The sequence below is a fragment of the Megalobrama amblycephala genome, linkage group LG6, assembly GCF_018812025.1.
Source record: "Megalobrama amblycephala isolate DHTTF-2021 linkage group LG6, ASM1881202v1, whole genome shotgun sequence".
Taxonomy (NCBI): Eukaryota; Metazoa; Chordata; class Actinopteri; order Cypriniformes; family Xenocyprididae; genus Megalobrama; species Megalobrama amblycephala.
The window spans coordinates 44,395,771-44,467,859 of record NC_063049.1 but is presented as its reverse complement, the minus strand read 5'-3'; the positions used below and the strand labels follow the sequence as shown (position 1 = coordinate 44,467,859).

At 41.5% G+C, this 72,089-nt stretch overlaps 4 protein-coding genes across 7 annotated transcripts in view; all 4 read left to right on the top strand.

Moving 5' to 3' along the window:
* The window catches only part of LOC125270828, a 455,327-nt gene extending 425,323 nt beyond the window's left edge, over window positions 1–30,004 (top strand). Inside the window, exon 9 of the mRNA XM_048194812.1 lies at window positions 29,750–30,004. The gene's annotated coding sequence lies outside the window, so the exon portion shown is untranslated. The remainder of the gene's footprint in view (window positions 1–29,749) is intronic.
* A 5,302-nt stretch (window positions 30,005–35,306) lies between these two features.
* On the top strand, window positions 35,307–38,294 carry LOC125270836. The gene is made up of 2 exons (XM_048194826.1): window positions 35,307–36,192; window positions 38,006–38,294. Exons 1-2 carry the CDS (start codon window positions 35,307–35,309, stop codon window positions 38,008–38,010), a joined length of 891 nt encoding a protein of 296 aa, XP_048050783.1. The 3' UTR covers window positions 38,011–38,294.
* Window positions 38,295–48,940: 10,646 nt separating this feature from the next.
* Window positions 48,941–54,257, top strand: LOC125270835. 4 transcript variants are annotated; one of them, XM_048194821.1, is made up of 5 exons: window positions 48,941–49,258; window positions 49,415–49,729; window positions 50,707–51,024; window positions 51,118–51,135; window positions 53,744–54,257. In XM_048194821.1, the coding sequence occupies exons 1-5, from the start codon at window positions 49,213–49,215 to the stop codon at window positions 53,944–53,946; spliced, it is 900 nt and encodes a 299-aa protein (XP_048050778.1). In that variant the 5' UTR covers window positions 48,941–49,212; the 3' UTR covers window positions 53,947–54,257. The 4 variants fall into 4 exon arrangements, with proteins under 4 accessions (XP_048050778.1, XP_048050779.1, XP_048050782.1 ...); XM_048194822.1 differs by having other exon boundaries at window positions 51,118–51,161; window positions 53,770–54,257; XM_048194825.1 differs by lacking the exon at window positions 53,744–54,257 and adding an exon at window positions 51,354–51,457 and having other exon boundaries at window positions 51,118–51,176.
* Window positions 54,258–64,008: 9,751 nt separating this feature from the next.
* Window positions 64,009–68,562, top strand: LOC125270831. Its single transcript, XM_048194816.1, has 5 exons — window positions 64,009–64,654; window positions 64,859–65,152; window positions 65,377–65,676; window positions 68,150–68,293; window positions 68,386–68,562. The coding sequence occupies exons 1-5, from the start codon at window positions 64,312–64,314 to the stop codon at window positions 68,400–68,402; spliced, it is 1,098 nt and encodes a 365-aa protein (XP_048050773.1). The 5' UTR covers window positions 64,009–64,311; the 3' UTR covers window positions 68,403–68,562.
* The last annotated feature ends 3,527 nt before the right edge of the window (window positions 68,563–72,089 follow it).

Genomic DNA, 72,089 nt, shown 5'->3' with positions numbered 1-72,089 from the left:
GAAGGACCCGATATCCGAATCCTCCTGGAGGGGGCTGCCCTCGAGAGATCCTGCGCTATGGATGTCAGGATCTCTTCTTTGAAGCCTTCCGGGAGATAATGACGGTCCTCAGATCCGTCCTACCCCCGGAAGGCTTCGCCTGTGCCGCCCGACCCGGTCCCCAGGATCTACGTGGGGGAGTGCGGGAGGCGACACTGGCCTTCTGTTGCGCCCTGTGGGCTGAGGAGCTGGCTGTCGGCTGAGAGCGGCCTTCCTGTTTGCTCTGTAGTAAAGTACTTGACAAGCAAAACCTACAATTTCAAAAGACTGAACTGTGAATTCGATGTGTTTGTTTGATGTATTTTAAATCAGTAAAAATAACTGCATTAGCACACCCGCGGCTGGATGAGCCCAACTCTGCGCGCGCTCGCGGATCCGATGCTGCGTGAGGGATTGTGACCTGACAGAATGCTTGATATCGTCAGAGATTGTAATTAGCCTACAGTGCGCTCAGTGTTGTTTGTAAAAAGAGCTGAGTAACATTTGCTTATTAAGGCATTTATGTGATTGTTTGGTGACTATTGCGATGATGTTGAAGAGAGTCATAAAGTCATACAGAATTAAATAGCAATTTAAAGTGATTGTATATACAGTTTGTGTGTTCATTGAGCATTACTGATTATTATTTTAAAGCTAATGTCAGTAAGTTAGTTTTTATTTGTTATTTATTGTGTGCAACATCTTGGTATAAGAATAGTATTATCTGCTAATACCATAACATTAAATCTGATTGGTTTGCATTGGTGATGTCATATGTAAATTATATGCGGACCGTGAGACTTGCACTTGGACCATTGTGCGGCCCACTGGGAAAAAAATTTGAGAACCACTGCTCTAAAGGTTCAAAGGGAGCCGCAGCCAACCCTTCCAGTACAATAGCCAAGTCCCTGGAAGGAGTTCTTGTATGCACAGCAGGCCTCAGCCTCTGGGTACCACGGAGAAAACGTATAACTAAGGGGTTTCTTCCCACAGAAATACCCTCCAAAGGAGCATGATAAGCGGAAATAGCTGCGATATAGACCTTCAATGTAGAAGGAGATAGACCATCCGAGAATTTTCTTGGAGAAATTGAAGTACATGACTGATAGAAGAGTGGACCGGGTCCACTTGAGATAGACTACACCACGTAGCAAACAGCTTCCACTTATATGCATATAGTTTTCTCTTGGATGGAGCTCTGGAGTGGAGTATGGTCTCCAAAACCTCAGTTGGGAGACTGGATTCTATGAGCTCGGTGCCCTCAGAGGCCAAGCCCACAGTTTCCATAACTCCGGGCGGGGTGGGTTATCCTGCCGCCCGCTTGAGACTGAAGGTCCTGTCTGACTGGAATCTCCATGGGGGAGCCTTCTAAGAGAGACACTAGGTCCATAAACTATACCAGAATGGGGCTACCAATATGAGACGAAGCCCGTCCCCCCAAACCCTCTCCAGAACTCTGGGGAGCAGAGCAATGGGGGAAAATGCATACAGATGCAGCCTCGGCCGCATCTGTAGCATGGCATCCAACCCCAGAGGGGCTGGATGAGTTAGAGAGTACCACAGTGGGCAATGAGATGTCTCTTTCGAGGCAAATAAGTCAACTTCTGCGTGACCGAAATTCTTCCATATGAGCTCCACCACCTCGGGGTGGAGTCTCCTTTCCCTCAGCCCCTGCCTCGACAGGATGTCTGCCCCCACATTTTGATTCCCCGGGATATGAGCTGCTCTCAGGGAGAGGAGCTTCCCCTGGGACCATAGGTGGATCTGATGGGCTAACTTGCACAACTGGCGAGACCTCAGACCCCCCTGATGGTTGATATAGGAGACCACCGACATGTTGTCTGTGCAAACTAACACATGGTGGCCCCTCAGGTCTGGGAGGAAGAATCTGAGTGCTCGAAATACTGCCATCATTTCCAGCCGATTTATGTGCCAGGAATGATGATGGTCCTCCCAAAGACCCTGAGCCGAGCGACCACTCATGATTGCCCCCCAGCCTGTGAGAGATGCATCCGTCATTAGCATTATGTATCACGTTGGACGCAGGAGACAGACGTGCCTGCATCGTAGTGGAATCCCAGACTACCCCTAGATAGTTGGTAGTTTGAGCTGGTATAAGCACACTCTTCTTGGCATTGAGTCTCAACCCTAACCTTCTCATATGTGACAAAACTAAATCTCGATGTTGAACTGCTTGTTGCTCTGATTGAGCTAGAATCAACCAATCGTCGATAAAATTTAACATGCGGATGCCCTGGAGTCTCAGGGGAGCCAGAGCTGCATCCACGCACTTCGTGAAGGTGCGGGGTGAAAGGGATAGGTCGAACGGAAGAACCTTGTATTGGTAAGCTTCGCCCCCGAAAGCAAACCTGAGGAACTTCCAATGTGAAGGATGGATTGACACATGAAAGTAAGCATCTTTCAGATCTATTGTCACAAACCAGTCTTCGGACCTGATCTGTGTGGTGATCTGTTTGAGTGTAAGCATCTTGAACTTGAGCTTTTGCACTGAACGATTTAACATGCGTAAATCTAGTATGGGACGCAACCCTCCATCCTTCTTCGGAACGATGAAGTAACGGCTGTAAAACCCTGACTGTTTGCTGGGAGGAGGGACCCTTTCTATAGCTCCTTTTTGCAAAAGTGTCATAACTTCTTGTTCCATAACCAGAGACTGCTGGGGGCCCACCACGGTAGGGAGGACCCCGTTGAACTGGGGCGGGCGAAACCCGAACTGTATTTTGTAACCCTTTTTTATCATTTGAAGCACCCATTGAGAAATATTGGGAAGACATTTCCATTCTTCCAGAAATTTTCGGGGAGCCGTCCGGCCTGCAGCCGTCCACTGGACCGTATCTGGCGCATCCTTTTTAATTAGATCAGTCAACGAGCTGGTGAGGGCCGAATAATTAGGAACAAACCTCCTATAATATCCCGCCAGCCCGAGGAACTGTCTAACCTCCTTTTTGGTCTTGGGGCGCGGACAGGTCGCAATCGCTGCCGTCTTATCAATTTGGGGACGCACCTGTCCATGCCCCAAGTGGAAGCCCAGATACCTTACTTCCACGCGCCCAATCGCACACTTCTTCGGGTTGGCCGTGAGCCCGGCTCCCCTCAGCGATCTCAGGACGGCCCTCAAATGCTGTATATGCCGCTGCCAGTCATTACTGAAGATAATAATATCGTCCAGATAGGCAGCAGCATATACACCATGGGGCCGCAAAATTTTATCCATGAGACGCTGGAAGGTAGCCGGTGCCCCGAACAGCCCGAACGGAAGGGTGACGAATTGGTGTAATCCAAACGGCATCGTGAAAGCTGTCTTTTCTTTGGATAATGGCGACAAGGGGATCTGCCAATACCCTTTCGTTAAGTCCAGTGTCAAATAAAATCGAGCCATACCTAGCCGGTCAAGCAACTCGTCCACCCGAGGCATTGGATACGCGTCGAATTTCGACACTGCGTTCACCTTGCGGTAGTCCACACAGAACCGAACTGAGCCGTCCGGACATGGGAACCAAAACTATCGGGCTCACCCAGTTACTGCTGGACTCTTCTATTACTCCCATTTCAAGCATAGCCTCTAATTCTGCCTGAACTACATTTTTCTTGTGTTCAGGCAATCTATACGGCCGGCTGCGAACCACCACGCCTGGCTCTGTCTCGATGTGGTGCTGAATGAGGTTTGTACGGCCCAGTAGGGGAGAAAACAAGTCTGCAAACTCTGCTTGTAACTTGGACAAATCAGTGAGCTGCGAGGGCGAGAGGTGATCTCCCCCCGGGGCCAGAGCGAGGGACTGTTTTTTGACATTCGCCTCTGGCCCGAGATCATCCTCTCCGCTAATCACCGTCGCCAGCATCACTGATTCCGCCTCATTCCATTTTTTAAGGAGATTGAGGTGGTAAACCTGACGTGCTCCTCTCCTATCGGAACGCACAACCTTATAATCAAGCTCACCGACTTGCCATGTCACCACAAATGGTCCTTGCCACTTTGCAAGTAATTTCGAGCTTGAAGTGGGAAGCAATACAAGTACTTTATCTCCCGGTGAAAATTTGCGTAAGTTAGTTCCTCTGTCATACAGCTGGCTCTGTCTGGCCGGTGGGTTAACCAACTGACATTCCCGACAAGACGCGCACCACCTGCGCACATTCTCGTGAATGCCCGGCCAAAAGAATCGGGTCATGGGATGATTTAGTGTTACCGTTTGTCCTAGATGCCCAGCCATCGGATTAGAATGAGCCGCGTGGAAAAGCATTTCCCTGCGGCTCCTTGGAACTAATAATTGGGTCGTATCTTCTTTTGTCTGAGTGTCTTGGGTCACTCGATACAACCTATCTTTTATGATCGCAAAATACGGATAAGAAAGTGGACGCCCAGGCTGGAGAGGCTGACCGTCGATGGTGCTGACCTTTTCAAATGCGTTTTTTAGCGTCTCATCGTGAGACTGCTCCAGGGGAAAGTCATCGCGATCCGAAAGAATAAGTCTTCCAATTTCGCTCTGTTCCCCTGAAGCAGAACTCACTGGTCCCTGATCAATCTCTCCCGCCTGGACGCGCACCTCCCTATCCCGCGATTTTTCCCCCCAAGAGGCATCCGAGCATAAACACCCCAATAATTTATTAAATGCAGGCCAATTCGTACCCAAAATTATCGGATGCCGGAGGTGCGGGTTAACTGCCACCTCCACACTATGCTTTTGACCCCTAAATTGAATAATGACGGGCACTAACGGATATTTCACCACATCCCCGTGCACACACCTCACCTTAACCAAGCGGCCTGCATCCAATGCCCTGGACGAAATCAGGCTTTGATGCACCGAGGTTTGGTTACATCCTGAGTCCACCAAAGCCTGATAGGTACCCCCCTTGACACTCACAGGTATTTGGTACTCGCCAGCTTGACCGGGGGCAGCCTGCGGATCGTCCGGGACCCGGATCAACGTCCCAACCTCCATCACTGGACACCTGTCCACAAAGTGCTCTGGGTCCCCGCAACGCCAACAGGCCGGCCCAGACCTGCCCGACGCTCTTGTGGCAGGGAGCGGGTTAAATGGTTGACGTGGAGAGAGGGGAGAAGCAGGAGCGGAGTCCGGCCCGGCAGCAGGGAGTCCCGCCCCCCTGTTCAGCTCCACCCCGCCTCCGGGGCGGAACACGTGGCGGGCCGGGCAGACGAGACCTGGGAAGAGGGACAGGTTTAGAGAGAGAGGGGGAATTAAAAGAAGGAGAGAGAGAGGCAGATGGTAGGGGTTCGCCGACCCCTTGGCACGCCACCATGTGGTCCTCCGCCAGTTCGATGGCTGAGTCCAGCGACGTGGGGCGGTGGCACTGGACCCACTCGGCGGTTTTCTTGGGGAGCCGAGTGATAAACTGCTCCAGTACCACGCGATCGATAACCCGGTCCACGTCGCTTCCCTCAGCCAGTAGCCATTTGCGGCATGAGTCCCGGAGCTGTTGGGCCAACACGAAGGGCCGGCCGGACTTGCCCAGGTCCAGGGAGCGGAAGCGTTGACGATGTTGCTCTGGGGTCCGGCCGACCCGCTGGACGATGGCCCGTCGAAGATCGTCAAAGACCAGGAGGTTCTCTGCTGGCAGTTGCTGCGCCGCCACCTGTGACTCCCCCGAGAGTAGGGGGACCAGTCTCATGGACCATTGGTCCCGCGGCCAGCCACTTGCCTCGACTGACCGCTCAAATAAGTCGAGGAAGGCCTCGGGGTCATCAGATGGCCCCATTTTGTTCATTGGCAGGTGGGTAGGCGCAGCCAGCCGCCCAATGGTCTCCTGCTGAACCTCCCGGTCAATCCAGCTCCGGAACCTCTCGCGGTCCTCCTGCTGGGCCTGCACGATGGCTTGAAAGCGGCGTTCTTGGTCGGTGCGCAGGTCCAGCAGGGCCTGATGTTGCTCCTGATGCAGGACCGCGAGGGACGCGATGACTTCCGCAAATGTCGACGGGGAGGATGAAGATTGCATGGCAGCGGTCACCCAGCTTCCTTCCTGGGTTTCGGCACCAGTGTAGTACAAATAATGTTCTTAAGTCTAGGAAGGAAGGGGACAGGGTCGGCGGTCAACTGCTGACTGAGCTTTATTTCAAGATTTAGAAATGTTCAACAAAAACTGTGCAAGGCACAACAGCAAAACAAAATAATCCACAAAGGGCTTCACTCCAGTCACGGCATATACAATCCACAAAGGGCTTCACTCCTGGTCACGGCATGTACAATCCACAAAGGGCTTCACTCCAGTTTGTCGTGCACCAGCGGCTCAGTCAGCAGTTCCCCTCTCTCTCACCGACTCCTGCTTCTCGCGGCGTTTTAACCTGTCTCCGCGCCAATTACTGAAATGAGAAACAGGTGTTCGTGACTTACATTTAACTCGCTCACTCCCCAAAGATCTCCCGATGCTCTCTCCCGCCGCAGACCTCGCTGAACCACGCCCCCCTCGCCACAGAACCATTCTCTCGAGACTGGCCTCTGGTGTTTTTTGGGCGTTTGACTTGGCACCCTGAGCGGCGCACCGGCAGGGAACAGCCGAATCAAATGCTGGCCGGCCCTCCTCAGAAGGTTGGTGGGGACCGCTGCGCCCTGAAGCACACAAGGTGGCAGGGTTGGCAGAACGGCCCCCTGAGGGCACCGAAGAGGGGTTCATTTTATAGATTTTAATACAGGACCCTCTTCGGAGGGGGCTGCCCTCGGAAGTCCTGAGCCACTGGCGTCAGGACTTTTTTCGAAGCTTTCCTCGCGATAATGACAGTCCATAGAGCTGTCTTACCCTTGGAAGGCTTCGATTGTGTCGCCCTTCCCGGTCCCCAAGATCTTTGCGGGGGAGCACGGGCAGTGACACTTTGTTTTTGCTGCGCTCTATGCTGGCAGATGACCGAGGCTGCTCCCGCTCAGCAGCCTCGGCAGGAAGAGAGTGGCGAGGGAAGAATCTTTGAAAAGCTGATTGTTTTTTGGCTTCCTGGAACCTCTCGATGACCATAGTAACTGAGTCGCCGAAGAGGCACAGGGGAGACAATGGTGAGTCCAAGAGCACACTCTTATCTCTTTCTCAGATGTCGGAAAGATTCAACCATAAGTACCTCTCCGTGGCCACCAGGGCTGCCATAGAACGGCCGATTGATTTTGCCGCCTCCTTGGTGGCATGGAGAGATAAATCAGTTTGCGTAGCTCTTGAATCATTTCAAAACTCGCCTCACAGCTCTCATCAATTTCCTCCAGCAGGTCAACCTGATAAGCTTGGAGGATCGACATGATATGTAAACTTGCCGCAGCCTGACCTGCTGAGGCGTATGCTTTGCCCACCAGCGCTGATGTTATTCGTAATGGTCTGGTGGGCAGCGTCGGGGATTTAAGGAACAATGCTGACTCGGGCGAGAGACAGCTCGCAAGCGTCTCTTCTACCCGAGGCATTGTCCCATAACCATGCTGTTTTAACCCTAATATGTTGGAATATATAGATGTTTGTGGGTTATATACTCTGAATTGAGCCGGCATTTGCCACGATCTCCACACCTCGGTGTGGAAGAACGGCAATCCCTGACGCTGAAGCTGTGACTGGACGGGGAGAAAGCGCTCATCAAGCTTGCTTTTAAGCCGCGCTTCAGGTCTTTCGGCTGGCCAGTCGATATTTAACTTTGCCACCGCCCTAGTCACAACCTCTAACAGCTCCTCATATGCTGGAGATGAGGATGGCGAGTCCTCTTCTCCAGCCTCGACGCTCACTACATCCACCTCCTCAGAGCTAGATAAGTGAAGCGCCGGTGTCTCTCTCCTGAGGGAAGATACCGCAGCGCGTGCTTCCACAACCAGGGGAGAAACACTGGGTCTGGCAGGTGAGGGCTGAGATAAGGCTGGGCCCATCTCTAACCCCTCCACCAGATCCATCTGTGAACCCCAGGAACGAAGCCGCCACTGTGCCTCAGCAGCATTGGGACCCCATCCCTGGGGAACTCAAGCTGCGGTGCCTTCTTTCTCTTTGTCGAAGAACGCCCGGCGTGAACGGAGTGTAAGTTTCTCACAATGCACACAGACAGCTGCCTCAAGAGCTGCACATAACACAGAGCACTGCTGAAGACACAGAAGATAGCGTTCTTTGTTCTCAGGAGTGCTTTATAGTTTCCTGGTCCGTGACGTCACCCTCTCTGATGTCCCGTCATACTATTGGTTCGATTTCACAAGTGCTTCAAGACGTAATCATGCAGAGGCGTTCCCAAAGCGTCAACGCAGCGTCGATGTTCCCACAAGGGAACAGTGATCTATGACAGGGGTGTTCAAACCTGCTCCTGGAGAGCTACTCTCCTCCAGACTTCAGTTCCAACACACCTGTCTGTAATTATCAAGCAACCCTGAGCACCTTGATTAGCTGGTTCGGGTGTGTCTGATTGGGGTTGGAGCTGAAATCTGCAGGATGGCAGCTCTCCTGGATCAGGGTTGATGTATGACTAAGTCCTCATTTCTTGAAACCCCCTCCTTTCATCAAATCAACATCAAGTAATTTTAAAGCTTTAATCTGTGAAAACTCTGTTCTTCAGGTGCGTTTGATGATGAAGAGGAGTCAGTGAAGGAGGGAGATTCAGTCACTCTAAACTCTGATCTTACTGAAATGAAGGATGATGATGTGATTCAGTGGAGGTTTGGAAACACTTTAATAGCTGAAATCAATGTAACGGTCGACAGATTCACTGTATATGATGATGTTCTTGATGGGAGACTCAGAGACAGACTGAAGCTGGACAAACAAACTGGATCTCTGACCATCACAGACATCACAACTGAACATGCTGGAGATTATAAACTAGAGATCAATGGTGTGAGAAAGAAAAAAGTTAATGTCATTATCTATGGTGAGGTTAAAATTTGTTTCACTTGTTTTTTAATGACAAAAATTAAATTAAGTAATGCATAATTTTGTTTATTTTGTTGTTTTTTGACACTGTTTATTTCAAACTGACATTTTAAACTATTTGCTACTTTAGTTAAAGATTGTGAAGTGATTTCACAGTATCAATCTGTGACAAACCCTGTTTGTGTTTATTTTGTTTTTGGTTTTACAGGATTGACGTCAGTATCAGTGTTGGAGGGATCATCAACCACTCTAAACTCTGATCTTACTGAAATGAAGGATGATGATGATATTCAGTGGAGGTTTGGAAACACTTTAATAGCTGAAATCAATGTGACGGCAGACAGATTCACTGTCTATGATGATGTTCTTGATGGGAGATTCAGAGACAGACTGAAGCTGGACAAACAAACTGGATCTCTGACCATCACAAACATCACAACTGAACATGCTGGACTTTATGAACGAAAGATCAACTTTTGGACCACTGAGTTCTTTCTCGCTGTCTTTGGTGAGTTAAATATTTGATTCACCATTTTATGTTTTAATCACCAGATACAATTATTAATTCAAACACCATTTTGCTTCTTTTATGTGTTTTTGTTTTATGATATTAATTTATTTGAAATTTAAATATATCAAATTATTTACTTAAAAAAACAATCAAAGTTATTTAAAATCTCTCTCTGCTACAAACTCTGTTTCTGTTTGTGATACAGTTGAAATATCAGTGAAGGAGGGAGATTCAGTCACTCTAAACTCTGATCTTACTGAAATTAAAGGTTATGATTGGATTCGGTGGAGATCTGGAAATGAAAACACTTTAATAGCTGAAATCAATAAACGGGACGACAGAATCACTGTATATGATGGTGTTCTTGATGGGAGATTCAGAGACAGACTGAAGCTGGACAAACAAACTGGATCTCTGACCATCACAAACTTCACAACTGAACATGATGGAGATTATAAACTACTGATGAGGGTTTCAGACAGATACTCATTAAAAGTATTCAGAGTCGGTGTGTAGAGATCATTTGTTCTGCCCTTTAATTATTCTTGTTTTTATCAACTATTTACATATTTATTATTTGTTGAATCATTTTACAGTTTGATATGATAGATCATATAAACACTCAACACACTGATTGAACCAATAAGATTGTTGATTAGATTTGTTCTTATTTATCTTTTTTTCTGTCATGTTTCCAGCTCGTCTTCCTGTTCCTGTCATCAGTAGAGACTGTTCATCATCATCATCATCATCATCATGTTCATTGGTGTGTTCAGCTGTGAATGTGAATCATGTGACTCTCTCCTGGTACAAAGGAAACAGGTTATTGTCCAGCATCAGTGTGTCTAATCTCAGCATCAGTCTCTCTCTTCTTCTGGAGGTGGAATATCAGGATAACAACACCTACAGCTGTGTGATCAACAATCCCATCATCAACCAGACTCAACATCTCAACATCACTCAACTCTGTCACACATGTTCAGGTACGGCAGTGCTGATATTAGTTGATGTCAGCGCTGATATTAATGTTTATTGTCTGAGCTGATCTCAGTTTGATGTTTTTATTCCTCAGACTCTGTCCACTGTTGTGGACCTACTGAAGCTGTGATCCAATTGGTCCTCTCTGCTCTGGTGGGCGTGGCTACTGTCATTCTTCTGGTTTATGACATCAGATCCAGAAGAGCTGAACAACATCAAGCACATATTCACACATAAGAAACCTAATGGTGTCATTTCTCATATTGCTATTTTTTGTCATTTATTAATCTTCATCTATTTGTAATGGCTTTATATGCTGGTGTTTACTGTATGATTATTTTAGCTGGCTTATTTCTACCCTAGAACATAATTTGAGAACAAACAGCAACAGATTTTTGCTCATTTACTCATTAGTGCTAAAAGTGTCAAATGTGAGTGTTTGTCATTGTAAATACAGATTATTTTTAAACAATCTAGTTATATATATTTGATTGGGGACTTTAAAAATGTCTTCCAATCACACTTAAAGTCTCACATGTCTTGTAGTTTTATTATTGTTCAGATCAAACGTCTCTAATACTGAAGCTCTTTTACTGACTAAACAAGACACATTTCTCTCAGATTAAACACACAGATCTTTATCACTGCTGTTCGTTTGTCATTTGTATTTTCTTGCCTTTATCAATAAAGTTTTTTCCACTCTGAAGTTAAGAGTCTCTCCATATTTTATTACATTTATTATGTCGAGCGCCCCCTGGAGGAATACAAACCATATGTATTTTAACAATTCTAGCACTACACCACATATAAATCTTTACATTATTTTAATCATTATTTCTAAATGTTTATATTATTATTAAAGTCATTCTTCCTTGACCACTAAAATAATATTTTTATTTTTTTAGTTATTAAATTATTTTTGTACCTCTGCAAGATTTTCTGAAGCAAACCACATATACATTATGTAATACTGAATAATGTACGTTAAAGGGATAGTTCACCCGGTTCACCCCCACATGTGCATGTTAACTTTAAAACCAGAAAATCCTCATTAAAACTAAAAAACACAGGATTTTATTGATTCATTTTCACTATAGCCTATTACTAGCATGTATTAATTGCTCCTACATGAATTAGTGATTACAGATTAAATTAAATCCTCTAAATCTTTGTAGGATAATCCACACAATCACTGGTTTATACATTCCTTTCTTTTCGATGAGTATAATTTTTTACAGTAAACTCATGACTCACACCTTTATGAATTAATTAATTAATTATGATAACTATATCACCTGATCAACTTTGTTTCTGGCTTCATTAGCAACAAATTATGTGTTTTGGTAAACACTAAAAACCAAAAACCAACCAAAACCAAACCAAACCAAAAAACCAACTAAATGATCACTGATCACCATAATAGTGACTAAACGCTTTCAACAAAACACGTAGTGTCTGATAATTCTCAAAAAAAAAAAAAAAAAAAAAAAAAAAAAAAAACTACATGAATGACAGAAATAAAGTCAGTCTGGTTTGTAATAAGAGAAATGTAATGTTTTTTTTTGTTTTTTTTAGTTGGTTTATATAAGCTCATCATAACTTCAAAAAACAAAAAACAAAAAAACACAGATCCTGGTCTCTACACTTCTCAGTTTATCTATTTGAAAAGACCCAAAGGCTCATTGGTTCCTAAGACTAAACCTCACATGCAACCAAATTCAAATTTCTCTAAATGAACATTTACATGATACTGTATGTTCCATTATCTCTGACTTATAAATTTTGTTGTAGCAACACAAGCCGAAATGTTATGTGTAATTTACTGGGTTTTGAGTAGTATGGTTTTTCTCTTTTATTTTATCTGTACAAACATCAGTGTGTGGTTTGATCTGTCTCAGCTTCTGCTGGATGTTTGTGGTTGATGCGCGTGTCAGTAGTTTCTTCAGTTTCTCCCCTGCTAATAAGAAACTCACAATCTTCCACTCCACAGTGAATCCATCAAGAGTCAAATATGATTGACAGCTCACAGGACTTAATATGAGTAGATGCAGATATATAACCCAATAGTTCACTCTTCTGCTGTTAGTTTTCATTCAGGACCGGAATTTATTTGAAAATGTAAGATCAGCAGAAGCTTGTTGATCTTGGTGACGTTAAAGGAGACGGATGTGTGAGCGGAAACTAACTGAGGTTAGAGGAGGATTCACACTTAACCAGATAAATATCACAGTCCAGTCGTGTTTCAGAATCTGAGATGGAGCTTGAATCATGTTGAGGGAGATTCAACTAGATAGACGGATACTATATTGATCTATTTCTCTTTTTATCATCTTTGTTCTGCTGCAGAATATTATTCACTTCAAATTTAAGAGGAGCTTCATCAAACCAACATTGAGTGATTTTATACAGTTTTAATATGTGACTGACTCTGTTCTGCAGGCGTGTTTCAGACATTTCATAATTAATGAATGAACTGAAGACGGAACTGATGACAAAATGAGATGACGGCTTTAAGACATTTTTACCTTCTCTAGCCCGAATGAAGCACTAGTGAAAATAAGACTATCGATCAGATCTACAGGATGCTGTGGGTTCAGATGATGTGAAATAAACAGTAAAACACACCAAAACTGATGAAGATGATGTGACTGATTGTAGAGTTTCACATGACTTCAGCAGCTTCACATCTGAGCGTCTGTTATTTTATTGAACCAGTTTTGAGGAGTTTGTCTTTTCATATTTGTGGACTGAAAGTTTTAAAGTTAAAAACTTCATCATTAGGGATTGTTTATATAAAGTAAAATGAATGTGAAGTTTAAACAGCCAACAGCAATAAAGGGGTCATGAACTGCATTGTTTTATTGTTTTATGTTTCCTGGGGTGCACTTATAATGTTAGTATTTACATTTACATTTAATCATTTAGCAGACGCTTTTCTCCAAAGCGACTTACAAATGAGAATAGTAGAATCAACATGAGAACAACAGTATGTAAGTGCTGTGTGAAGTCACAGTTCTGTCAGTAAAGTGCTCATAGCAAGGATTTTTTTTTTTTATATATAAATACACAAATAGATAGAAAAAGAATAGAAATCAAAGTAAGTGCTACTATTACTGGGTCAAGTGCTGACGAAAAAGATTTTTTTTTGAAAATGGCTAAAGACTCAGCTGCTCAGATAGAGCATGGTAGGTCATTCCACCAGCCAGGAACAGACCCGGAGAAGGTCCACGAGAGTGAATTTGTGCCCCTTTGTGATGGCACCACAAGGCGCCGTTCACTTGCAGAACGCAAGTTCCCTTTCATGGGAACATCGACGCTGCGTAGTCGCTTTGGGAACGCCTCTGCGTGATTACTTCTTGAAGCACTTGTGTAATCGAACCAATAGTGTAACGGGACATCAGAGCGGGTGACGTCGCGGACCAGGAAACTATAAAGCACCCCTGAGAACAAAGAACGCTAGCTTCTGCGTCTTCAGCAAGCGCTCTGTGTATTGTGTGTCTTATTTGGTGTTGTTTGTCTGTTATACAGCTCGAAAATATCTCTTAGTCCGAGGGCAAGAGTATTTTCAGTCCACCAAGCACTTATATATATATATATAGAAAGTGAAAAAGACACATTTATAATATGGCGAAAGAACAAACAGGCAAGCAGCAGTTTATTCAGTGTGCTTCTCCCTGCCCTCGCTTCATCATGGGTGGGGATACACACGAGTTGTGTGTAGCCTGTTTGGGAGTGGAGCATGCCCAGGCAGCTCTTGAGGGAGCTGTCTGTGTGCATTGCGAAAAGTTAACGCTCCGTACACTCCGTTCACGCCGGGTGTTCTTTGATAGAGAGGGCGCCGCCACCCAAACTGGATGAGCGCTTTCTCCCTGCCCGGTCACAGCCTCAGCGTCGGGGTTTACCATTCTTTTCCGACCTCCACACCGAGGTGACAAGGTCGTGGAAAAAGCCAGCACAATATCGTATTTATAACCCTCAAACATCTATATATTCCAACATACTGGGGCTTAAACAACATGGCTATGGGACGATGCCTCGGGTCGAAGAGACACTCGCGAGCTATCTCTTGCCCGAGTCTGCGTTGTCCCTAAAAACCCTGACGCTGCCCACCAGACCACTAAGAACAACATCAGCTCTGGTGGGCAAAGCATATGCCTCAGCAGGTCAGGCCGCAGCGTGTTTACACACAATGTCTGTCCTTCAAGCATATCAGACTGACCTGCTGGGGGAGATCGATGAGAGCGGTGAGGCGAGCTTTGAAGTAATACAGGAACTTCGAAAAGCCACTGATCTATCTCTCCGTGCCACCAAGGAGACGGCAAAAACAATCGGCCGTTCTATGGCAGCCCTGGTGGCAACGGAGAGGCATTTATGGCTAAACTTATCGGACATAAGAGAAAGAGATAAGAGCGTCTTATTGGATGCGCCGCTGTCTCCCCTGGGCCTCTTCGGCGACTCTGTCACTTCGGTCGTCGAGAGGTTCCAGGAGGCAAAAAAGCAGTCAGCGGCCTTCCAGAAGTTCCTCCCTCGCCGCTCTCTCCCGTCCGAGGCTGCTGAGCGGGAGCAGCCTCGGGAGTCTAGCAGCTCCTCATCCGCGCAGAGAGCGCAACAAAAACAGAGTGTTGCTGCCCGCGCTCCCCCGCAAAGAGCCTGGGGACCGGGACAGGCAACACAGTCGAAGCCTTCCCGGGGTAGAGCAGATCTGAGGACTGTTATCATCGCCAGGAAGGCTTCGAAGAAGTCCTGACACCAGTGGCCCAGGACTTCCGAGGGTAGCCCCCTCCGGAGGGGGTCCTGTATTAAAATCTATAAAATTAACTCCCCTCCGGCACCCTCAAGGGGCCGTTCTGCAACCCTGCCACCTCGTGTGCTTCAGGGCGCAGCGGTCCCCACCGACCCTCTGAGGGGGGTCAGCCAGCGCTTGATTCGGTTGCTCCCTGCCGGTACACCGCTCCAGAGCGCCGAGCCAAGTGCTCAAAAAACACCAGAGGCCAGTCTCGAGAGACTGGTTCCCTTAGTAAAATTTCTGGAGGAATGGAAACGTGCCACCGTACGTGCCAAACGTACTTCATCGTTCCGAAGAAGGATGGAGGGTTGCGTCCCATAATAGATTTACGTATGCTAAATCGCTCAGTACAAAAACTCAAGTTCAAGATGCTAACACTCAAACAGATCACCACTCAGATCAGGTCCGAGGACTGGTTTGTGACAATAGATCTGAAAGACGCTTACTTTCATGTGTCAATCCATCCTTCACATTGGAAGTACCTCAGGTTTGCTTTCGGGGGCGAAGCTTACCAATACAAGGTCCTTCCCTTTGGCCTATCCCTTTCACCCCGCACCTTCACGAAGTGTGTGGATGCAGCCCTGGCTCCTCTGAGACTCCAGGGCATCTGCATACTGAATTATATCGACGATTGGTTGATTTTAGCTCAATCAGAGCAACAGGCAGTTCTACATCGAGATGTAGTTCTGTCACACATGAGAAGGTTAGGGTTGAGACTCAATGCCAAGAAGAGTGTGCTTCTACCAGCTCAGACTACCAACTATCTAGGGTAGTTTGGGATTCCACTACGATGCAGGCACGTCTGTCTCCTGCTCGGGTGAATTCCATTCTCTCAGCCGTGAAAGGGGTGAAATTAGGCCAGTCACTCACTGTAAAACAGTTTCAGAGACTGTTGGGTCTGATGGCAGCGGCGTCCAACGTGATACCTTTTGGCCTGCTGCACATGAGACCCTTACAGTGGTGGCTCAGGACCAGGGGGTTTTCTCCGAGGGGAAATCCTCTCCGCATGATCAAAGTCACGCGGCGATGCCTTCGTGCTTTATCCATGTGGAAGAAGCCCTGGTTCCTGTCCCAGGGTCCTGTGTTGGGAGCTCCTTGTCGCGTAATGCTAACGACGGACGCATCTCTCACGGGCTGGGGGGCGATCATGAGTGGTCGCTCGGCTCAGGGTCTTTGGGAGGACCATCATCGTTCCTGGCACATAAATCGGCTGGAAATGATGGCAGTATTTCGAGCACTCAAATACTTCCTCCCAGACCTGAGGGGCCACCACGTGTTGGTCCGTACAGACAACATGTCGGTGGTCTCATATATCAACCATCAGGGGGGGTCTGAGGTCTCGTCAGTTGTACAAATTAGTCCTTCAGATCCTCCTGTGGTAAGGGAAAGCTCCTCTCACTGAGAGCAGCTTACATCCTGGGGCATCAAAATGTGGGGGCAGACATCCTGTCGAGGCAGGGGGCAGAGGCCCGGGGAATGGAGACTCCACCCCGAGGCGGTGGAGTTAATATGGAGAGAATTCGGTCGCGTAGAAGTCGACTTATTTGCCCTGAAAGAGACGTCTCACTGCCCACTGTGGTATTCACTAACTCATCCATCCCCCCTGGGGTTGGATGCCATGGTACAGATGCGGCCAAGGCCTTCCCCCCGATTGCTCTGCTCCCCGGAGTTCTGGAGAGGGTTCGGCGGGACGGGGTCCATCTCATATTGGTAGCCCCGTTCTGGCCAACCCGAGTATGGTTCACAGACTTAGTGTCCCTTCTGGACGGCTCCCCCATGGAGATTCCAATCAGGCAGGACCTTCTGTCTCAAGCGAGCGGCACAATAATTCACCCCCGCCCGGAGTTATGGAAACTGTGGGCTTGGCCTCTGAGGGGGCCGAGCTCATAGAATCTGGTCTCCCAACTGAGGTTGTGGAGACCATACTCCACTCCAGAGCTCTGTCCACGAGAAAACTATATGCATATAAGTGGAAGCTGTTCACTACTTGGTGTAGCCAGTCTCAAGTGGATCCGTTCCACTCCTCTGTCAGTCACGCACTGCAATTCCTCCAAGAAAAATTCTCGGATGGCCTAACTCCTTCTACATTGAAGGTTTATATAGCAGCAATCTCCGCTTATCACGCTCCTTTGAACGGTGTTTCTGTGGGAAGAAACCCACTAGTCATACGTTTTCTCCGTGGCACCCAGAGGCTGAGGCTGGTTGTGCGTACAAAGACTCCATCCTGGGACTTAGCTATTGTACTCGAAGGGCTGTCTGCGGCTCCCTTTGAACCTTTGGAGGAAGTACATGAGAAGTTCCTCACGCTAAAAACCATATTTTTGCTGGCTATTACATCTCTTAAAAGAATTGGAGATCTTCAGGCACTTTCAGTTGCTCCTTCATGTTTAGACTTTGCGCCTGGAATGGTCAAAGCTTTCTTGCATCCTAGACCTGGGTATATTCCCACGGTCCCTACTCATGTCCCAGGGCCTATTGTACTGCAGGCCTTTTGTCCTCCACCTTTCACAAATGAGGATCAGGAAAAACTGAATCTGCTCTGCCCAGTGAGGGCTTTAGACACCTATGTCCACAGAGCTGCCCTGTGGCGAAAAACAGAACAACTGTTTATATGTTACGGGTCCCCTAACAAGGGAGGTCCCGCGTCTAAGCAGAGAATGAGCAAGTGGGTGGTCGATGCCATCTCTCTTGCTTATAAGTCATCCGGACAGCCCTCGCCTTTGGCCGTCCGGGCACACTCTACCAGGGGTATGGTTGCCTCAAAGGCTCTGATTTCGGGGGTTCCCCTCAATGATATCTGTGATGCTGCTGGGTGGTCATCTCATCATACCTTCGTTAGGTTCTACAACCTTGACTTGGGCTCCACTCCAGGGTCCTCAGTGCTGTCATCCTGAAAGATGATTCAGACAAGCATTTGGTCTTATGGCCTAGTTGGGATAGCGTTCCCAAAGCGACTACGCAGCGCCGATGTTCCCATGAAAGGGAACGTCTCGGGTTACGTCTGTAACCCTGGTTCCCTGAATAAGGGAACGAGACGCTGCGTAGCTTAGCCGTACTCCCTGCACGCCTGTGAGCGCTTGCTTCATCCATATCAGAAGCTAGCGTTCTTTGTTCTCAGGGGTGCTTTATAGTTTCCTGGTCCGTGACGTCACCCGCTCTGACGTCCCGTTACACTATTGGTTCGATTACACAAGTGCTTCAAGACGTAATCATGCAGAGGCGTTCCCAAAGCGACTACGCAGCGTCTCGTTCCCTTATTCAGGGAACCAGGGTTACAGACGTAACCCGAGACGTTTCTGGAGGGCGCATAAGTCTGAAGTAGTGAGTTAAGGTATAGCGGTGCAGAGCCAGTGGTCGTTCTGTAGGCAAACATCAGAGCCTTGAAATGGATGCGAGCAGCTACTGGCAGCCAATGCAGATGGATGAAGAGAGGAGTGACGTGCGCTCTCTTCGGCTCATTGAAGACCAGTCTTGCTGCAGCATTCTGGATCAGTTGTAGAGGCTTGACAGTGCATGCTGGAAGGCCAGCCAAGAGAGCATTACAATAGTCCAGTCTGGATAGAACAAGAGCTTGGACAAGAATTTGTGTGGAATACTCCGATAGGAAGGGTCTAATCTTCCTGATGTTGTACAAGGCAAATCTGCAGGACCGGGCCGTTGTAGCAACATGATCTGTGAAGCTTAAACAATCATCCATCACCACTCCAAGGTTCCTGGCTGTCCTGGAAGGAATAATGGTTGATGACCCAAGTTGAATTGAAAGGTTATGATGAAGTGTTGGGTTTGCACCGACCACAAGCAGTTCCATTTTTGCTAGGTTGAGTTGAAGGTGGTGGTCCTTCATCCAGGCAGAAATGGCTGTCAGGCAGGCTGCAATGCAACCAGCAACCGTCGGATCATCCCTTATGGTTTTCTCAACAGTGTGAATTAAATATATATTTATTCTTATTTAAGTTACAAAAGCAAGCAGTAAGAGATTTTTTCTTTTTTGTTGTTTGATTAGCATTAAAGGGGTGGTTTACTGTTTTTTTTTCCAAGGCTTGATTGTGTTTATGGGGCACAGTTTAACATGTCTTAATGCTTCGGGGTTTTTTTTTGTTTTTTTTTGTTTTTTTAAAAACCCACCATATTTTTCATGTATTTTACCTTAATTCTATACCACTGTCTCCATTGTCATTTGAACGGCTGGTTTGACTTCCCGGTTCTATGATACCACTCCCTCCGAAATACACAATGTGCTCAGATTGGTTAGCTGGCCCAGTGTATTGTGATTCACTGAAGCGTCCAGAAACGCCACGCCCCTTACCGTATCAAATTGAGCCCGAATCAGACCCAGATAGCAGTAATGATGAAGGGGGTCAAGCAGAACCTCTGCAAGCACTGCTTTTAAAGGACGTTTCTGAATGTTAAGTATTTCCTTTTGTGCTTGTGTCAGTGTTTAGATACACAGTCACTTGTAAATGTTACTGCCGTTTATGTTAGCTTTCAATTTACGGTTTTATCGTGATTAAAGCTTTACTGTAGCTGAATACATGACTGAGTAGTAGCATTTTTGTAAAGGTGTCATTTAATTTATAGCATGAACAACTATTTGTCCATGAACAAGTTTATTGGTGTTTTTGTTGGCATTTGTTGAAGTATGCAATAGAATTTAGCTAACTGGCTAGCGAAGCCAAACCGTGTTGGTCTTTGTTTACGTCCTTGATGCAACCAAAAAATAGCAACAAAACTATACATTTAAAAGACGTGTTCACACAATAAAACATACTTACAGTTTTGGGCCAATAAACAGCAGCTTCTGTTTTTAAAGTGGGAACTGCTTCATCTTTCAGTAAAAGCCTTGGTGCAAATCCAGCATTAAACTCGTGTAGATTCTGGAAGCTGTCTTCCACGCCGCATCCAGTGTAGACAATATCACTGATTATAATGGGTTCTATTATCTTTTATCTTTATTATCTTAACTCTTCCACTTCCATAATGCTGCGCGGCATGGCCTCACCCACTTTGTTGCGTGTTCCCGGGGGCAGGGTTTATGTTAATTGCAGGGTTGGTGATGTCACCAACCCGGGAAGAAGCTTGTTGTAGTCCAAACCGATCGTAATTGTAGGTATTATTAAACTGCCATAAATTTAAAAGACAATATCTCAACATTACACACTAACTAAAGTTAAAAAAGCGAAATTGCAATGAACCACCCCTTTAATAATGATGGCAGGTAAATTTGGATGCTGTCCCTATAAGTCAAGTCAAGTCACTTTTATTTATATAGCATTTTTTACAATGTAGATTGTGTCAAAGCAGCTTTACAGTGATAACTGTTATATAATTTTGATAACTCTTAAAGAAAAAGGTGTCAGTATGCATATTAAGTAAAATCAGTATTGATTCATTCCGATGCAAGAAACAATAGTTCCCTTTCAGTCGGTCACGTTCGACGTACGTCAGTAGTGACCGACGAATTGGGATATCGCTTAGAGAGCCCTATCAGCTTCGTGTGAACTAAAACAAGCCAATGGAATTGGCGTGCGATATTTGCATAATGCGCACCACCCCCGACAGGTGTATATAAATAGGAAGCGGATGCAATCGCACTCTGTCTTTCGCTTCGGAGCCATACACTGGTGTCCTGCTTCAGACTTTGTTTAAACTGAAACTAAAACTGCCTCAGAAGAGGATTAACAGCGCGCTGTTCGTGTTGGTAGTGAAGGCACTCCAGCGAGGTCGCGAGCTTCCGAGGAGCCGAGCTATAAGCTCTCAACTGCTGTTGTAACAGCAACACTCTAAAAGTGTGTGTGCGTGTTGCGATTTGGGCCGGTTCCTCGGTGTGTTCAGGGAGTGGTGTACCTGAGCGCATCGCGTCACTCCCTGTGTGCTTCAGCACAAGTGAGCTGATCTTTCCCCTTCTAAAAGAGCTTTACAGACGAACCCTGACAGTATGTCATTTCGTCTGTGCGTTACTGGGTGCGGTCGTTCCCTGGTCCCTGCTGATGGGCACAATCGCTGCATCTCGTGTTTGGGCGTTCAGCACGCTGAAGCAGCTTTTGTGGATGGTTCATGTTCCCATTGCGGGAATATGACTATCGCGGTGCTGAGGTCTAGACTCTCCTTCCTGAGGTCTCAGGAAGCGGGGGTCCCCTCTCCTATGCCCCGTTCGACCGTTTTTTCCGGCCCGGGCCGGAATGACGGTTCGGCGGTGTATGGGAAGGGTGACCTGAGGATTACGGTCAGGGCTTCCCCGCCGAGCGGAAACGCTCCGCGGGCCCCTGCCGCCTCATCAGCACCGCAACCCGTCGTGCCGCCGTTGGTTTCCGCTGGGCCCTCTACGGACTGTCCAGCCGTTACCTTTGGTGCGCCTGCGGCGGACCGGATGTCGATCTCTGCATCGGAAGGTGAGCCAGGGTCCTCGGGGGAGGAAGATCCGGACGCGCTGCCGCCCTCCGGGACGGTAGCGGTGGCCGAGTCGGATCCCAAGTTGACGGCTGTGCTTTCCCGGGCCGCCTTGTGTGTCGGGCTCGAGTGGAACCCTCCACCCTGTCCCGGCCCATCTCGGCTGGATGATTGGTACTTGGGGGGGGGTCGCGCTGGTCATGTCCAGCGTCCCGCCCCAATGCCATTCTTCCCGGAAGTGCACGATGAGGTGACCAGGTCTTGGCAAACACCGTATAGTGCTCGTGCAAGGCCCGGTCCCTCGTCCGCCTTCACCTCCCTGGACGGCGGGGAAGCCAGGAGGTATGTGAGGATCCCGCCAGTCGAGCGGTCCGTTGCGATGCAGCTGTGTCCAACGGCCACTGGCTGGCGTGGTGAGCCGCGTCTCCCGTCCCGGGCCTGTAAGTTCTCAGCCGGTCTGACTGAGAAGGCTTACAGCGCCTGTGGGCAGGCTGCCTCAGCCCTGCACGCGATGGCCCTTTTGCAGGTTTACCAGGCAAAAGCGCTGTCGGAGATGCCCCAGGAAGGGCCTGACCAACAACTGCTTGGGGAGCTACGCGCTGCCACCGACCTTGCCCTCCGGGCGACGAAGATGACAGCACGCGCTGTTGGTCATGCGATGTCTACCCTGGTAGTCCAGCAACGCCATCTCTGGCTGACCTTGGCGGACATGCGGGAAACCGACAAGCAGCGGTTCCTGAATTCCCCCCTGTCCCCGGTCGGCCTCTTCGGCGACGCGGTGGAGAGCTTCGCCCAACAGTTCTCCGCCGCACAGAAGCAGGCTGAGGCTATCAAACACGTCATGCCACGGCGGTCCGCTGCTGCCTCCACCCACCCGCCCGTGGCTCAGCCTCAGCCCGCCCGTCGCCGAGGGCGCCCGCCTGCGTCGTCCTCCGCCCCTGCTGGTTCGGCAAAGCAGCAGCCTACACCAGCCAAGCAGCAGGGTGCCGGTCGCGGACGTGGTGCCCAGCCCGTCTCAGCCAAGCCAGGTGGCAAACGCAAAAGGAAGTCACGGCCCTGAGACGGGCAACCTGGAGGGGAAGAATCTTGCTCTTCGGGAGAGTTTTCCACCTTCTCTCCCACCCCCGGAGGAGGGCCGGGGGGAATTTGCTATGTCTGTCCATCTACCGCCGCTGGCTCCCCGGAGTCCAGCGGTACCCACTTTATCACAAAAAGAGCAGTTTCCTCAAACTCCAGGTCACAACAGGGTGCGCCTGCCAGTGTGCCAGGCCCCGCCTCGCCACTCGCAGCCCCCTCCCATTTCGCCAGCAGGTGGCAGTGTGATGGTGCAGCCCGCGCCCCGTGCGCCGTCTCCCATACGCACTGCTGCCTCCCAGAGTTCGACCACACTCCGGGCCGCTCCCATGCCGTCCGAGTTGGGTCCCACTCTACCTTGCTGCCCCACCCCCGGTGCGTCTGTGGTGCCTTTGGTCCCGCTGGCTCGGAGTCTGGAGGCGTGGATCACGCTTCCCAGCCCGTCCCGCTGGCTCATTCGCACTATCAGACTCGGCTATGCGATTCAGTTCGCCCGGCGTCCCCCGGTCTTCAGGGGTGTCCACTTCACTCAGGTGTCGTTGGACAGTGCACCTGTTCTCCGGGCGGAGATTGCTGTCCTCCTGGCGAAGGATGCAATCGAGCCGGTCCCTCCAGCCGATATGAAGTCGGGGTTTTACAGCCCCTACTTCATTGTACCGAAAAAGGGCGGTGGGCTACGGCCAATCCTGGATCTGCGCATCCTGAACCGGTATCTCCACAAGATGCCGTTCAAGATGCTCACGCAGAAGCGCATTTTCGAATGCGTCCGTCCCCGGGATTGGTTTGCAGCAATCGACCTGAAGGACGCGTACTTTCATGTCTCGATTCTGCCTCGACACAGACCCTTCCTGCGGTTTGCGTTCGAGGGTCAGGCATATCAGTACAAAGTCCTACCCTTCGGGCTGGCCCTGTCCCCCCGCGTCTTTACGAAGGTTGCGGAGGCGGCCATTGTTCCCCTCAAGGAACAGGGCGTTCGTATCCTCAACTATCTCGACGACTGGCTGATCCTGGCCAGCTCGCGAGAGCAGTTGTGCGAACACAGGGACATGGTTTTAGCTCACCTCAGCCGGTTGGGTCTTCGGGTCAACTGGGACAAGAGCAAACTCGCCCCCGGGCAGAGGATCTCTTATCACGGACTGCACGTCTCACCGAGGCATGCGTCCAGTCGGTGTTGAACTGCCTGAGCTCGCTCAAGCGCAGGACAGCGGCTCCACTGAAAGATTTTCAGAGGCTCCTGGGGCATATGGCATCTGTAGCCGCGGTCACGCCGCTCGGATTGCTCCATATGAGACCGCTTCAACACTGGCTCCGCGGCCGGGTCCCGAGATGGGCGTGGCAGTGCGGCACGCTCCGTGTCCCCGTGACTCTCCCGTCGCATGTCGCAACTCGCCCGCCATCTCTTGTTGTGGAGTCAGAAGCATCTGAGGTCCCTTCGGGCCACTCATGTCCCAGGTGTGCTCAACCGTGCGGCCGACGAGCTGTCACGGCAGCCTCCACTTGCGGGCGAGTGGCGGCTCCACCCCCAGGCGGTTCAGCTGATTTGGCAGCGTTTCGGCGAGGCCCAGGTAGACCTGTTTGCCTCCCCGGAAACTGCCCACTGCCAGTGGTTCTATTCCCTGACCGGCGGCACGCTCGGCTCGGATGCCCTGGCACACAGCTGGCCCACGGGTCTACGCAAATATGTGTTTCCCCCAGTGAGCCTTCTCGCACAACTCCTGTGCAAGGTCAGGGAGGACGGGGAGCAGGTTCTGTTAGTGGCTCCGTACTGGCCCACTCGGACCTGGTTCTCAGACCTCATTCTCCTCGCGACAGCCCCTCCCTGGCCGATTCCTCTGAGGAAGGACCTCCTGACTCAGAGACGGGGCACCCTGTGGCACCCGCGTCCCGATCTGTGGAACCTCCACGTGTGGTCCCTGGACGGGATACGGAGGTTCTGAGTGATCTCCCGCAAGCGGTCGTAGACACCATCACTTCCGCTAGAGCTCCTTCCACTAGGAGTCTCTACGCGCTGAAGTGGAACCTGTTCGTCGAATGGTGTGCCTCTCGCCGAGAGGACCCCCGATCATGCTCGGTCAGATCTGTGCTTTCCTTCCTGCAAGAAGGGTTGGAGCGAAGGCTGTCTCCCTCCACCCTGAAGGTGTATGTTGCCGCTATCGCTGCACATCACCACGCAGTTGAGGGTAAGTCCCTGGGGAAACACGATCTGATCGTCAGGTTCCTGAGGGGGCAAGGAGACTGAATCCTCCTCGCCCTTCCTCCGTACCCTCTTGGGATCTGACCCTGGTTCTCACAGCTCTCCGGGGTCATCCCTTTGAGCCTTTGCGATCAGTCGACCTGAAGGTTATGTCCCTAAAAACTGTCCTTCTGGTTGCATTGGCTTCCCTGAAGAGGGTAGGGGACCTGCATGCGTTTTCGGTCGACGAAGCGTGCCTAGAATTCGGGCCCGGTGATTCTCACGTCATCCTGAGACCCCGGCCTGGATACGTGCCCAAGGTTCCTACCACTCCCTTCAGAGATCAGGTAGTGAACCTGCAAGCGCTGCCCTCGGAGGAGGCAGACCCAGCCCTAGCTTTGCTCTGTCCCGTCCGCGCTCTGCGTGTGTACGTGGACAGAACGCGAAGCTTCAGGACCTCAGATCAGCTCTTTGTCTGTTACGGAGGCCAGCAGAAGGGAAAGGCTGTCTCCAAGCAGAGGATGGCCCACTGGATAGTGGATGCCATCGCCTTGGCGTATGAATCCCAGGGCGTGCCTTGCCCGCTCGGGTTGAGAGCCCACTCCACCAGAGGGGTAGCCTCTTCCTGGGCGCTGGCTCATGGCGCCTCGCTGACAGATATCTGTAGAGCTGCGGGCTGGGCGACACCCAACACGTTCGCTAGGTTTTATAGCCTACGTGTAGAGCCGGTATCTTCACGTGTACTCGCATCTACTAGTCGGTAGACGTGTTGTACCCGCTCTAAGTGTCGGCTTGCAATGCCATTCCCGCCCCCTGGCCGGATACGTGCATACTTTTACTCCAGTCGTGTTCCCCGCTTGGCGAACCCTGTCGAGTTCCTCCGCCTCCCCCTTCGGCTCGGACATTGCGGAGTGTCTGATGCCAGGCCTACATCCGTCGCTGACGCTGTCTGTTGGCTGGGGCCCATATGTCGTGACCCCTCTACGTGAGCGGTCCCATATGTGTATTGTCCACGGGTCTAAACTCCCTACGGCGAGCCCGTGTCTTTCCCTTAGCAGAGCCAGCTCTGCTGTCACCTGTCAGATGAGTCTCCCCCTACCCAGGTGGAGCCATCCCAGGGACCCCATATGCGTACTGCCCCCCGGGCCAGTCCATATGTGTATTCTCCACGTAAACTCCTCCCCCATTGGGTAGGTAGTGGCCTCCGCAGCGTCCCTTACGGGTTCGCTTCCCCAGTGTAGTCTAGTTTACTTAGTGGGTATTCGGTAAGACAGCAGTAAACTCTCTCGGCGTAAGCTCGCCCCTTCACCGTTCCAGCTGGTGCTATGGGTAGCCGAGCTTGCGCTGGGCACTGGAAGGGGTTTCGTAACTGTGGCGCTTTAGTTGGGATCCCAATTCGTCGGTCACTACTGACGTACGTCGAACGTGACCGACTGAAAGGGAACGTCTCGGTTACGTATGTAACCCTCGTTCCTGAAGGAGGGAACGGAGACGTACGTCCCGTCGCCACAGTTCCTGTACCCTCGCTGTAGTGCGGACACCAGTTGTCTCCTCAGCGAAAAACAGAGTGCGATTGCATCCGCTTCCTATTTATATACACCTGTCGGGGGCGGTGCGCATTATGCAAATATCGCACGCCAATTCCATTGGCTTGTTTTAGTTCACACGAAGCTGATAGGGCTCTCTAAGCGATATCCCAATTCGTCGGTCACTACTGACGTACGTCTCCATTCCCTCCTTCAGGGAACGAGGGTTACATACGTAACCGAGACGTTATTAATTTAGTTATCTATATCATCACTGGAGTAAACAGTGATGTCATCATCCAGCTCAGTTCAGTTTGCATACAATGGTGTCAATGCAGGCAGATCAAAACACTGTTGAATATCAAATGTCAAGTGTCCCCAACTAAGCAAGCCAAAGGCGACAGCGGCAAGGAACCCAAACTCCATCAGGTGACATCAGGTGGCAAACAGGTGTTAAAATGGAGAAAAAAAAGACTGACTGCACCGATCCATTATACACAAACCTTGTCTTTCTCAACTGTACTTTCACTTAAGACATAAATGGTTCTGTTTACTTGCAAATAAATGGTCACTTTGACACATAGGTGTGTGTATTTAACCATTCAAGCCCAACTAGGCAATTCAATCCTCACGCGTTCTTTGAGCAGCGGCTTCATGTCGTGCGTCTCTCAGACAGCGCTGAGAAAGTCTCTCAGAGAGCTCGTGCATATGCTGAAATAAGTTGTCTTTTGCTGCCAATTGCACTTTAATAGTTTAAAACCGCAATGGATAAAAACTCATGCAAATGATAAGCTTTTGTGACCATGCAGCATAGCAACCTCATGTGAGCGTGTTATGCTTAATAACACTTTAACTTCGAGCACGTCCCTAATTTGCGTTTAGAACTCTTTTTAACATCAAGCACACCCTGCTATTTATATTCTCATTCATGCATTTCATCATTCTGAAGTGTCAATAGTGCAAATTATTTACATACTGCAATATATAAGAAATGTCTCTAATGATAGACATTTTGTTTCATGGTAACGATATATATCGTCATATCGCCCAGATGATGATGATGATTGATGTGTGACTAGAGATGATAGACCTGCAAAAGTAATAGTTGTAAAGTAATAGTACAGGTTAGTCATACACAAATATAATTTTAAACTGATAATATTGTACGATGCTCTGTGTGTGTGTGTGTGTGTGTGTGTGTGTGTGTGTGTGTGTGTGTGTGTGTGTGTGTGTGTGTGTGCGTGTGTGTGTGTGTGTGTGTGCGTGTGTGTGTGTGTGTGTGAGAATGCAAGCAAAGAGCAAGCTTAAACCAGAATACCCTTTTCTGACATGCTGTGACACTGAAAATATGTGAAATAATTTTTTTTTAGTCGACTAGTAGTTGTTCATTTAAGCCATTAGTTGACTAATCACATTTATATTAATTTAATTTCTTAAATACTGGAGAGAATAAACCATAATAATGAGCGTTTACGTAATTTAGGCTATATAGGACTCAAGCGCACACATAAACCTGGCCGTAAAGAACCGGCAAAAGTAACGATTATAAATGTGACAAAAATTTTAAACATTTTAATTGTTTATTAATAAAGAAATGTTTTCTGAATCAGTGTCGGCTGCAAAGATGAAGCTGACATCGCTGACTCTCGTCATCTCCGCACAGGCTACTGGACGCCTATAGAAAGAATTCAAGTTTCATTCGGATTACATAATCAGAGTAGCTTATTTCTTTTCATTTTTAATTATTTTGTTTAAAAGTAGACATTTCAAGCTTTTTATAGATATTTTTCTCATGTCTGCGAGGCAAGCAGCCTATACGGTGAATTTCTGTTCATTTAGCCTATAAGACACGCTCCAGTTCAAGTGCAAGTGATCGCGCCGGCGCCTCCATTATTGTAATGCGTTGCTCACGCAGGAACACACGACAAAGAAGATTAAGTTCAAATAAGGCTTTACTTAGGAAATCTAACAGGTACAGGCAGGAACGCAACACAACACAAGGCATACGAGAATGGACAGTGAACATAGGGAAGACAGGAACTTAAATACACAGAGGAATAACTAAAATGACATACAGCTGTGAATGATCTTATCAGTGTCCATGGTGATAGACTGTGGCGGGAAAACGGAACAAAGGAACACATGTGACAGATGAAAACCAAAACAAACTAAATGTGACTGAGACCATAACAATTATAATGTCTGCTATATTTGCTTCTTATTTATTAAATCCAGGCAAATGGTTGATGAAACATTGATTAAAATTAAGATACAATTTTTACAAATGAAATTCACTTTAAAGAAAGGCTTTCTACAAAACAAAACTTAATGAAGTGGTCAAAATCATGTCTGACCCACTCCATATCTCCCGATATATTGATCATCTTATGATGTATTCTATCTTACTCATGCTGTTCACTTTTCATAATCAAATAGATGAATTTAAAACATAACATAGGCCTATTTAAACATAAATATAAAACTATGTTTTCTTTAATGGCTACCAACATGTAGTACAGAGAAATTTCATGTCATGAGCAAGAGTGGATCATGAGTCATGAGTCGGATCAAGAATAATTTATTTTTAGACTTATATTTAATATTAGGGGCTTCAAGTTTTTTCACATATTTTAATATTTTTTTTTTTTTGAAGTAAGGCAATAGTTACTTTCCCTGGTAATTAGTTACTTTTATAATCATGTAACTCATTTACTAACTCAGTTACTTTTTGTGAGAACGTAACTAGTAACTATAACTAATTACTTTTTTAAAGTAAGGTGCCCAACACTGGTAAAGTGTTAATAATGCATTAATCATTTGTTCCTTTTTAGTTATTCAGTAATGAAGGATCAGTATTCTAAAGTGTTAGCACAATGACAGTCCATTCAAATATAATTTGACAATGTTTATTCATATCAGACACACATTGTGGGCCTAAGTAATTCACCAGCCACTTACTTGGCAAATATTTCATTAAATCCGACTGACAGGACTCTGTGAACTGCGGCGCAAACTAAGATGGTGGCGCCTATCTCACAATATAGATCAAGATAAAGATCATTTATAAAGGTTTTAAAACACCAAAACACACTCATTTATACATATTTGAGAATTGATGACATGGTAAGAAAGTCTGTGAATATTTTAAACAAAAATGGAAAAATAAAATAATAGCGATACATCTGTCATACAGTGTTATTGTGGCTGCGGTGTGTTACGTGACAAGCATGATGCGTCACCATGGAAACAATCACTGCGTCTCATTTCGGAGGCTGCGTCAGTACAGCTGTGTGATCAACAATCCCTTCATCAACCAGACTCAACATCTGGACATCAGTGAACTCTGTCACACATGTTCAGGTACGGCAGTGCTGATATTAGTTGATGTCAGCGCTGATATTAGTGTTTATTGTCTGAGCTGATCTCAGTTTGATGTTTTTATTCCTCAGACTCTGTCCACTGTTGTGGTCCTACTGAAGTTGTGATCCGATTGGTCCTCTCTGCTCTGGTGGGCGTGGCTACTGTCATTCTTCTGGTTTATGAAATCAGATCCAGAAGAGCTGAACAACATCAAGCACATATTCACACATCAGAAACCTAATGTGTCATTTCTCATATTACTATTTTTTTGTCATTTATTAATCTTCATTTATTTGTAATGGCTTTACATGCTGGTGTTTACTGTATGATTATTTTAGCTGGCTTATTTCTACCCTAGAATGTAATTTGAGAACAAACAGCAACAGATTTTTGCTCATTACTTTGAATTGTTCTGTTTTAGCTACTTTAAATTAAATTAACTCATTAACATTAAATCATTAGTGTTCAAAATGTCAAATGTGAGTGTTTGTCATTGTAAATACTGATTTTTTTATTTTTATTTTAACAATCTAGTTATTCATATTTCATAGGGAATTTAAAATATTACTTCCAGACACACTTAAAGTCTCACATGTCTTGTAGTTTTATTATTGTTCAGATCAGACGTCTCTAATACTGAAGCTCTTTTACTGACTAAACACGACACATTTCTCTCAGATTAAACACACAGATCTTTATCACTGCTGTTCATTTGCCATTTGTATTTGCTTGTCTTTATCAATAAAGTTTTCTCACTCTGAGGTTCAAGAGTCTTTCCATGTTTTATTTCATTTATTATGTTGAGCGCCCCCTGCAGGAATACTAACTTTATGTATTTTAAATCACCTCCTTTTTTTGGTACAATGACTACAGGTGAAGCCCATGGAGAGACTGAGGGACGAATAATATTCTTACTTAACAGCTCTTGAATTTCATTGTCAATGAACTGTTGTCTGGGTACTGAGACTCGGTATGCTCTCTTCCTAACAGGTATTTCATCTGTTGTAATGATTCGGTGTCTTACAAAGTACAGACGGTTGGCCAATTTCTCATCAGACTTTCTAGTTGATTTTTGAATTGATCAGTTGAGTCTGCTTTCACAACCAGTTGGTTGATGGATATGCAAGATATGATGGAGTGCAAGATAGAAGTGAAGTGAAGGTTTGGAAGATTCATGAGACCACAACGGAAACCTCTGCACAATACCATCATCCATGGGAGAAAAACAGTCATCAAGAAATCCATTCCCAGGATAACTGGAACAGTCAGATCAGAGTCTCTCATTACATAAAGGGTTAACTTGAACATCTTGCCTTGTAGTTCACACTCCCAGTCAGATTTTCCTAAAGCTGTTTTGCTTTGGCCATTTGCTAGTAGAAAATTTTGTCCATTACTTGACTTCCATACCTCATGACTTTTCAGTTGCCTCCAGCAGGATTCCTGAATCAAAGAAAGTGTACTTCCTGTATCGATGACAGCTTGTAAGTACCTATTTCTCAGCAGGATAGGTAGGGTAATCATGTTTGGATCTTGTATTGAAGTACTTTGGCCTGATTGCATTACTCTCGTGTTAGCATGGGGAGGTTTAGGAATGGTTTCTCTGTTAAGTTGTGACTTCTTTCTTTGAGCCTCAGAGTTAACATTATTCCAATATCTTTTTGATTCCTACAAATCTTTCTCAATTTGTGTTCCAATTCTTACTAATTCACCCACATCTCGTACTGTTCCTCTAAGTAGGCTGGCTAAACGTGGGTTACAGTTTCTAAGAATGGACTGCAAGATCTCTTTTTCGGACATATCCTTTTTCCATTTTAACTCCCTGAGGTCTGAAAACGTGCCGGCACGTTTTGCAGGATTTTTTTTTCACATTGCAGCAAAACAGACTTAAAATACTCCATTTCTTGTCATAGAGACATAAGTAATATATCAATTGAAACTATAGAATATCTTCTTTTATTTGTGTACACTCAGAGTAAAAACACAATGTTGTGCTTTTTGTAAAATAAAGAAAACTAACATGATGCGTGATCTCTCGTCTCCCTCTGAACAAAGTCCAATCTGATAGTTCTCAGAAAATGAACTGTAACTTAGTGAATACTAATGACAAAAAAAATTACACATATGTCTAAAGAAATGTTGAAATGTCAGGTTTTAAATCATGCAAGTCAAATCGAAAACAAACATTCTGTGTTTATGTAATCTGTATTAAAAGAGAGCCATGTCAGAAGTCCGAGATTCAGCTCATTACCCACTAATGCGGCCACGCCCACGGAGCCAGCGCTATTCAGACGTAAATTCAGAGGCAATACTTGTATGCATTGTCTCAATCGTGTATTTATTGTCTTGAAAAGTGTTTATTTGGATGTTAAAGCCATGGTTAGCGATCTCTAGAAGACATGCCATTAGTTCCTGGTTCCTTTTCTTCTTTGTATGAATTTGTGGCCTAAATGTGCACAGAGCGCCCTCCGGCTGCAAGTATGAATTGAAAACACAGTATCCAGCACTCATAGTGATGACAATAAATATTGACTAAATATTACTCCTCAGTATAGAAAATTGACATAAATATATAAGAATCCATCAATATTTCTCCAAATGTGCATGCTTTTAAGCTAAAAGTCTATATGAAATGCCATAGAGGTAACATAATTGTTCAGACACATCTGCATCACAGAAATACATTATATTTTAAAGAATATAATAGAATACCATAATTTTAAATTGTAATAATATTTCACAGTATTGCTGTTTATGATGAGCTGAGACATTATTACAGAGGGTTTTTTTCACAACCTACGTGACTGAAAGGCCTCATTAATATGCAAGTCATTTCAGGTCATTATTATGTGATTCTTTTGTCTTCTCGGGTGTAAATGATCCATTATTCATGATGATTCACACCTCCATGCACACTGTGTTTCTTGACAAAAAGTGTCTTACAAAAACTAAATCAATATATTGTTTTATATGAAAGAGTAGGAAGGATAATTTTTACATAATTCTGAAGCAAAAACTCTAGTCTACAACCTCCAATACCCAGAAGTCTTGTGAACACAGATTTAATATACTTTTTTTGGCCTTATTTCAGTGACTTAAGTTTTTTGTTTTTTCAATAACCACGCATAAACGTTATTCCTTCAAAAATACAAACATGTACATACATGTTCCTCACATATTATGGTAGCCTAGTTTGTGCTGAATACAGTGTAATGACACTTTTGTCATTTATATGTTTATGAACAACTGAAAAAAGCACAAATGTCAGGGCATGTCAAAACTTCTCCAAGCCCCAAATCAGCCTCAGACTCCAGAGGGTTAAACAGAGGGCTCTGTAGTGAAAAGCAAAATCTTGTATGCTCTCTTGTGCACCTTGTTTTCTCTCTAGGAGTCTTCTAGCCATTTCATCTTCATAGACTTCATTCAAAAATGAACACAGGAAGACTTGCTTAAATTGTTCCCAGGTCTGTACATTTCTCTTCTCAGCTACCCACCAATCTTTTGCAGTGTTTTTTAAAACAGAGGTAAGAGAAGCTAGTATTTCATAGTCAGATAGAGGTCGGATGGCTAGATATTCTTCACATCTCTCAATAAATGCAACTGCATCATCTTCACTGCTATCAAAGTTTGGAAACTATTTTTACAGGTGGAACTGCAGAAGGATTTCCAGAACCAGACAACTGAGTGTAACTGGGTTGAACTTGATAGGTATGGTTAGTGACTTGGGAAACTGAGGCAGGCTGGATAGAGCTTTGGGTTGGATAAATTGGAGTTGACTTCAGAGGGATGAGAGATTTGAACTTATTGTCAAGCTGGATGTCTCTTCGTTTTAAACAGTCTACCATTGAGCGACCCAAGTCTTGGATACTAAGTTCAAGTTTTTGCTGAATTCTAGAACATTCCCTCTCCATTCGATAGGTTAGTCTGTCTTCCATCTTCTTGCATCTACTCTCCACTTCTACCTGGGAAAAACCTTCACCCACCTTTTTATTACACTCTTCCAGTCCTTTTTCCATATTTACTAGTCTCTTCTCTAGCTGTTCCAAACTGTCCATCATCAGAGATAAAGAGTTGAACTCTGGTCGGTTTTCCATTTCAAGTGGTGGAGGGGGTGGAAAAGAAAGGTCATCAAGAGACTCAACAACTCTTCAGAGTCGACATAAAGTTCACTGAACGTGCTGATGAGCTCTCTAATAGGTTCCCTCCTGATGACAAATGGTTCAGGGGTAAAGTGAAGCTTGGAATCTGGTTCGCACTCACCCTCTGTCTCAATATGCTTATTCTGAGTTGCCATTTTCTATAATAATCAAACAAACAACAAACATTAAATGCAATAGAGTCCCATCTGGGGTGCCATTTATATAACCGTTTCTGATTTAACTAAACCAAAGACTAGTCATACACTTATTTATAAAAAGGAAATCTACTGCAATAACATAATCTGTTTAACAAAACATAACACAACTCAGAGACTCATATGGAATGCAAAATGTCATATTTATATTAAGAAAAAAAAAAAAACATGCAAGTAAGCAAAGCAATGGTTATTTCCTCTTGACCTTTCATCCAATTAAGTCAAAACACACATAAAGAGCAAAAAGGTACACAAAATTCAAGATAGATCATGTATGGTCATGAATGATGATAGTATGAAATGGGGTGAATAAAGTCTTATCTGAGTTCCATTCAAGTTCTCACAATGTCCAATAAGTCCTCCAGCCAGTTGCCTGCTGTACTCAAACATCAAAGTTCGTGATAGATCCGTATAAAGGTGGTATGAAAGAGAGTAGAGTTAGGTTGAAGAGCTTTTGTAGTACAAAGGAAAGTAAAAATCTTTTCCACAAACTTCCCTTCAAGGACCATCCTCCAGACCCCATACAAAAAGTCCTTCTACAAAATTAAAGATATAATAAACAAATAATCCAAATAACACATTCTCACACTTCCAAAGCCAAATGAAAAGATAAATTACACACATTTTATACCCAATATAACATCGCTTACTTGGAGTTGAGCATTTAAAACAAATTTCCCAACCAGGACTTAAGGTGCACATGGCAAGGCCATGTTTTAGCTTTTGCATGCTATTTCTCCTTCTACCATATTACCTGACTTATACTAAAACCCTCTAGTGCCCTCTAGTGCCCCTAGTGTTGAGGAAGAGCAACAACCCCTATAAAAGGCTTGTGACCGTTATAAGGTTCAAGTGTGTTTTTGTTCTAGTGTTTTTGTAATAATAATTACTGATGATTATTTGAGCTTGTGCTCTCTCTTTTAGAGTCAGATTCTCTTTGTAAGGCTTTGTTTATATTTCTTTCATATAAATAGGTAAATAAACAGACAAACAGATCTCACTTCACTACTACTGCTCTCTATTTGAAAATATGTATTTTCTTGTCTTTACAAATAAAGTTTTCTCCATGTTTTATTACATTTATTTTGTCAAGCGCCCCCTGGAGGAATACTAACTTTTAACAATTTCATCAGTGCACCACATATAAAGATTTTTATCATTGAAACATTATTTTTAATAAAAAGAAATACTGATTTTCTGCAGATTTTAATATACTTTCAGAACACAGTGAAATAAACAATATCGATGCTCCATTGATATTGTTGATATTCGCCCTATTAGGTGTTAGGACCAAGATGGCGCCGTTCAATGGCGACTCGGTACTACTCTCTGTTTTGTTTGTTTGTTTGATGTTGTCCTGCACGTTTTTAGAACCCAGCCTTGGTATTGTTCAGTATGATAGATCTGCATTACTCTATATTCGGGACAGCATGCCCGTTTTTCTGCCTGATCTACCGCCGGATTGCCAACTACATAAGGAGCGGCTTAAACAACGCTGGAACACTCGGAAGCGGGGTGTGAGGGGTGGCACTCTTGTCCGGCTTAGGCGTCGCCTCTACCGCCCAGCTCTACCTAGCCTGATTCTTTCCAATGTCCGCTCTCTGGCAAACAAAATGGATGAACTTTCTATGCTCATTCGTACACAGAGAGATTTTAGGGATGCTGCTGCTATCTGCCTGACTGAGACCTGGTTGGCTGAAAGTTTTCCGGACTCCATGTTACAACTAGCAGGCTTTTCTCTACACCGTGCAGACCGCACTGCGTGTTCACAAAAACTACGTGGAGGTGGGGTTGGCTGCTACATCAATAGTAACTGGTGTTCGGACTGCAAAAACTTGTCACAAACCTGCTCTCCAGAGTTGGAGTCTCTCACTGTGATATGTAAGCCCTTTTATCTGCCTCGAGAGTTTTCTTCTGTTGTCCTGATGGTCATTTATATTCCCCCGGACGCCTCTACTCCGGCTGCTCTGCAACAACTTGTAGATAATATCACAGAGGTTGAAAACAACAATCCCGACGCTGCTATGTTTGTGCTGGGTGATTTTAACCATGTCTCCTTGAGGAAGGCACTCCCCAGATACAAACCCCAAATCCAGATCGCTACCAGGAAGGATAAAACTCTGGACCAATGCTATTCTCCTATTTCTGAGGCATTTCACGCTGTAGCCAGGGCTCCTTTGGGTGAGTCCGACCACAACACTATTTTTCTTATACCAAAATATCGCCAGAAACTTAAAGTGGCGAAACCAACTGTTAAACTTTTTAGGGTATGGTCCCCACAAGCCATAGACACATTGCAGGATTGCTTAGACTCCACGGTATGGAGTAATTTTTTGTATGATGGTCAGGATATTAACACCTTTACTGATACCGTCACATCTTATATTCATTTTTGTGAGAGTGTTTGTATTCCTGCAAGAGCTCTTTATGTCTTTAATAATAGTAAGCCCTGGTTTAATAATAAAGTGAGAATGCTATGTAAGAAAAAACAGGCTGCTTTTAAGAGAGGTGATATGGTACAATACAAATTACTGAAGTATGAATTTCAGCGAGCTGTGTTGAAATCCAAGGCCTCCTATAAAGCTAAGCTTGAAAATAAATTATATGCAAATGACATCAAAGGTGTCTGGCGTGGGTTGCAGGACATTACTGACTATAAGATCAAACATCATGCCCCAGTCAGTGACCCCTCTCTTCCTGGGAGGCTTAATGACTTCTACTGTCGTTTTGATAGCGGAAATCACTTGCCCCGCCCCTGCTACAGAGAGCAGGGTGACTCTCCACCCATTATCTCTGAGCATGATGTAAGAATCTTGCTCCGCCAGCAGAACATCAGGAAGGCGGCGGGGCCTGACGGTGTAATGACTGCCACTTTAAGACACTGTGCTGATCAATTAACATCTGTTCTCACTTTCATCTTTAACTGGTCTCTTCAACTTGGTATTGTGCCTGCTTGTTTTAAATCTGCTGTGATTATTCCAGTTCCAAAGAAAAATAGAATCTCGTGTCTTAATGATTATAGGCCTGTGGCCTTAACCTCTGTCATTATGAAAGTGTTTGAGCGTTTGATATGTAAACATCTGTCCAGGATTTCACTTGACCCCCACCAATTTGCTTATAGAGTAAATAGGAGTGTTGATGATGCAGTTTCATTCTGTTTGCATTCTATTCTTCAACATCTGGAGTTAAAATCTACATATGTTCGTGTCCTCTTTGTGGATTTTAGCTCCGCGTTCAACACCATCGTTCCTGTGAAGTTGATCAACACTTTACAGGAGCTAGGTGTTAGAACATCACTTTGCAAATGGATTTTTAACTTTCTATGCGATAGGAAGCAGGTTGTTAAAATGGGTGATTACGTCTCACAGTCAAAGTTTTTGAATATTGGCGCCCCTCAGGGCTGCGTCCTTTCCCCACTTCTGTATTCTTTATATACACAATTCTGTCAATCACATACTAATTCAGTTTTGTTGCTTAAGTTTGCTGACGATACCTCTGTAGTTGGTCTTATTACTAACGGAGATGAGTCTGACTACCGCAGAGAAGTGGAGGGGCTGGTGAAATGGTGCGAAAGCTATAACTTGATACTTAACATCTCAAAAACTAAGGAACTAGTTGTGGATTTTAGGAGGACCCCTAGCCCCCTCTCTAAGCTCTCCATTAATGGGGTGGAGGTGGAGAGGGTTACTTCTTTCCAGTTTCTGGGGACCACAATCCAGGAATCCTTATCATGGGAGCTCAACACTAATTTTAAGATCAGTAAAGCTCACCAGCGACTCCACTTTCTGCAGCAGCTCAAGAAGTTTAGAGTCAGCTGAGTTGCTATGACCCACTTTTATAGGTCAACTATTGAAAGCGTGCTTACTTTTTCCATGCTTGTCTGGTTCGGTCACACAACCGCTCAAGACAAAATTAGGATGGAAAGAGTGGTACGCAGAGCATCAAAAATTATAGGCTGTAATCTCCCTTCACTTTCTTCACTTTTCTCCACCAGAATAATCAGAAAGGCTAAAAACATCATAGCGGACCATTCTCACCCTGCTCACCATCTCTTTAATCTCCTACCATCAGGAAGAAGATATAGGAGTATTAAGACTTCTACATCACGTTTCAGAGACAGTACTTACCCTCTGGCTATCAGATATCTGAACTTGCACTGAGTGCTAGTAGCACTTTATTAACTGTATGTATTGAGAGTTGTATTTATGTTTGAGAGTTATACCAAGACAAATTCCTATCAACTGTGTTGACATGGCAATAAATTTATTGAATTGAATTGAATTGAATTTCCTCCAACAGAATCACTCAATGATGCAAGTACGTCAGCAAATTTCTGACCATTTCAAAGTTTTGAGAAAACCTTTTAAAACATAAATGACACATTTCTACCAATCGAGTCAGTTTATTTTGACAAAGAGATAGAAAATTAAATTCTTAAAGAGTGGGGCAAAAAGGACAATAGTATTACAACCTTTAAAAATAACATTACTTTTAGAAGACTTATGTCATCATAACTACAAGTGGCTCAAGTTTTCAAAATCTGTCTTACATCAGACTACTGCCTCTTTTCCTTTGAGTTCTCTGAAATCAGAAAAAGAAAGCATGATGTTACTTGAGAGCAAGTCAATTCAGTTGTCATACATATTCGTATTCAAGAATGTTAATATGCTGAACACAATATGATTCACTTTTTATAAATTGCTAAACACATAATACTGTTAAATTATGTGACTGGCAACAGAACCAGGAACTATAATCAAGCAGCGCTTAATATAGCGTAATGTCAAAATACTAATTTATTTGGATGAAACTGTAAGGTCCCGTTATCGCTTTAGAAAAGTCACTTCGGCCGACTGAGTGCTCTTCACGATCACAAACTCGTCAGTTCTGACCTTAAACATTGGATGCAGGGTAAATATCTACTTTTAAGTCGGACGTACTCTGCTTACTCGTAATAAAAAAGCATAGTTTTTATATATTTATGAAAACTGTAACTTATTTAAGGCAGCGATAGTCGGAAATCGAAATGGACTTAATTGACGTGCCCCATGCTCCATCTATTAAACCTTCCTTATTAAACAGATTTGCGGTAATAACTTCGCTTTAATCTACCAGAAATAATGAATTAAGAATAATACAGAATAAACTAAATATAACATTTTATTTGTCAAGTAAAAATGTATCATGCCAATTACATTACAGTTAGACAATTACAAGCCAATTCAGAAATAATAAATGCATAACATCAATTACTCAAAGAAATGCATATACACACAGTAATGTGTGAATGTCTTCAAACATTCGCTCATCTCTGTATGGGGGCCTCTGGCTACAGAAGATCCCGCATGACTGCTTTGCTTTTTACCTTATATACCAAGAACAGAACAAAATTATTGTACATTTTTATTACACCAACACCTGTTTTGGGGGGAGAGGAGAAGAGACACCACCCAAAAAGAGGACAGAATTCTCCTTAGTTTTCAATCTTCTTCATAGTACCAGTGACTGCTGTGAAATTGAGACCATTTTACCAATTGCACTGAGACATTTGAAATGATACCAAACATGAAAGGAAAACAATAGATACACAAGATACATTATACATCTTGGAGAACTTTCAGTGACTTGTGTCAGGTTGAAAGGAAGGAGGGTTTGTGAGTGTGAGTGTGAGTGTGTGTGTGTGTGTGTGTGTGTGTGTGTGTGTGTGTGTGTGTGTGTGTGCGTGAGGTGTGTGTGTGTTGTCCTATGCTATTTCTTAGAGATCTTCTCTCCAGATGAGTTTTATTGCTTTATTGCAGGGCGCTTGATCTCAGTTTTTGTCTAGCAGGAAAATCAAGTCTTACAAAACCATTGTAATCCTGATAGTATTCACAATTTTTAGAAAATGTAACTGTATTATGATAGGGTGACCATATTTTGATTACCGAAAACCAGGACACTCGGCCCGGCAATACTCAAATGATACCTCGAAGTTTACTCAAAGATGGCTTATAATTTCAATATATTTAAAATATGCCTCCTCTGTATGAATAAAAAATTATTATATTACAAAATACTATCTATAAACAAATACACAAATTCAGATAGGCTTCTCAGAGGTTACTCAACATGTTTTATTATGAGAAGTTAATGTCTCTTCTGTATTAGAAAAATAAATTAATAACTAAAAAATACCTCTGCTATATTAGCAATCCAAATTTAACAAAAATAGCTCTCACAAACTTACAAAAACTAACAAAAAATGTCTATATCTTTAGTTTTCTTCATCCTCATTTTCCTCTTCATCCTGTTTTTCTTCCTCATCCTTCTTGTTTGCCCTTCTATATTTTGCTGTAGAGCTGATCTTTCCAAGCAGTTTTTTGTTGCTTATCAAATAAGCATGAAAGTTATAAAGAAATTTATATAGGCCTGTCAGCTGTTACATCGCAAGGTACAAAGGAAGAGCCCCAATGAGCTGAACTCATTGTAGACGATAGCTGAAGGTTGCTCTGCTGTTACACAAAGCATATGTTATTCAGTTACAGACGACTGCACAAATTGTGCATACTAAAGAAAACATTATAAACTGTTACCTAGAAGAAAACAACTGTAGTATAGGCATAAGTCAGCCGCAATGCTGAGAATATAGTTACCTTTATGGAATAATCCTGTCTTGAGATACAATGTGAACTAATATTCTCAGTTGCAAGTGCAATCGTGCATGTCTGCGAGTAATGTATGCTCTGCCTTCAGAAACCGAAAATCTCAGAAACCGAAAATCTCGTAACGCCAGTCAATTTAATGGCCCAATGAAAAATAGTGAAAACAAGGACATTTTCATCACTTTATAAAAAACAACCAGAACGGCCAGGACAGGATGTGAAAACAGGACATGTCCTGGGAAAACAGGACGTTTGGTCACCCTATATGATTACTTTTTTTTTTTTTTTTTGACGTAACTCTAATGAATTACAGTTTCCAGTTTTTGTATCCTGATTACATAAGGTTGTTACATGTATTCCGTTACTCCCCAACCCTGGTAATAAATTGATCATGCGCAAAGCAACATGGAGAGACAGCAAATACTGTTGCAACTACCAAAAAAAAAAAAAAAAAAAAAAACTTGCTTTAAACTAAAGATTGCAAATGTGTATATTTATTTTTATTTGTAGGCTTTTACATTAAACTAATGGTGAAATTGTGTTTTCACATGTGCTGCTGTGCTATTCATTCACCTATCATTTCCCTCTGAATTTAGGGTTAAATTAGGGTTCGGTTTGGGGGTAGAGATAGTGTGTGTATATATACTTATGATATACAGTTACATCCACATGACCAATAATGACCCTTTTGCATTTGAACAAATCCCTGCGTTAGAACCACTCGTATGCCTAAATGCAGCTGTGCACAACTGTGACATTTTCTCTGTTTGACGCTTTACATTGCAGTGTTACACAACCTGTTGGTTTAGGGTTTTTCCTCTTATTGCAAAAACTGCCATAATTGCATACAAGCTACAACATTTACCAGCAGACTTTTTTTTAACAGCATGATACTTCAAGCTGTTGACTGCAGTGGTTAAGCCGTTATAGCATTCATGGTATGGGACAATGTAAACCGAAAATGTTGAAATGCTGTCCAACTAATTCAACAATAATTGAGAACAACTTCGATAATGAATTTATTGTTATTCATTTCAACACTGTAGTGCTTGCAGCAGAATTATGAGTCAGTGGTTAGTTAATACTGTGTTTCCATAATACAGACATGCACATCTGACAAGTTGGGGATTCTAAATTCCCTTTCGAAAGTGAACTCTATACTGCATTTGAACGCATATGGGGAAAGCCATCGCATGAACCGGTGTCTGAAAGCAATTATCAAATTTTACCAGTCCTATTGGCCGGCGGCAGCCTATGACATCATTAAAGACGCGACCCAGAAGTATAAAGGAGCACCTAGAGAAGCAGTCATGGGGTTCACAGATGGAGCTCGCGGAGGAGTTTGAGAGAGGTGTAAATCTTTCTCAAACCTCTGTAGTTGATGAGGGTGAGCTGTTGGATGATGACAATCTGCACTGTAAAAAATGACCGTGATTTTAACAGTAAAAGACTGTAAAAATGCTGCGGTGAAAAATTGGTTTACAGAAAGTTTCCATACTATATACGGTGAATAACTGTAATAGATCTAACGGTACATTTAATGTAATTTTATGATAAAATACCGTTAAATTCACAGTTTTTGGAAGTGAAAAATAACAATTCATTGTAAAATTTACAGTGAAAAACTGTAAATTGACATTCCCACAATTCCCTGCGTGACACTTCACATTTGATATATTTTCGTTGAAATAACTCTGTTTCTTCTTAGTTTTTCTCATTTTTTTCTAATCAGTTATGTACATTAGGGTTTTATGTTACATCTAATGTTGTTAAATTAATGTTTATTGCATTTTTAAAATTTCATGCATGTTACCATGATGGTGTTTAGTGTGTGTGTGAATGACACTGTGTGCACCTTCTATACATTAGTGTTGTCCTTCTCCGCTTGTGGAAAAGCTGCTTATGATGAACTTTGATTCATCATGTGACTCTTATCACCACTGTGTTTAGTGACTGTCAGTGTATTATAAAGGTACAAAACAGATATTAGTACTTCATTAGGTTGGTAAATTAACATTATATCAGTTAATGAAATACGTTATTTTACTGTAAATTTAACAGATTTTTTTTTTTACGTTGCTTCTGTATTTTTTACGGTACAGTTCTGGCAACCACAGCTGCCGTTTTTTTACCGTAAATTTTACTGGGATTTTTTTTGACATTGTCAGATCCAGCTGCAAGTACTCTTCTGGCTGCAAGCCCAAGAGAGCAGGAGATGGCTGTTGAAGAGGAAGCAGGTGAGCCTGCTGAAACTTCGAAGCCTCCCTGCCCTGCATATACGGGGAGGCTAGAAGTTATGGACCATGCTTCTGGCACGGCTTGATGCCGTGAGCCTTCCATTCCTTCCTGATCTTCATGTTGAGATTGAGAAGGCATGGAAGAACCCATATTCAGCTCGTATTCATCTGCATCAGTGGGTGAATTTTGCTGATGTTGAGGGGTTGAGCCAGCGTGGGTATGTTTCGATGCCCCCTATTGACGAGACGTTCGTGAACTATCCGACACTGAAAGCTCCGGTCCTGCCTTCCAGGCCCCTTAAAGTGACTTCTCGCTTGAATGGCAGGGCATACGCAGCACCGGGTCAGGCTGGTGCGGCCTTACACACCATGGCGTTGTTTCAAGCCTACCAGGCTAATTTGCTGAGGGATCTGGATCAGGGTCCCCAGAGGCGGTAGAAGAGCTGCGCCGCACCACGGATCTGGCTCTCCGGGCCACTAAGCAAACCGCTGCATCGATTGGAATATTGATGCCATTGATGGTGGCCACGGAGAGATACCTGTGGTTGAACCTGGCTGACATCGAGGGGGAAAGAAAAGGCCTTTTTCCTCGATGCACCGGTTTCACCCTCTGAACTTTTCAGTACCTCCATCAAGGCAGATGCGCGCTAGGCAGTGTTTAAGACCTGCATACCGTTTAGATCCGATCCTGGGCCCAGACAGACAGGAGGTCCCGGCTTGTCCCGATTCAAGGATCGGAGACATGGCCAGAGGTCCAGTGTTGCCTCTCAGGCATCTCCTCCTCCTTGGAGCAAGTCCTAGAGAAGGCAGGACTCCAGGAAGAAGAAGCAGGATCTGAGGGAGGTAATCAACCACAGACGCCAGCAGTGTCAGTGATTGGTTTCCTCTCTGTGAGGGTAGTTCACTTCTACCCTCTCCTCTCTTCTTCCACCTCCTGAGTAATGGAATTTTAAAACGAAACACGCTTAGGCATTTCTTACAGTCAGGCTGAGGACTGGGCCCATGATGAATAAAATTCTGATGGCCCACCTTCTGGCTTGATAATAAAAAGTCTCCTTTAAAAAGGACCCTAGATTTCATCCCTTCCGTGATAGGAGTTTTCGGTCTTCAAGCTGCAGGAAGATAAGTTGGGTCTATATTTACATTACAAGTATATTTGACCTTTTTCCTGTATGTTTTTTCCTGGGTGTGTAGTGGGAAAAATAGAGTAAGGGGGTTTTTAAGGGCTCTGAAGTTTAAGAAACCATTAGGTTGGCTTGAACGATTTATTTTTGGTTTGGCAAACAAAATGGCCACCTTTACAGCCACCATTGGTAGACAAGCTTCTCCTCTGGTCATAGCTAGAGTTGTTTTGAGATTAACACTCTTTACTTCAGATAGATGTATGTTTAGCGTCGGCCTCCTAGGCCGCCTGACATTGTTTGGCTTGGGTTGAGCTTTGCTCCTCTGAGCTCTTATTTTAGAGTTTTTAGAGTAGCTTCCTCTCTCATGAGATTTTAGGCTGAGTTTAAGCCCCCAGGCAGATCTATGCTAATGTGTGCCATAGCTGGCCTAGGCTAAGAACTAGGGTTAGGTGTTTGCTAAAGCATTCCTCCTTGTATCATTACTTTCCTTTTCAGGTTGTATAGTTTCCTAGTTCTGGCCTCCTCTTTCAGTGTGAGTGAGTGTAACAGTGTGATCTTTTATCTAGCTCACATTCCCTAGGGTTCAGTACAGATGTGTTCACTTAGACACTGCCACAGGTTTATGTCCGTGTCTGTTTGAGGTGGTAGGCTGGTTTTTGGGCCTCCTTCAGTGCACAATAACATATTTCTTTGTACTCCCCTACTTCAGAGTTTAGAGTGTTGTTACCGAGTACATTGCCTGTTGGAATGTGTAGATTTAAGCTCAGGTTGAGTTAAGCTAGGTAACCTCATTCGTATTGTTTGGTTCTCAGATTAGAGAGCTTAGACAGATGCCACTAGCTGATCCCACTTGTCTTCTGGAGTCACAAGCCCCGTTTTGGGCCTCCTCTAAGAACATGATGGCGCAGGCTTGTTATGGTTATTGACACTGCCTGGAGTAGTAGGCACGGTCTGGGCCTCTTTCGGAGCATGTTGGCAGAGTTTTTTGTACTCCTCTTGCCTTTTGAGTGTTAAGTGCTTTACTGAGTACATTCCCTCTTGGAATGTGTTGATTGGAATTAAGCTTGGGCTGAGCTAATAGTTAACCGCACTGAATAGTTTGGTTCTATATGAGAGCTTAGTAATTGCCACTAGAAGCTGGCGCCAGGTGCCGTCCTGAGTTGTAGGCCCCGTTTGGGCCTTCTTCAGAGCATGATGACATAGGTTTGTAAGCTCCTTTTGCTCTAAGAGTAAAAAGGTGTTTTTACTGAGTACATGGCCTGGTGGTATGATGGCTCAGGTTAAGTTAAACTAGTTAACATCACTTGAGAAGTTTGGTTATTCTACTTGGCTCCCTTAGAGCTTAGAACACTGCTGTGAGCTGATGCCACGTGTCTGGAAGTCGTAGGCCCTTTTTAGGGCCTCCTGCAGGGCATGTTGCCATATGCTGTACTCCTCTTGCTTTAAAAGGTGTTTTTAGTAAGTAGTAAGTTTAGTAAGTTGAGTAAAAGGTGTTTTTACTGAGTGCACTGCTCATCGGATTGTGTTATGTTGCTGGATTTGCTTATAAGCAAGCAAGTGCATGGCCTTCACAGGCCTCCCTTTAAGCTTCCCTCTCCCATTTTTGGGTGTTCTCTAATCAGATTGGGCGCATTTTGGCCTTTAGCAAGGCTGCTGTAATGTATTTCTACACATGTAGAATTTGTGTCATGTGGCAGACCCCCTCCTGGGCCTCCATGATTTTGTACCTTTTGTGTTTGGGATCATTGTCTTGCTGAAATGTCCACCCTCATTTCATCTTCATCATCCTGGCATTCAACAGCAGATTTTTATCAAGAATATCTCTGTACATTTATCCATTCATCTTTCCTTCAATTATATGAAGTTTGCCAGAACTGTATGCTGAAAAACAGCCCCACACCATGATTTTCTCACCTCCAAACTTCACTGTTGGTATGGTGTTTTTGGGGTGATGTGCAGTGTCATTTCTCCTCCAAACACGGTGTGTATTATTCATTATATGTATTATCCAAAGAGTTCAATATTGGTCTCATCTGACCAGAATATATTCTCCCAGGATTTCACAGTCTTGTCCAAATGTTGTGCAGCAAAATTTAAACAAGCTTTAACATGCTTTTTCTTCAGCAATGGAGTCTTGCGTGCATACAGGCCATGACAGTTGAGTGCATTACTTATTGTTTTCTTTGAAACAATTGTACCTGCTAATTCCAGGTCTTTCTGAAGCTGTCCACTCTTGGACAACTCTTCTGATATGTTCACTCCTCTGTCAAAAATCTTGCGGGGAGTGCCTAGTCGTGGCTGGTTTATGGTGAAATGATGTTCTTTCCATTTCCGGATTATGGCCCCAACAGTGCTTACTGGAACATTCAGAAGTTTTGAAATCCTTCTGTAACTAATGACATCAGTATTTTTTGGTTGTGAAGGTCTTGAGAGAGCTCTTTGCTTTTACCCATCATGAGATGTTTCTTGTGTGACACCTTGCTAATAACACACCTTTTTACAGGCCATCAGTTGGGACTGAACCAGCTGATATTAATTTGCACTGACAAGAGGCTTGATTGCTTTCTAATTACTGATTGTCATGGCTTTCCATGCCTTTTTGCACCTCCCTTTCTTCATGTGTCCAATACATTTCCCCTGTGTCATTTAACATTATTACACATAACTTAATTTATGGACATCTATGGTTTATTTCTTTGCATGCGTGGATTGCATGGGTGAAAATTTCATGTCAATAGCACCTTTAGAAATATATTTACTGAGAACAGGTGAACAGGTGAGTTGGGCATTTCACAATATAAATTTCACAAAGTTCTGTAATTCTACATTATATGCAAAATGCAACAACCGCAAACTTGATAACGTCACTCGCGCTGGCCAGCAACATGTTATATAAAACGTTATAAATCACCAGCCTCTTTTCATTTTCATTTAGCCACACACATTTGGTTCAGGCAACGCTTATATTGATTATCTTCACAGCATTTACAGTACCGGTCAAAAGTTTGAAATAATTAAGCATTTATGTTTTTGAAATTAGTCTAAATCTCACAAAGGCTGTATTAATTTGATCAAAAATACAGTAAAACAGTAATACTTTGAAACATTATTACAATTTAAATAACTGGTTTCTGGTTTCTATGTAATTTATTCCTGTGATCAAAGCTGAATTTTTAGCATCATTACTCCTGTCATCATACTCAAAAAAATTTTTTTCGTCAGCTGAAAACTTCTTGTAAACTTTTTTTATGTGATTTATATATATATCTATATAAATTTCAAGACATATATATAGAATATATATGTCTTGAAACACATTTCAAGACATATATATTCTATATGAAGATATATATATATATATTACAAAAGATTAGATTTCAGATAAACACTGTTCTTTTGAACTTTCTATTCATCAAATAATCCTGAAAAAAAATATTGTACATAAATATTTTGTACAATTGTACACATTAAATGTTTATTGAGCAGCAGATCAGCATATTAGAATGATTTCTGAAGGATCATGTGACTGAAGACTGGAGTAATGATGCTGAAAATTCAGCTTTGCCATCACAGGAATAAATTACTTTGTGAAATATATTCAAATAGAAAACAGTTATTTTAAATTGTAATAATATTTCACAATATTACTGTTTTTTACTGTATTTTTAATTAAATAAATGTAGCCTTGGTGAGCAGACAAAACTTATTTTAAAAACATTAAAAATCATAGTGGCTCCAAACTTTTGGACTGTACTGTATATATATATATATATATATATATATATATATATATATATATATATATATATATATATATATATATATATATATCTTCATATAGAATATATATATATATCTTCATATAGAATATATATGTCTTGAAATGTGTTTTGATGCATGTTTCGCTCTTTTATTTCCCCTATTCCATTTATTTGTATTTTCATGTAAAGCGCTTTGAGATGCAACTTTTAAAAGCGCTATAAAATTACATTTTTAAAGTTTATTATTATTATTATTATAAATACATGTTTCGGGGCTTCTCTCGGGAAACTAGCGTAATATTAAAGCGCCATCAGCTGTTTTGCAAGCTGTTTCACTTTCTCATTCTGTTTGTTTGTGAGTCGAGTTTTCCTTTGCAAAGCAGATCATGTTTGTTTGCGAAATCCTGGATTTGTTTGTTTAATTATGGCACAATATTCACTCCATAGTTCCCGTCCTGATTGTAAAGCAAACCGTGATTGGATGTAGCGAGAGTGTGCTGTGATTGGTCAGCGCAATGTGGCTGTTATCTGATTAGCTTGAGTAGTTGGTGGGTTTGTTGATTTGTCTGCAGTCATGACTAGAAATGTTTCAAAATCCACAAATGCGTGAGGTGATTCACAAATGAACTTAGGCAGAGTTGTGATTGTGACATAGCAAATTAGCAAATCTCATTTTATTTATTTGTGAATTTAATTAATTTTTGTGAAACTCCTAACATATATTTGTGGATCTCATTCTATTCGTTTGTCCATACTTTTTTTTTTTTTTTGTGAATCTCTTATTTGGAAAATTGCAACAATTCAACCCCCATACTGGCCCAGTGAAGCAACCCTGAGTGACCATCCACCTGATCTCTGTGAATTACTCACATATTTACGGTAGGAAATTTACAAAATATCTTGACGGAACGTGATCTTTACACAATATCCTAATGATTTTTGGCATAAAAGAAAAATAGATAATTTTGACCCATACAATGTATTGTTGGCATATTGCTACAAATATACCCTTTGACTTATGACTGGTTTTGTGGTAAATGACCTGAGGACAGTTACAGGAGAGATCAGAGCCAGACACTCACAGGATCTCGTGACAAGATGAAACTGTTGCTCCATCTTGATGAAGCAACATCAAGATGAAGCAACAGGATGAAAGTTCACAAGAATCTTCATCTTATTAAGACATTTTTGGCATGTTATGGGTCAGTTTATTTCTGTTGATGTCATTAATTAAGGCCCACCTGACCTCAAAATGAGCTTGAATTAATGAGATTAAAAAAGAGTTAGATCACATGCATTAAAGATGTGCAGTTATTTTAGACATTGGAAGAGTTTCACAACACGTTACTACAGAGAAGCTTTACATCAGCCTGTCTGTCGTTTTATTACTTAAGCAGTTTTGAAGTCTTCTCATATTTGTGGGCTGAAACCGTTGAAGATGTTTTGGATTGTTTTGTTCTGTTTGTGTTTCTGGCATCTGGATGGTGAGTTTTACACATGTTTTAATGGATTCAGTTGTTTCCGTACTGGTACCATGTAATAAATTACTGTTTAAATTAGTTCGATAAAATGAAATGAAGCTTCATCAAACCAACATCAAGCAATTTTAAAGCTTTAATCTGAAAAACTCTGTTCTTCAGGTGTGTTTGGTGATACAGAACTGAAGTTAGTGACGGAGGGAGATTCAGTCACTCTAAACTCTACTTTTAATGAAATCAGGGATGGTGATCTGATTCAGTGGGTGTTTGAAATCACTTTAATAGCCCAAATCAATAAACGGACCAACAGAACCAATATATATTATGATGTTCTTAATGGGAGATTTAGAGACAGACTGAAGCTGGACAATCAAACTGGATCTCTGACCATCACAAACACCACAACTGAACATGCTGGAAAATATAGACTACTGAGCAACAAACTTATGGAAAAGTTTTTCATTCTCCATGTCTTTGGTGAGTTTAATATTTGTTTCACCTGTTTTATTTTTTTTATCACCAGTTAAAATTTTAATCCATACAGTTTCACTTCTTTTGTTCTGTTTAAGACTATTTAAGACTATTTACTTTAATGAAAATCAAAGTTATTTATAAATATTAACCTGATTCTTCTGCTGGAAAGCATTTTAATATGGATGCATCACTTCACCTTGATGTAGAATGACATTTGAGCAGACATGAACTGCGGGCCACAGTCTGATCTGATGGTAAGGGTCAGACATGATGACTGAAAACTTCCTCCAAGCTTACAGTGACTTCATCAGCTGTAGTGGATTTGAGTATTGTATAGCTGTAAGGACTAATGCGATTTAACTCGGAACAAAGTACGCATTTACAGCAGAGTGTTTACATCAGCGTCGTAATGCGTAGCTGTTGAATATCAATCAGAGAACATTTTTATACACACAGTTATAGCAGGAGATCTGTTCCTGCTCCATAAAGCAATAAGAGAAACTCTGAAATCAGTCTGAAATGAGAAACAATTAAGACATTTGATAAGAAATAAAGAACAAATGTGACCCTGGACCACAAAACTAGTCATAAGGTCAATTTTTTGAAATTGAGATTTATACATCATCTGAAAGCTGAATAAATAATCGTTCCATTGATTTATGGTTTTTGTTTGGACAGGACAATATTGGGCCGAGATACAACTATTTGAAAATCTGGAATATGAGGGTGAAAAAAAAATCAAAATATTAAGAAAATCGCCTTTAATGTTGTCTAAATAAAGTCCTTAGGAAAGCAAATTACCAATAAAGGGAAAATTATTGATATATTTACAGTAGGACATTTACAAAATATCTTCATGGAACATGATCTTTACTTAATATCCTAATGATTTTTGCATTTTAGTGAAGCTTTATCAAACCAACATCAAGTGATTTTAAAGCTTTAATCTGTGAAAAAACTTTGTTCTTCATGTGATACAGAACTGAAGACCGTGAAGGAGGGAGATTCAGTCACTCTAAACTCTGGTCTTACTGAAAAAATGGATGGTGATAAGATTGAGTGGTGGTTTTGGACTGAAAACACTTTAATAGCTGAAATCAATAAACGGGTCAATGTGACGGCCAACAACATCACTGTATATGATGATGTTCTTGATGGGAGATTCAGAGGCAGACTGAAGCTGGACAATCAAACTGGATCTCTGACCATCACAGACATCACAACTGAATATGCTGGAGATTATGTGATGATAAATGGAGCAAAACCATCATTAAAAGCTTTCAGAGTTTCTGTCTCTGGTGAGTAGAGATCATTTCTCCTGTCCTTCAGATATTCTTGATGTTAGTGTTTATTGTCTGAGCTGATCTCAGTTTGATGTTTTTATTCCTCAGACTCTGTCCACTGTTGTGGTCCTACTGAAGCTGTGATCCGATTGGTCCTCTCTGCTCTGGTGGGCGTGGCTACTGTCATTCTTGTGGTTTATGACATCAGATCCAGAAGAGCTGAACAACATCAAGCACATATTCACACATCAGGTACTTCATTGATGATATAATTCCTCACAAACTAATTTTACATCATTTATGAGATTTACTTATTTGTGGTTTTATGTGTTCATCTTTTTCAGGAAGTATTGAAATCTAAAGCAGAACGCTGAACTTTAAAGATTCTTCAAGTGTGTTTTTTGTTCTTCTAGTGTTTTTCTCATAATAAATACTGATGATTGTTTAATCTTGTGCTCTCTCTTTTAGTGATTTTTAAAAATGCAATTCAAAAGGCTTTATTGTTTATATTTGCACAATAAACATCCCTGACAGCATATAGTGTCGGCCGAGATCCGGACCACATCTGATCTGCATGTAATCCACATGTGGACTGGATCTGGGCCACACTTTGTTGCTGTCTGGGATACTAACAAACAATATTTTAAGAAAACATGCAAACATGTAGGCCATTTATTTAGTTGATATTTTCCCCCTTTTCTGTGGTTAAATTGAACAGGCTACATCTATAGCAACTGAACATGTCTCCTCTCCACCAATAAGCTGGTGTGTGGTGGGCGTTCACAATATGGCTGCCATCGCATCATCCAGGTGGTTGAGGAAATTCACCCTTCAATATGTAAAGCACTTTGAGTGTCCAGAAAAGCTCTATATAAATGTAAGGAATTATTATTAATTATTATTTATTATTATTATTATTATTATTATGGCAGTTATTCCTTCCAGTTCATGTCATAATCAGACAATTTCTCAGGCAGTCGTCTAGTCCGTTGGGTCTGTTCTTTTAAGGTTTGTCTGACAAATCCATTTTGGGGGTCAGATCATGAGATTTGGGGTCTGGACAACATCTCTTTTCGTTCTGGTCTATTTGTTTGCATTCAGCTTTTGCATCAACTGTTTTGTGGGTGTTGAATTGTTTGATGTGAGTGGTGTTTCACCTGTATCTTGCCCCAGTGGGTGATTCCACAGTCACTTGGTTTCCAGTTTTGCTCACGAGGATTGGGTTAAATGGAGTCGTGAATTTATCCACCGTTTCCTGTTGCACAAGCACTGTCACCTACATTCACACTTGAGTATTGTGCTCCCCGACGCTCATCTGCATATCTTTTTGCCTTTGCTTTTTGTTCTGCATCCCTGTCGCATACTTCTTGATCTTTACATGTTTCTGAAAGGTTGGGTAACTTTCCCCAAATCTTCCTGTTAAAGAGCAGTTCAGCTGGGCTTTTTCACAGTGACATATTTGCTCTTTTTTTTCCTCTCAGCATGTGCAATTCGGATTCTTTTCATTAGGTCTGGCGTTCCACTTCCCCATTAGCCTGAGCCCATTCGGGAGTGGTTTTGACATGTCTGATGCCGTTGCTCTTGCAGAACACATTGAATTGTTCAGATTTGAACTGAGGTCCTTGATATGACCGACATGTGATAGGCAGGCTGTGTCTAATAAATATAGACTCCAGGCTGTCTATGATTTTGTCTGATGTTGCAGACATCAGTACATTTTATTCATAGTAGCGACTATAATAATCCACCACAACAAGTATGGAGTGACCAGTTGGAAGTAGGCCTAACAGGTCTATGGGCACGTCCTGCAGGGTCCATCTGGTGGTGGTGTGGGTCTTACCGGCTCGGGTGCATCTGGCCTGGATACCACCCGGCATCCGTGACATGACTTGCAGTACTTCTCGGTGGCTTTATCCATACCCGGCCACCAAACCTTAGACCTGAGATGCTGTTTAGTGCCCACAATTCCTAAGTGTCCTTCATGTGCCAAAGCCAATGGCCTGGTTTGTAACGCTTTTGGTTTGACTATGCATGTGCCATGAAAGACCAACTGATCAATGCAGCACAGCTTGTTCGGTATTGGAGCGTATGCTTTACATTTCTCAAAGCGCACACTGTTAATTGCAGAGCGTACTTCTTTTAAAGGGGTGGTTCATTGTGATTTCACTTTTTTAACTTTAGTTAGTGTGTAATGTTGCTGCTTGAGCATAAACAGTATCTGCAAAGTTGCAACTCTGAAAGTTCAATGCAAACGGAGATATTGTCTTTTAAAGTTGTGGCAGTTTAATGCCTACAAAAACGACCGGTTTGGACTACAACAGCTTCTTCCCAGGTTGGTGACATCATAAACCCTGCAAGACACGCCCCTGGGAACATGCAACAAAGTGGGCGAGGCCATGTGGAAGGGGAAGATGTACACTGGACGCAAGCGAAGCGTCAAAAGATATAGAACCCATTATAATCTGTGATATTTTCTACACTGGATGCGCTGCTGAAGCCAGCTTCCAGAATCTACACGAGTTCAATGCTGGATTTGCACAAAGGCTTTTACTGAAAGATGAAGCAGTTCCCATTTTAAAAGCAGAAGCTGCTGTTTATTGGCCCCAAACTGTAAGTACGTTTTATTGTTAATACATGTCTTTTAAACATATAGTTCTGTTGCTATTTTTGGTTTCATCGAGGACGTGAACAAATACCAACGCGTTTTTACTTCACTAGCCGTTCCACTGTTGTGGTCCTACTGAAGCTGTGATCCAATTGGTCCTCTCTGCTCTGGTGGGCGTGGCTACTGTCATTCTTCTGGTTTATGACATCAGATCCAGAAGAGCTGAACAACATCAAGCACATATTCACACATCAGGGCTGCGTTCAGTCCCGACAAAACGTTGCAAAACTTTTTTAAACGGAAACGGTGGTGCGTTGAACACCCCGTTCTGATGACGCAAGAGTTGCAACTATGGCAGCTGAGAAGGCCATTCTTTGTGTTCTTTTTGAAGGATTTTCGGAGCCTGATGAAGTTGGTATAAATAGGTGTTTAATACTGCAACATACGCTCGATGTTACAGTCACTGCCCTTGCCGTTCAGAATAAAAGAGAACATCCCAATCGAGTGAAAGGATTTGTGGAAACTTCTAATTATTGTGATACAACACTTGCCTTGCATTTCAGGATGAAAAGAAAAACATTTCAGGTGAAGGATAATCCACTTCTTACCTCCAAGACTGTGTTATGATCTATATTATTTTTATTGTTTGTATTAATTAGGCTTATCGCTGATCACTGTTGTTGTGCTTTGATATTGTAATATTTACCATTATATAATCAGAGGAGTATAGAAAAGTTTATTAAAGTGTCACTTCTCAATACAACAGCAAAATATATAAGTATAGTCTTTTTATGTTACATTAATACTCATTGTGCGAGCTGTCTCTTTAATATCGCGTGGTTTATATACATCTTGCCGCTGATTGGGCTGACATTTCTGACACGCCCACCAAACAAGAGAAAACGCATCTCAAACCCGTTGCACACCGTTGCACACCGTTTCCAGGAAACATGTCGTTCAACCCGGAAAACGTAGCAAAACGTTGCGCACCGGTTTGAGCTTGAACGTGCCCCAGGTACCTCACTGATGATATCATTTCTCACAAACTAATTTTACATACATAGCTTGTGAGATTTACTTATTTGTGGCTTTATGTGTTCATCTTTTTCAGGAAGTATTGAAATCTAAAGCAGAACACTGAACTTTAAAGGCTCTTGAAATGCTATTTGTCCTTCTAGAGTTTTTCTCATAATAAATACTGATGATTGTTTAAGCTTGTGCTCTCTTTCAGTGGTATATTTTTTTAAAATCCATTTCAAAAGGCTTTATTGTTTATATTTAAACTCTAATACAGATATCGCTTCACTACTACTGCTGTCCATATTTATGTTGCTTTTCTTTATCAATACAGTTTTCTCACTCTGAGGTTGAAGAGTTTCTCCATGTTTTATTACATTTATGTTGAGCGCCCCCTGCAGGAATATTAACTTTCTGTAAGTAATATGGTGCTCTAGCTGTGCTGCACTGTGATTAAGTCAGAGCTGAAGGGTGTTGTTTCACTCAGCTGTGTTCATAATTCAGCACAGCTCAAGTTTTTATTGCTGTTATAAAATGGCACCCTGAACCGGCATGATGAAGAGCTACTGACCTTTTTATTTTTCCCTCAAACTGTAAAGAAAACGGTACTGGTGTACCATTTTAAACATCAGTCATGTTTCTCCCTCAACAGAATCACAAACTCTGGACTTTATGAAGTGACCATCAAGAGGAAGAGGAAAAATATAAAGAGATCGATTACGGCAGTCAGAAGAGTCCGTGTACTTTTGCGTCCATTTTTTTACCCCCTTTTTTTAAACCGGTTTCTTTGTTTTTTATTTTAACACTGATGAATAGAATTATCTGCAAGCTAATTCTCCTTACGCAATATTATTATTTTGTTAAAAATAATGTAAATGATACACAACTTGTTTTTTAATATGCAAAAATGCTAAATTTAATTTCCAGTGTTTTGCGTCATACACACAGACGCTAAAGCGCCATCTAGTGCCTCTTCCTCTGGCGTCAATAGAATGACTCGCTTCAAGAGCCTGCCTAAATGACACTGATTAATTTCCATTTGTTAAATTACTATTATTATTATTTTTACATTTATATTTTAACCTAAACATTACATTTCTATACATTATAGCCTCTTGTTCAGCGCTCTAACATTATCGAGTTCCCGCTTGTGGTCCCAATCCCGTCATTTTGCTTTTTACTCTGTTTTATATGAATAAAGGCCAAAACGACATCTAAATTACTGTGACTTTTTCGTCTGGCTCTGTTAGGTGTTTTATATTGAGAACTTGTTTGGGATTAGGAGTCACTTTAGCTATGCTATGCTGTTCATATTGAAAATATACCAACATTTGTTATGATGACAAAATTATACCCCAATATGTAATTTTCATGAAGACAAAATATTTTTATGTTAAGCATTTATAATGGTTTTCTATAGGCCTAAGTGGAAAATGCTGAACGTTGAAAGCGCGTTGCCTTCATATTTGGCCTGACCTGCTTGTCTGCATATCTTTATTGGTCATTTAATATCAGTGTCTTAATGCATTAAGCATTTCCTTCATAACTGTGTTTTATTTTCTAGGAAAATGCTTATCGTGTTATTGTGTTCATAGTGGGCTGCTTATAAGGTGTAGTGAATTTGCTCCTCCAATATCACTATCGCTGGACGCATTTGCCGCAAGTATAGCATTCTCTTGGACATGCGGCAGTATCGGACCCCTCGTGAGTGAGAATGGGGTGGAAATCAAATAAAGTATTATCATGTTTCAGAGACATGGTTCTCGAAAGTGTGGGAGAAACAACAATTTTACAAAAGAAAACTTGTAAATTGACATTTCTTCGACTTTAATCTGTCCTTTTTTAATTTTGTTTTATAAAGATGCAAAACATAATAAACAAAAATCTAATAAGAAGTCAACATTTATTTTTGCACATGAAATTTATGTATTTGCTTTTAATTTAAATTTTGGTATTCACCATAGCATTTAGCATTTATAGAATAATAAAGCTGTTGTATAGCTTCATCATAACTTCAAAAACACAGATCCAGGTCTCTTCACTTCTCAGTTTCTCCAGAAGAAAACACCAAAAGACTCATTGATTTTTCCCAAGACTAAACCTCACAGGCACCAAATTCAAATTTCTCTAAATGAACATTTACAGGATACTGTATGTTCCATTAACTGTGTCTTATAATTTTTGTTGCAGCAATACAAGCAAAAATGATAAGTGTAATTTACTGGGTTTTGAGCCTCATATGGTTTTCTCTTTTATTTTATCTGTACAAACATCAGTGTGTGGTTTGATCTGTCTGGAGGATAAACAGCGTCTGCTGGATGTTTGTGGTTGATGCTCGTGTCAGTAGTTTGTGGCTGAAGCGTTTCTTCTATTTCTCTCCTGCTAATAAGAAGCTCACAATCTTCCACTCCACAGAAAACATCTTAAAGGGGTCATGAAATGTGTCGTTTTATTGTTTTATAATGTTTCCTGGGGTGCACTTATAATGTTAGTATGCTTTTTACATCAAAAATCGGAGCGTTATGAATCTTTTGTGTCGAATCATGATTCAGATCAGGTGTCAAACTGGCAAACTGCAGAAATCACGTGACATTATTTTTAGATCATGGCATGAAAGGTTGCAGTGATGAACATTGTAGTCATGTTGTTGAGCTCAGGAAAGCAGTGATCTCGTCATTGCAACTCAATTTCTGCACACTAACAAATGCTTTCATCATAACTAACAGTGCAAACGCGATGTAACTAAGAGATTTGTTGAATATAACGGGAGTTTTCTGATAAACTTGTGCTGTTTGATTGACAGCTCCAGTGATTGTAAAGGGGCGTTCTTTGATCGCTTTCTATATATAATTTAATCACCCTTTAAATAGAAAACTACAGACCAGTATTCCTTCATCCTTTCATTGCAAAGACACTTGAGAGAGTTGTGTTCAACCAACTGTCTACTTATCTCACACAGAACAACCTCCTGGACAACCACCAGTCTGGTTTCAAGAGTGGCCACTCAACTGAGACTCTCAGTCACTGAAGCCCTGAGACTGGCACGAGCAACTTCAAAATCATCAGTACTCATCTTGCTGGATCTGTCTGCTGCTTTTGACACAGTTAACCACCAGATCCTCCTGTCAACGCTCATGTCAAAGGGCATCTCGGAGACCGCACTCCAGTGGTTCAAGTCTTACCTCTCAGGTAGGTCCTTCAGGGTATCTTGGAGAGGTGAGGTGTCCAAGTCACATCATCTTGCTACTGGGGTACCTCAGGGCTCTGTGCTTGGACCACTTCTCTTCTCCATCTACATGTCATCACTAGGATCTGTCATTCAGGATCATGGTTTCTCCTATCACTGTTACGCTGATGACACACAACTCTACCTCTCATTCCAACCAGATGATCCGACGGCTGCCGGTCGCATCGCAGCCTGCCTGACAGCCATTTCTGTAAGGCTGGATCTAGGTAACAACTTTATTTTGCCAACGCGTTTCGGCACACAGGCCTTCATCAGGGCTAAAAGGTTTCAAGTTAATGTTACCTCCTCTTAGTGGAATGTTTATATGCTCAATGCCAAAGTATAGAAAGGAAGACATAGGGTGATTACATTCTTTAAAATGTTTTGCTACTGGTTTTGTTATATCACCTCTTTTGATGGAACTCCTGTGTTCTGTAATACGATCCCTTAAACGCCACAATGTTTCTCCAACATATACTTTCTGGCAAGGGCACTTAATTAAATATATAACATTTTTAGTGTTACATGTGATGGAACTTTTAATATGTATATTCTTTTTGTAGACAGGGTGTTCAAAACATTTAATGTTCCTGGTATATTGGCAGTTAATACAATTACCACATTTAAAATTTCCCAAAGGAACTTTTCCTGTAAGGGTCTTAATTGTAGGTTTATTTGGGGAACAAGCCCTAACTAATTTATTCTTAATATTTCTGGCTCTTTTGTGAGCAATAAGTGGAGGATTTTGGAATGTACCTTTTAGGGAAGGATCATCTTGTAAAATATGCCAATATTTATTCACCACCTTGTTGATATTAAAGGTTTTTGGAGCAAAGGTAGTGCAGTATATAATACCTGACCTTGAAGATGTCTTCTTACCTTTGTTAGAGTTTAGGCAATCTTCACGATTTTTAACATGTACTTTTTCTTCGGCTTGTAAGAGCCACTTTTCATTGTAACCTCTCTCTTTAAATTTTGATAACATTTTACACTTTTCTATTTCATAGTCCTCACTATTTTCACAGATACGTTTTATTCTTGTGAGTTGACTTATTGGTAAACTTCTTTTTAAAGAGACAGGATGGAAACTTTGACCATGTAACAATGTGTTCCTGTCTGTTGGTTTTGTATATAAGGATGAAACAAGATTTTTACCTCTTCTTTAATATTTTACTGATATAAAGGTGTACACTCTGTATATGTTTTTTTTTTTTATTTTTTTTATCTTTTTTTTTTTCATTATTATTATTATTATTATCAAGTTTTGTTTTTTTTTTTCTCCCTTGATGATTATTGGTTGATACACAATTATTTATTATAAGCTTTGTGATTGGTTGATGTTTTTTTTATGTAATTTTTTCATTGGCTCATTGCAAGTTTGAATTCTGTTTCTGTTTGTATTTAAAGGAACCTATACACACCTGAAACCTTTTAGCCCTGATGAAGGCCTGTGTGCCAAAACGCGTTGGCAAAACGCGTCATAATTCATAATTGTCATAATTGTCACGAAAACATAGATGAGGAGAATCCTAATTTTGAGACATCCTGCTCAGAATGAGATTCTTAGTGTTTTCTCTTCTGTTGTCTCTCAACCACAAGGAGGTACATTACCTTTCAAAAATGGCAATTTATTATGGTCCCACCCCCCACCTGAATGAGGGTAAATCCATGGCCAAAAGTTTTGGTGGTTCCCTGCAGTGGGTTGTAGTCTCAGAAACCCTCATTAGATGAACTGCTTGTTAAAAGTTTGCTGCTTTAGTTGTGGTGTTGATCAGATGCATTTTACATACAATATTTGCAAAACGCTTCATTGGCAAAAACAAACAAATAAACAAACAAACAAACAAACAAAAAAAGGACCTGTTTGAGGTCCTGGTAAAAAAGTGACCAGCTAGCATAATTTCACTAATCACATCAGCACATGGGAAAGTGCAAACAAGTTCTAGTCAGGAGGAAAAAGTGCTTCCAGTCATTGTGTTCTTGCGTCTTCAGTGGTTACCTCTAAAGTCAAGTCAAGTCAAGTCACCTTTATTTATATAACACTTTTTACAATGCAGATTGTATCAAAGCAGCTTTTCATTGATAACTGGTATATAATTCTGGCTGCACAGCAGCTCTTAAAGAATAGTGTCAATGCAGGCAGATCAAAGCACTGTTGAATATCAAATGTCCAGTCAAATGTCAAGTGTCCCCAACTAAGCAAGCCAAAGGCGACAGCAGCAAGGAACCCCAACTCCAACAGGTGACATCAGGTGGCAAACAGGAGGCAAACAAGTGGCAAATATGTGTTAACATGGAGAAACAAACCTTGGGAGAAACCAGGCTTAGTCGGGGGGCCAGTTCTCCTCTGGCGAACAGTGCTTTGTTACGAATCAGGTTGCTATCATAAATCTGATAGGATCGCAACATTCAAAGTATTTATTTCAGTTCCATCCAGTTGAGGATCGTATTCATCACGCCGGTATGGTCGGTCTGTTGAGGAACTGTGGCACTGGCTGTCGTGTTGATGATGTCTTCACAATGGATAATCTAGTCGACTCGATCTCTGCTGATACTTCAGGGCTGCATTGTGGTCGTGTCAAGGCGCAGGTCCTTGGTCTCAGCTGGATACAGCCCGGATCCGGTTGACTACGGTAAACCTCGGGATAAACAGAAAGACTAATATTAGCGTAGATGCCATTCTTTTTCTGATGTAACGAGTACATCTGGTGTTATAGGAAGTGTTCTCTAAAGAAAAGAAGTCTAACCTCTAAAGAAAGACATGTACCCATCATCGCTTTGCAGCAATTTCTTTGCATGTGAGGCCATTTTGATGCAAAGCATCTGAAATAACGAATTACTGGATCATCAAGAACTTCAAGTTGAGAAATTCAACTGCAATGAAGAAGCCTTCAGAACATCCCAGAGTGTCCAGCAAGTGGCAGGACGGTCACCTCCTGAAGAGTCAATCCTGAACCATGTGCGGAGCTCAATATTGGCAGCAGGTGTGCATCTGTAGGCTCAGTGAGGTCAAGACTTTTGGACAGTGGCTTGGTGAAGAAGGGCAGCAAAGAAGCCACTTTTCTCCAAGAAAAACATCAAGGACAGACTAGAATTCTGCAAGTACAGCAAGGATTGGACAGCAGAAGACTGAAAGAAGTTATTTTTTCTGATGAAGCCCCCATCCATCAAATTGACCCCAAACATACTGCATGTTATTACCCTTGAGAGAGGGGGGTCGGGGGTGACTAGTGTCATTCGCTAGAGCATCTCTTGAGATCAGAGGAGTGAGGTTTACTCACACAGAGACTACTAGCTGGCCTCCGTTACCGATAGATATATTTTTCTTATTTATCAACTTTGTTCTGTTGGAGAATATTATTATTATTCACTTTATACATTACACACACATACTTTAAATGATTAAAGCTATTTTTGTGACGCTTCATCAAACCAACATTAAGTGATTTTTAATATGTGACTGACTCTGTTCTGTAGGTGTGTTTCAGACATTTTATAATAAATGAATGAACTGAAGAAGGTTATAGGGAGAGAGACTTTATGACAAGACTTTTTTACCTTCTCTAGTCCGTTCAAAACTAGTAAAATAAGACTATCAATCAGATCTACAGGATGCTGTGGGTTCAGATGACGTAAAATAATCAGTAAAACACATCAAAACTGTTGAAGATGACGTGACTGATTGTAGATTTCCTCACTTTAGCAGCTTCACATCAGTGCATCTGTCATTTTATTACTGAAGCAGTTTTGAAGAGTTTCTCTTTCATATTTGTGGACTGAAACCGCTGAAGATGTTTTGGATTGTTTTGTTCTGTTTGTGTTTCTGGCGTCTGGATGGTGAGTTTTAAACATGTTTTTAATGGATTCAGTTGTTTCTGTTCTGGTACCATGTAATAAATGACTGGTTAAATTAGAGAAACTTAACCTTCACTGTTATTCTCATATAGAAATAATTAAACTGTGATTTTACTGTCTGTTACGACCCAAAACTCTTTCGATGTGTTATTAATTTTAACCTCCAACCAATATAACAAGAAATAGGCTTTAAATGTGTCCAAAAATATATGTATTAACAATGAACAAAAAGAGAAAAAGAGATAATACAAACTCACAAAATGAAAGGAGAGCATGAGTGTTGCCACATCAATAAAACAAAATAAAACAAAATTCTTCTAAAGGATTTAAATCTAGCCTAGAATATTTAAAACAAATCAAAACAACATTTTCAGTGTGCTACTCACACACCCTAGCTTAACTACTCTAACTAAACCAAACAAAACTTACAGCAGGTAGCAACACTACTAAACTAATGAATTAATACATCAAAATGAACTACGTGAAGCGCATAGTGTCACGTGACATTGTATCCTGCTCTCCTCTCAAACTTACTCAAACAGATGAGCAAAGCACACGGACACACTTCACGCTCAAATTAAATAACAAAAACAAAATGCAAGAGGTGGAACAAAGAATAAGGCAAATAAACAGCATAGAGATTAACAAATCAAGCACACTTTGGGGCTACAAACATTTCAGAGGCACACACACACAGCCCAGCCCTCTAAAAAACGGATGTGACCTCACCATTTATACTTCCGGTGGGGAGTCATCAGCGCAGACAGTGAACAAATCCTTGATGAGTGACAGTTTTAGTGTGACGTTAAATATTAAAGGTGCCCTAGAACGTTCTTTCACAAGACATAATATAAGTCTAAGGTGTCCCTGAATGTGTCTGTGAAGTTTCAGCTCTTTAAAACAGTGCATAAACAAAGTTCACACAGTTAATATAACCCTCGAATGGATCTATACAAGATGTTCGTCATGTGTGACGGTCTTGCCTGGGTGGTCTTCCTGCTGAGCTGCACAATGGGGAACACGTAGAAATAAAGGAAACAGCACGGAGAATTAAAATCACTTCCACAGCATGTCTCATTATCTCTACTGTGGGCGGTCCCTATTTCACGTGCTATATGCCATCACGTAGCAGACAGATGGCGCTGTCCCCATTTATGCATTAATTTAACACTTTTACACACCATTACACATGCTTCGGATCATGTGAGTATAGTATTTATTTGGATGTTTACATTTGATTCTGAATGAGTTTGATAGTGATCCGTGGCTAAAGCTAACATTACACACTGTTGGAGAGATTTATAAAGAATGAAGTTGTGTTTATGAATTATACAGACTGCAAGTGTTTAATAATGAAAATAGCGACGGCTCTTGTCTCCGTGAATACAGTAAGAAACGATGGTAACTTTAACCACATTTAACAGTACATTAGCAACATGCTAACGAAACATTTAGAAAGACAGTTTACAAATATCACTAAAAATATCATACCATTTTTTGCTATTGTTCATGCTTGCTTACCTAGTCTGATGATTCAGCTGTGCACAGATCCAGACGTTAATACTGCCTGCCCTTGTCTAATGCCTTGAACATGGGCTGGCATATGCAAATATTGGGGGCGTACATATTAATGATCCCGACTGTTACGTAACAGTCAGTGTTATGTTGAGATTCACCTGTTCTTCGGAGGTCTTTTAAACAAATGAGATTTATATAAGAAGGAGGAAACAATGGAGTTTGAGACTCACTGTATGTCATTTCCATGTACTGAACTCTTGTTATTCAACTATGCCAAGATAAATTCAATTTTTGATTCTAGGGCACCTTTAAAGTAGTTATTAGTTGCATTAATTAGTTATTGTTCTATAAATAAGTTTATTTCTCTTTTAATGTATCATCTTTTGTCTTTGTACTGCTGCAGAATATTATTCACTTCACATTTAAAGCTGCAATATGTACATTTTCGCCGCTAGAGGTCACCTGTTCAAAACAAAGGTGTAGCTTGATGAGTTTGAGCGCGGAATCTTGGGATATGTCGTCTTCACCTCACAGCTGGTGGAAAAGAATCAGGACGGATGAGAAATCATGTTCATGAATGAGATTATTAAAGATTATTTAAGATTATTATGTTATATTTCTGCACACTAACTTTGTACTTAATATACTAAAAATTCTTCTTTAGTACTTCTTAAGATAATTTTAAGAACATCTAAGTGGACTCAATTGTGCTATTTTGAGACATCATGAAATATGAACTAAAAAGTGCTTTTAATGTACTATCTCTAGATTTAAAAAAATATTTTTAGTTTCCATTCTTAGTACAATATAGGTTCAAATGTACTATAAGTGGTATCGCAGATATGACGCCATTGACAGGCGACTCACTCGTCCCGTATCTTTGGTTAAAATAGCAATTTTTTGCACGATTTACAAATAGTTGGAAACATTTGGGATATTGTAAGTACTCAAGTAAACAAAATATATAACACTGGACTAGTGGTTTTTGGATATTTTACTGCAAAAATCTTACATATTGTGCTTTAAACGATTAGAAGTGTTTTAGTGAAGCTTCATCAAATCAACATCAAGTGATTTTAAAATGATTTTAATCTGTGAAAACTCTTCAGGTCTGATATTCCCACTAGAGTTTCCAGTGTTAGTGAAGAAGGGATATTCAGTCACTCTAAACTCTAATCTTACTGAAATGAAGGATGATGATGTGATTCAGTGGAGGTTTGGAAACACTTTAATAGCTGAAATCAATGTAACGGCTGACAGAATCACTGTATATGATGATGTTCTTGATGGGAGATTCAGAGACAGACTGAAGCTGGACAATCAAACTGGATCTCTGACCATCACAAACACCACAACTGAACATGATGGAGTTTATAAACGAAAGATCAACAGTGTGGAAAAGAGTTTCATTCTCGTTGTCTTTGGTGAGTTTAATATTTGTTTCATCTGTTTTATTTTTTATCACTGGTAACATTTTAATACATAGACATATTTGCTTATTTTGTTCTGTTCTGTTGATTTATAAGAATACGTTTCAGACTATTTACTTTCATGAAAATCATGAAGTTATTTATAAATATTAATCTGTGATGCACCCTGTTTCTCTCTTTCTCTGTTTGGTGATACAGTTCAAATATCAGTGAAGGAGGGAGATTCAGTCACTCTAAACTCTGATCTTACTGAAATAAAGGATGATGATGTGATTCAGTGGAGGTCTGAATTCACTTCAATAGCTGAAATCAATAAACGGGTCGACAGAATCACTGTATATGATGATGTTCTTGATTGGAGATTCAGAGACAGACTGAAGCTGGACAATCAAACTGGATCTCTGACCATCACAAACATCACAACTGAACATACTGGACTTTATGAACTACAGATCAACAGTGTGAGAAAGATTTTCTTTCTCCGTGTCTTTGGTGAGTTTAATATTTGTTTCACTTGTTTTATTTTTTCATCACTGATAAAAATGTTAATACATAGACATATTTGCTTCTTTTGTTCTGTTCTGTTGTTTATAAGAATATGTTTCAGACTGTTTTAATGAAAATCATGAAGTTATTTATGAATATTAATCTGTGAAGCACCCTGTTTTGTTGTTGTTGTTGTTGTTGTTGTTTTTCCCCTCTGTTTGGTGATACAGTTGAAATATCAGTGAAGAAGGGAGATTCAGTCACTCTAAACTCTGATCTTACTGAAATGAAGGATGTTGATGTGATTCAGTGGAGGTTTGGAAACACTTTAATAGCTGAAATCAATGTAACGGCTGACAGAATCACTGTATATGATGATGTTCTTGATGGGAGATTCAGAGACAGACTGAAGCTGGACAATCAAACTGGATCTCTGACCATCACAAACATCACAACTGAACATGCTGGAGATTATGTGCTGATAAATGGAGCAAAACTATCATCAAAAGGTTTCAGAGTTTCTGTCTATGGTGAGTAGAGATCATTTCTCCTGTCCTTCAGATATTCTTGATATTAGTGTTTATTGTCTGAGCTGGGGCCTGTTTCAATAAGGAGGTTCAACCAACTCTGAGTTGAAACTTGAACTTTGAGTTGACTTACTCTGAGATGGGAAACTCTGAGCTTTCAGTTTCAGAACAGCTGAATTGAGTCAGTTCAGTCGACTCAGAGTAGGTTGACTCGGAGTTAAGCGCGTGCACCACGACTATGAAAAGCCATCATTAATGGAGCTCCGATATTACGATTCACCATGGCAACAGCACGTGACAAAAGGACATCCACATACTTCTGAGTCAATGCAAGTTTAATTCTTATCACTGTTATAATATCAAAGGTGAAAACTGGTAGAATAGTAAGTTATTGAACTAATATTTATTTTCATGGTATCCCACATGCAAAAAATGAAGAAAAAAAAATAATGCAGGATGCAATAATAAATAAATGATTTTATCGTTATTAAACACTCATTAGGCAATTTACTTCCACTTTTAGAAAATTTTCTTCTTTTTTATTAAAAATAAATGCCTTTCTGAAGTGATATATGATGGGAAAAGGGAGAATAGCGAGCTCGGCAAAAGGCAGACTCGAACCCAGTCAATCACATCACAAGTTAATCCTCTGCACACAACACACTATTGCAGCCACTAGAACATGAGTCAGTTTTAACCTGGTGTGACACTGGTGGGAGAAGCTACTGTAAATTTGCACTTAGTAATACCCAGAAGAAAAAAAAGTATACTTGAGTGCATAAAAAAAAAAAAATACTTAAATACAAGCAAGTACATTTGTAGTACATTCTTTATTTTGGTGCGAAATAAAAGTGTCAAAGTTATACACTATAAATGCACTAATTCAATGTATATCTGTACTTCAGTAGTACTTCACTGCACTTGGAAAAGTATACTAAATACCACTACTACTAAAATTGATTTTTAGTGCAATGAAATAAAGCATACTTACCACAAAAATATACAGAGGAGTTTTATTAGTGTATTTGTTAAAAGTGTGCTTTCAATGCTTTAAAATTTGTTCAGTCTTAGTAGACTTTTATATAATAATCCTAAGTTTAAATGACATTGATTTTCGTACAAATATATTACTAATGTACTAGTTATAAGTACATTTTCCTCCAGGTGAAAAAAAGTGCAGTAAAATACACTTTATTTTAGTACACAGTACACTTCCATAATGTACTTAAAGTGCTCTATTTCAGTGCACTTATTTTGTACTTAATATAGTAAAAGCTGTACTTTAGTACTTCTTAATATAATCATAAGAACATCTAAGTGTACTCAACTGTGCTATTTTGAGACACCATGAATTTGAACTAAAATGTGCTTTTAACATAATATCTCTGCATTTAAAAAATGTATTTAGTTACCACTTGTAGTATACTTGAACCCATCTTTCACACACCTTTAAATGTACTCATCAGACATAGGAAATACACTCATGAATTATTTAAAATATAAGAATAATATATGGTAAATATATACAAAATTTGTAATGTTGTAGGCAATAAATTATAAATACATTTTGAATATATTCATTATATATTAATCTTATATTTGAAATACATCATAAGTCTATTTTAAAAGTGTTTGAATGATGGGTTCTACTACAAGTGGATGTACTACAAGTGGTAACTAAATACATTTTTTAAATACAGAGATAGTATGTTAAAAGTACATTTTAGTTCAAATTCATGGTGTCTCAAAATAGCACAGTTGAGTACACTTAAATATTCTTACGATTATCTTAAGAAGTACTAAAGAAGAGCTTTTAGTATATTAAGTACAAAATAAGTGCAGGGAAATAGAGCACTTTAAGTACATTATGGCAGTGTACTGTGTACTAAAATAAAGTGTATTTTATTGCACTTTTTTTTCACCTGGGTAGACACTCCAACACTTTCCATTTGCATTAACATTATTTTTATTACCACACTGGCAGATATTGATAATTTTACTTAAGTAAAATGCACTTAATTTAGATCCCCCCAGGAAACAAGACTAATTATCTTATATCATTTTCTTATATAGAAAATCCATCTTGATTTAAGAATTTTTAGATATTTTTACTTAAAATAGGATGAAAAATACTCATTTTTGCAGTGTGAATGAATGAGTTAACTATTTAAACATCACTTGCACTTTAAAAAGGGGGAGGAGACCGAAGGAAACTCTGGGTTTACTGAAGAAAACCTGCTCCCGACCAGGTTAGGCTCACAGAGTAAGTTACTATGGTAACTGACTCTGAGTAGAAGTTACCTCTCTTTCAGAAACAGGCTTGACTTAACCTGCTTTCTCAGGTTTGACATACCTCCCTTTCTGAAACAGAAAACCCAGAGTTTCCCTCATTTCAGGGTTAACAAACTCAGAGTTTTCACGTAACCTCCTTTCTGAAACAGGCCCCAGATCTCAGTTTGATGTTTTTATTCCTCAGACTCTGTCCACTGTTGTGGTCCTACTGAAGCTGTGATCCGATTGGTCCTCTCTGCTCTGGTGGGCGTGGCTACTGTCATTCTTCTGGTTTATGACATCAGATCCAGAAGAGCTGAACAACATCAAGCACATATTCACACATCAGGTGCCTCATTGATGATATAATTTCTCACTAACTAATTTTACATAATTTATGAGATTTACTTAATTGTGGCTTTATGTGTTCATCTTTTTCAGGAAGTATTGAAATCTAAAGCAGAACGCTGAACTTTAAAGTTTCTTCAGATGTTTTTTTTTTTTCATAATAAATACTGATGATTATTCAATCTTGTTCTCTCTTTTTCAATGGTATTTTTTTTAAAATGCAATTCAAAAGGCTTTATTGTTTATATTTGCTTGTCTTTATCAATAAAGTTTTCTCACTCTGAGGTTCAAGAGTCTCTCCATGTTTTATTACATTTATTATGTTGAGCGCCCCCTGCAGGAATACTAACTTTATATAAGTAATATGGTGCTCTAGCTGTGCTACACTGTGATTAAAAGCCCACTTTGCTGGAATACTGGAATTTCTAACTTCAGTACAATATCTTGAAAATGATCAATATTCAAATATCATGGGGAAAACCACCACATACTGTATACTGCCATATAGATATTTTAAAATCTTTTAAAATTTTTATGTCCATCTATTTTGTCAATAATTATTTTCAAGCTTCAAAAAGCACAGGACTCATAACAGTAATCAATTTGAAGGGAGCAGTTTAATTCAAGTCTTCTGAAGAGACACGTCCACTTTATATGATGAACAGATTTTAATTTAGGCTTTTGTTTACATGTTTAAACATTGATCAATTACCATTACAATAATCTCACTTAAATATTTGCTCACTCTGTGTATTTGTGTCTTTACAATAGGGTAACTTTGTTGCAATAGCTCACATGCAGCACAAGAAAGCTTGATTTCAAACTGAATTGAATTTAGATAAAAGACAAGTAAACAGCCAGTAATAAAATAAGAACAAATAAAACAAATTACCTCAATTCCATTGAGGTACATGAAATATAACAACACTGATTTTTTTATGTGCTGTGTATCTTAAAGGGTTAGTTTCACCCAAAACTGTAAATTGTCATTATTTACTCACTCTCATGTTGTTCCAAACTCATAAGACCTTTACTCATCTTTGGAACAAAAATTAAGATATTTTTGATGAAATCCGAGTGCTTTCTGACCCTCCATAGACTGCAACGTTATTACCAGATATCGTTAAAATAGTCCATGTGACTACAGTGGTTCAACCTTAATGTTATGAAATGACAAGAATACTTTTTGTGTGCAAAAAAAAAAAAAAAAAAACTTTTTTTTTTACTTTTTGACTTTATTCAACAATTTCTTTTCTTTGGTTCTTCTTTTTTTTTTTTGTTATTTTTGAATGGAGTTTGCTTCTGTAAATATTTCGTTATTTTATGTGTGTATATATTTATGTGGTACCACGAAACCGAAAGAACAATGCAATTATTTATTAAGTGTGAATACAAGGGAACAGTATAAAGGTATGATGGTAAGCGTAAAGAGACAAGAAAATATATACAGTATTTACAGGGACAAACGAACAAGAGACAGGGAGGAAAGGAAGAAGGGACGTGGGCGACGCAAAAGAAAATAACAAAACCAAACCAATCTAACTTATAAATATCCCCTAAGACTAACTACCAAAGAAAAATGTGGAAAAGAAAAATCTTCAGCATCCGAGACGTCCTAACTAACCTACGCTGCCTAGCCAAAATCAAGAGTACATGGGGTGGCACTCGCCCCTTACCTAATGTGCTACACAAAGACAGCTCCTACGTGTTGCGATGTATGTCACGTGACGTTCTTACCTTCTTGCCTAGTAACATAAATATCTCTGACAGATGTTACATAAAAAGGAAAAGAAATGAATATATCGAACAAAGGCGAACGTACACACAAAACAGGCAATATGAACAAAAGGGGATACAAAGATTGAAGCAAATGGCCGCAAAATAACTCTAACGAAACCATCAACAACATGGGTGCTTGTCGGTGGTCTGGCGTGCTCTTTTATTTGCGATGGTCTTTTGCGATTGGTGAAAGGATGGGCGGACGACATCAGCGGATGATGAGTGACAGGTGGCTGAACCAATGAGCGGCGTCTGAGAAAGTGAAAGTGACAGGGAAAAGCAGAGGGAAAAATAAATACACACAGAGCACAAGGATGTAACACACGCGCTTTGCAAACTCTGGATTAAACCTGAGTTGACAGAGAAAGTTTATTCTGAGTGTTGTGCAACAGTTGATCCTGATCTAAACCAGGTTGGATTTATCTGGATTTGTCAACTCCAAACGTACTCTGAAACTCTTGTTTAACTAGTTTCATGCAACAGGCCACTAAACAACATCAAGCTGTGCTGCACTGTGATTAAGGTGTTGTTACACTCAACTGTATTCACGATACAGCACATCACTGTATATGATGATGTTCTTGATGGGAGATTCAGAGACAGACTGAAGCTGGATCATCAAACTAGATCTCTGACCATCACAAACATCAGAATCAAAGACTCTGGACTTTATGAAGCGACCATCAGCAGAAACAGAAATCAGATTCAGTGTTACTGTCTCTGGTGAGTCACAATTACAGTGTCATTCGTGCTGCCAGCTCAGTATTTTTACACAAATAATTATTTAAATATTTATAAATCAAACAAACTACTTATTTAATATCACTTTTGAAATGATGCTCTTTCTTTTCACGTGTTTAATTAGTCTTTTATTTTGTCATTTGTTTCACATTTCGGGTTTCAGCTCAACAGTGATCAAACTCTCTGTAATTGTTTCTGACCACAATCTGCCTTTATAATCTATTACTGTTTCAAATATAATCTGATTTGTTTTCTCATTTATATTTCCTCTAAGTGACCTTTAATGACTTTATTGTGATCCTGAATGATAAATACTGTAGATTATCAAAGATAATCTTTAATTATTTAGTATAACATGCTTTTTATGTCCATATGTATCTGCCTGCCCTCATCCATGTTTTATTACATTACGTCGAGCGCCCCCTGGAGGAATACTCACTTTATGTCTGTTTTAATCTTTATTATCACATTATCACATTATTAAACATCATTTGTAAATGTACATTATTGTTAAGCTCATTACTCTTTTTCTTCTGGAACATTTTTTTAAATTAACTATTAAATTGTCATTTGTTTACTCTTTAGTATTTTAATTAATGTATTGCCTATTGTTTTTCTTTATAGATTAATATTCCGCTTTTGAAAAAAAAAAAAAAAAAACTTGAAAAATATCTTGTTTAACCTGTTAGCCAGCACCCCCGCATTTTGGAAAATCCCAAGAAATGACATACCCAAACTAAAACAGATACAGTTCATGAACCCTTTGCACTAAAAGCATAAGTAATGTCTCATTTGAAAGCAGACACTTTACAGTTTATTGTAAAGTAAGTTATTAGAAATTAATTTTTATGAAATATCTTTATGGAAATAACATTTACATTTACATTTATTCATTTGGCAGACGCTTTTATCCAAAGCGACTTACAAGTGAGGAATACAACAAGCGAGTCGTCATGACGAGGCAAATAGACAAGAAGTGCTCATAATACAAGTTATAGGCAGTGCTCAGATTATCCTAAAATACAATAGAGAGGGATTAGAGGAAGTGAAAGGATAGGAATTATTTATTTATTTTTATTTTTTTTTAAGATGAGGTTAAGTGCTCACGAAAGAGATGGGTTTTCAGCTGTCTTTTGAATATTGCCAGGGATTCCGCATTCCCGATGGAGGCAGGAAGATCGTTCCACCAGCAAGGAACAGTGAACGAGAACGTTCTGGAAAGTGATTTTGTGCCTCTCTGTGATGGTACCACAAGCCTTCGCTCCTTTAATGAGCGC

Bases quoted from the DNA above. Each gene is read 5' to 3' on its own strand.
- LOC125270836 (XM_048194826.1), top strand. From the start codon at position 35,307: ATGGCGCCGTTCAATGGCGACTCGGTACTACTCTCTGTTTTGTTTGTT.
- LOC125270831 (XM_048194816.1), top strand. From the start codon at position 64,312: ATGATTTTAATCTGTGAAAACTCTTCAGGTCTGATATTCCCACTAGAG. The intron at 64,655-64,858 runs GTGAGTTTAATA...TTGGTGATACAG, and splicing joins TTTCATTCTCGTTGTCTTTG to TTCAAATATCAGTGAAGGAG. The intron at 65,153-65,376 runs GTGAGTTTAATA...TTGGTGATACAG, and splicing joins TTTCTTTCTCCGTGTCTTTG to TTGAAATATCAGTGAAGAAG.
- LOC125270835 (XM_048194821.1), top strand. From the start codon at position 49,213: ATGTTTTGGATTGTTTTGTTCTGTTTGTGTTTCTGGCATCTGGATG. The intron at 49,259-49,414 runs GTGAGTTTTACA...TCTGTTCTTCAG, and splicing joins GTGTTTCTGGCATCTGGATG to GTGTGTTTGGTGATACAGAA. The intron at 49,730-50,706 runs GTGAGTTTAATA...CATGTGATACAG, and splicing joins TTTCATTCTCCATGTCTTTG to AACTGAAGACCGTGAAGGAG.